This window comes from Coregonus lavaretus (genome assembly GCF_964263955.1).
Source record: "Coregonus lavaretus genome assembly, contig: HAP1_SCAFFOLD_1475, whole genome shotgun sequence".
NCBI classification, from domain to species: domain Eukaryota; kingdom Metazoa; phylum Chordata; class Actinopteri; order Salmoniformes; family Salmonidae; genus Coregonus; species Coregonus lavaretus.
The window spans coordinates 44,274-116,362 of NW_028160590.1; the positions used below are offsets into that span (position 1 = coordinate 44,274).

The following is a 72,089-nucleotide window of genomic DNA, read 5'->3' on the forward strand; positions in this document are numbered from 1 at the left end:
TTCTGTAGCTTATTGTGTAGATGTTAGGGGCTGCTGGTGAACAATGATCGGCAGGCATAATCAAAGTGACACTGGACTAGCGCACTTGCCAGAGTCTTAAGGGTGTTGATAGCTAGGTTTCCATCCAATTGGCGACAGATTTTCATGTGAAAATTCTAAAATCTGCGTAAAAACAATATGCACATTTTCCCATCGGAGTTGTGTTTCCATCGTCTGTGCGTCAACCCTTCTCTTGAACAAAAGCGTGCTGACCTGGTAGCGACGAACCTACTGATTCTACTTGTAGAATTACAATGCTCATCAGTGGCCAACAACTTGACTTTGAGCCAATCAGAGATGATGATCCGCACCAGACAGCACATCTCAGTAAATGTCGAACAGTCCCTTATTTCCCACCAAAGCCTACATTTGCAGGATAACGTTTTCTTCATTTAATTCATTTTGATTTCGGCAAAAATTTAAATGCACCACTGATTGCTGTTTCACCATTGTCTCAATGAAGGTCAAAAATAGTGGACTATAGAGGGAATAGGGTGCCATTTGGGATGCGTGTAGTAAGCCTCATAGCTAGAGATAAGAGTACAGCAACTAAATCATCTGTAATAGATTGATACTGTATTATTATAGGATGAGCTCTGTCAACAAGAATAATGGTGGTGTCAGTGATGATGTCCCTTTTGTATCTAATATCATAACCGCATTAATGAAATGAAATATTACCCTAAAGTCTCTCTTTTACTCTCATACCTCTCTCCCTCTCTTCCCTCTCTCCCTCTCTTCCGCTCTCCTCTCTCCCTCTCTTCCAACTCTCCCTCTCTCTGATCTTCTCGCTCCCTCCTTTGCTCTCTCTTATTCATGTCCTCCCTCCCTCCCTCCCTCCCTCCCTCCCTCCCTCCCTCCCTCCCTCCCTCCCTCCCTCCCTCCCTCCCTCCCTCCCTCCTGCTCTCTCTCTCTCTCTCCCTCTCCCTCTCCCTCTCCCTCTCCCTCTCCCTCTCCCTCTCCCTCTATCTCTCTCTCTCCCTCTCTCTCTCTCCCCCCTCTCTCTACCTCTCTTTCTCCCTCCCTCCATCCCTCCATCTCTCACACGCTGTGCTCCCATCTGTTTCAGGAACTTCAAAGACCTTCCAATCCCCCTGGTCTCTCTCCTTTTTAACTCTTTTATCGGCCTTTAATAAAGCCCCACTTCAAAAAGGAAAGACTTTCTCCCTCATTATCACTTCATTACTTTATTAAACTGCTATGCTAATATATTATAATAATGTATATTCGATATATGACATTTATATATTTTTTAAAGCGGGCCCAGTTGAATCGGGCTATTTTATTTATTTTATTATTTATGTATTATTATGAGGAAGGGTAGATGAAAGTGTGGATATGGAGGAGAGAGAGGAGAGGAGTAGTAGAAGAGTGTAGGAGTTGAGGACATGCATTCTAAAGTACAGGACCTCATCAGTGATGCACCCTGGGATGTCACTGTAGTGGTTGTGGTGCTTGATGTGGAGTGGGTGTCTCTGATGCGGCCTGTTGATGCTTCTCCAGTCTGTGTCATGAACTCTTTTATCTCTCTCCATCTCTCTCTGCTCTCTCTCCATCTCTATCTGCTCTCTCTCCATCTCTCTCTGCTCTCTCTCCATCTCTCTCTGCTCTCTCTCTCCATCTCTCTATCTCTCTCTGCTCTCTCTCCATCTCTCCATCTCTCTCTGCTCTCTCTCCATCTCTATCTGCTCTCTCTCCATCTCTCTCTGCTCTCTCTCCATCTCTCTCTGCTCTCTCTCTCCATCTCTCTATCTCTCTATCTCTCTCTGCTCTCTCTCCATCTCTCCATCTCTCTCTGCTCTCTCTCCATCTCTCTATCTCTCTCTGCTCTCTCTCCATCTCTCCATCTCTCTCTGCTCTCTCTCCATCTCTCTATCTCTCTCTGCTCTCTCTCCATCTCTCTCTGCTCTCTCTCCATCTCTCTCTGCTCTCTCTCTCCATCTCTCCATCTCTCCATCTCTCTCTGCATTTCTCCATCTCTCTCTGCTCTCTCTCCATCTCTCCATCTCTCCATCTCTCTCTGCTCTCTCCATCTCTCCATCTCTCTCTCCATCTCTCCATCTCTCATCCTCCCACTATGGATCTGTCATGGACCTCACATCATGACCCTGGAGAGCCACGAGAGCTCTCTGGCTGACGTACACTGAATGTGTTTGTGTGTGTATGTGCATGTGTGTTCGTGTGTGTGTCCATGTGTGTGTGCTGTCGTTTTTTTCAAGTGTATGGGGGTGGAAGGTGTATAGGTACTTTATGTTTCATTGTCTGGAAAGTATTGGATTTGTCAGGTCTTTGACTTGTGCAATTCCTGGCTGTGTATTTTGTCTGTGTGTATGTGTGTCAGAATGTTTGATTCTGGTGTCACATCTCTCTCATACATTCCTCTGTTGAGTTTTGTTTTATGTGTCTCTCTCTACGCTGGCATCGGTTAACTCCAGCTTGCCTTTGATTGCAGCTTCAAATGCCGCCTGCCTGAGTGGTTTTCTCCACACGTTCTGGCACTCCCCCCTCCAGAGCTCTCTCCCAGCTAGCTCATTCTGGCCCCACCCCCTACCTCACTCTGTCCTTAACCACGGTACACCATGCCCTCTGTGCGGCGTCTGTCTGCGAGACTGAGACAGGGCAGAACTCAACTTTGGCCTCCAGAAAGAGCCACAGGGATGGAGATCAATTGCCTGGCTACCCAGACTCCTTGCTCCGGCCAAACGCTACGCCACGCCCATGGACGTTCGTTTCTTCTCCGGAATGAGTCTGGATCTCCCCGACCCTTCACCGAATGTGGACTGGTTGGTTGGTCCAGAAACCGATGGGTTGGGCCAGAACCAGAACACATGTACAAGTGGCAGTTAGAAAATTCTTAATTGTCTTTGTACTCTGATTGGTTAGAGACAATCCAATCACTGATGTCTTTGTTTTGTACAACGCTCCTCGTGCCCCTCTTCACCACAAATGACTTCAATGATGGCAGTCTCAGACTAAAGTGCTCTACATGACCAAAAGTATGTGGACATCTCATTCCAAAATCATGGGCAATAATATGGAGTTGGTCCCTCCTTTGCTTCTATAACAGCCTCCACTCTTCTGGGAAGGCTTTCCACCAAATGTTGGAACATTGCTGCGGGGACTTGCTTCCATTCAGCCACAAGAGCATTAGTGAGGTCGGGCACAGTCGGCGTTCCAATTCATCCCAAAGGTGTTTGATGGGGTTGAGGTAAGGGGTCTGTGCAGGCCAGTCAAGTTCTTCCACACCGATCTCGACAAACCATTTCTGTATGGACCTCGATTTGTGCACGGGGGCATTGTAATGTTGAAACAGGAAAGGGCCTTCCCCAAACTGTTGCCACAAAGATGGAGATTTCCCTTCACTGGAACTAAGGGACCTAGCCCGAACCATGGAAAACAGCCCCAGACCATTATTCCTCCTCCACCAAACTTTACAGTTGGCACTATGCACTAGCTTTCTCCTGGCTACCGCCAAACCCAGATTCGTCTGTCGGACTGCCAGATGGTGAAGCGTGATTCATCACTGCAGAGAATGCGTTTCCACTGCTCCAGAGTCCAATGGCGGCGAGCTTTACACCACTCCAGCCGACACTTATGGTGATCTTAGGCTTGTGTGTGGCTGCTCGGCTATGGAAACCCATTTTATGAAGCTCCCAACGAACAGTTCTTGTGCTGACGTTGCTTCCAGAGGCAGTTTGGAACTCGGTAGTGAATGTTGCAACCGAGGACAGACGCGCTTCAGCATTTGGGAGTCCAGTTCTGTGAGCTTGTGTGGCCTACCACTTTGCGGCTGAGGCGTTGTTGCTCCTAGACGTTTCCACTTCACATTAACAGCAGTTACAGTTGACCGGGGCAGCTCTAGCAGGGCTGAAATTTGACGAACTGACTTGTTGGAAATGTGGCATCCTATGACGGTGCCACCTTGAAAGTCACTGAGCTCTTCAGTAAGGCCATTCTACTGCAAATGTTTGTCTATGGAGATTGCATGGCTGAGTGCTCGGGTGTGGCTGAAATAGCCGAATACACTAATTTGAAGGGGTGTCCACATACTGCTGTATATATAGTGTATGTAGCGAATGACAGAGCAGCTGAAAAATGTAGTGTGAGTCATCAGGCTAGGAGATCAATGGAGTCAATGCTGAAAGTCAATGCTGAAAGTCAGAGACAGCGATACAGCGGTAGAGAGAGAAAAGACAGAGCAGATAGATAGCCAGGCATACTGTGGGTGCATCCCAAATAGCACCCTATTCTCTCTATAGTGCACAACTGTAAATACAAAGGGAATATCTACTCTGAGTCAGTCAGTGTGGTTGGGGTGTTGATGCTGTGCTCTTGTCTTCACACCTCTCTCTCGCTACATGCGGACGTCCAACTGTTTGCCCACACGTTCATCATCCTGGCCCTCCTGTGTGTGTGTGTGTGCGTCCCTGTGTGTGTGTGTGCCTGTATGTGTGTCTGATAAGATATTGTGTAACAGATGGAGTAACCTAATACCTGTCTCATCTTTTCCTTTCCGCTGTTCCTCTCTGTCCGTCCACCCAGTGGCATGGCTGATGTGATGCTATCTGGGTCTTACCAGAATCCTCCCTGTCTTGTTCCAGGAATCAGCCCACCCCACCCTACCGGTCTGCCGGCCCCTTTCCGTCCGGTAACCCTCTGGCCGCCTGTCTGTCCGGTAAACCTCTGGTCCGCCTGTCCATCCGGTAAACCTCTGGCTCCCTGTCCGTCTGGTAAACCTCTGGCCCCCTGTCAGTCTGGTAAACCTCTTGCCCCCTGTCTGTCCGGTAAACCTCTGGCCTCCTGTCTGTCCGGAAAACCTCTGGCCCCTTGTACGTCTGGTAAACCTCTGGCCCCCTGTCCATCCGGTAAACCTCTGGGTTCCTGTCCGTCCGGTAAACCTCTGGCCCCTTGTCCATCTGGTAAACCTCTGGCCCCCTGTCCATCCGGTAAACCTCTGGGTTCCTGTCCGTCCGGTAAACATCTGGCCCCTTGTCCATCTGGTAAACCTCTGGCCCCCTGTCTGTCCGGTAAACCTCTAGCCCCCTGTCTGTCCGGTAAACCTCTGGCCCCCTGTCTGTCCGGTAAACCTCTGGCCCCCTGTCTGTCCGGTAAACCTCTGGCCCCCTGTCTGTCCGGTAAACCTCTAGCCCCCTGTCTGTCCGGTAAACCTCTGGCCCCCTGTCTGTCCGGTAAACCTCTAGCCCCCTGTCTGTCCGGTAAACCTCTGGCCCCCTGTCTGTCCGGTAAACCTCTAGCCCCCTGTCTGTCCGGTAAACCTCTGGCCCCCTGTCTGTCCGGTAAACCTCTAGCCCCCTGTCTGTCCGGTAAACCTCTGGCCCCCTGTCTGTCCGGTAAACCTCTGGCCCCCTGTCTGTCCGGTAAACCTCTGGCCCCCTGTCTGTCCGGTAAACCTCTGGCCCCCTGTCTGTCCGGTAAACCTCTAGCCCCCTGTCTGTCCGGTAAACCTCTGGCCCCCTGTCTGTCCGGTAAACCTCTGGCCCCCTGTCTGTCCGGTAAACCTCTGGCCCCCTGTCCGTCTGGTAAACCTCTGGCCCCCTGTCTGTCCGGTAAACCTCTGGCCCCCTGTCTGTCCGGTAAACCTCTGGCCCCCTGTCTGTCCGGTAAACCTCTGGCCCCCTGTCTGTCCGGTAAACCTCTGGCCCCCTGTCTGTCCGGTAAACCTCTGGCCCCCTGTCTGTCCGTCTGGTAAACCTCTGGCCCCCTGTCTGTCCGTCTGGTAAACCTCTGGCCCCCTGTCTGTCCGTCTGGTAAACCTCTGGCCCCCTGTCTGTCCGTCTGGTAAACCTCTGGCCCCCTGTCTGTCCGTCTGGTAAACCTCTGGCCCCCTGTCTGTCCGTCTGGTAAACCTCTGGCCCCCTGTCTGTCCGTCTGGTAAACCTCTGGCCCCCTGTCTGTCCGTCTGGTAAACCTCTGGCCCCCTGTCTGTCCGGTAAACCTCTGGCCCCCTGTCTGTCCGGTAAACCTCTGGCCCCTTGTCTGTCCAGTAAACCTCTGGCCCCCTGTCTGTCCGGTAAACCTCTGGCCCCCTGTCTGTCCGGTTAACCTCTGGCCCCTTGTCCGTCCAGTAAACCTCTGGCCCCCTGTCTGTCCGGTAAACCTCTGGCCCCCTGTCTGTCCGGTAAACCTCTGGCCCCCTGTCTGTCCGGTTAACCTCTAGCCCCCATGCTCAAATAGACACAGACTCCCCTGGAATAAGACTTCCTCAGGTGGAGCAGTTCGTTCTCAGGTTACATAGACTATGGATGTGTCCAAATGGCACCCTATTCCCTATGTAGTGCACTACCTTTGAGCATGGCCCATAGGGCTCCGGTCAAAAGCAGTGCACTGTATAGGGAATAGGGTGCCATTTGGGATGCGGCCCATTTCAACCTTTTGGAGCCTGAATAAAATTAGCCCAGCCTGGAGCAGAGTAGCATCCCATCCAAAATCAATGGGATGCATCATACATAAGCACAGTAGCACACACATCGTTTATGTGTGATGTATAAAGTGGCAGACCATAGCTGTTAGGTATTCCCAGTGCTGTTTTAGGGGCTGATCCTGGATCCGTCCTGTTCTGTCACAGCACCCTAAATGGCATGCTATTCCCTATAAAGTGCAGTACTTTTGACCATGGCCCAGGGTGGTCAAAGGTAGTGCACTATGTAGGGAATTGTGTGGTCAAAAGTTAAATGAATAACGTGCCATTTCAGAGCCATCCCAGGTGCCCATCCCTCATCGTCGATCCGTCTCCTTGGCGATGCGTAGAGGTGATACTCCATCAGGGAAATTGATTAGTCTCATTGGCTGGCTAATTTATTGATGGTTGTCCTCTCCCTGGGATAATGAGTGTATTATTGATGGTTGTCCTCTGCCAGGGATAATGAGTGTATTATTGATGGTTGTCCTCTCCCAGGGATAATGAGTGTATTATTGATGGTTGTCCTCTCCCATGGATAATGTGTATTATTGATGATCGTCCTCTCCCAGGGATAATGTGTATTATTGATGATCGTCCTCTCCCAGGGATAATGTGTATTATTGATGATCGTCCTCTCCCAGGGATAATGAGTGTATTATTGATGATCGTCCTCTCCCAGGGATAATGTGTATGGCCCTTCAGTGATTGATGTGTTGGCGGGCCGATAGAGGGAGCCCTCTCTGTCTGCATTCCTCCTCAATGTAGAACCTGACCTGTTATGAGTCACACAGTCACATGGTTTTGTCCCAAATGGCACCCTATTTCCTATGTAGTGTACTACTTTTGACCAGAGCCCTATGGGTCCTGGTCAAAAGTAGTGTGCTATATAGGTAATGGAGTGGTATTTGGGATATAGCCACAGTCACACCATTGACCGATGTGAGGAGAATGGAGACTGGTGGGATGTTGTGACTGACATCCTAAGTACAGTCCCAGTCAAAAGTTTTAGAACACCTACTCATTCAATGGTTTTTCTTTATTTTTACTATTTTCTACATTGTAGAATAATAGTGAAGACATCAAAACTATGAAATAACACTTATGGAATCATGTAGTAACCAAAAAAGTGTTAAACAAATCAAAGTATATTTTACATTTGACATTTTAGTCATTTAGCAGATGCTCTTATCCAGAGCGACTTACAGTTAGTGAGTGCATACATTTTTCATACTTATTTTAAATTTGAGATTCTTGAAATAGCCACCCTTTGCCTTCATGACAGCTTTGCACACTCTTGGCATTCTCTCAACCAACTTCCTGAGGTATGTGTCACATCCATATGTGTTATTTCATAGTTGTGATGTCTTCACTATTATTCTACATTGTAGAAAATAGTAAAAATAAAGAAAAACAAGTAGGTGTGTCCAAACTTTTGACTGGTAGTGTACGTCTTACCATGCAGGCACGTGAATATGGAGGCTATAAGGCTGATACTGCTGCAGACAGGCACGTTAATATGGAGGCTATAAGGCTGATACTGCTGCAGACAGGCACGTTAATATGGAGGCTATAAGGCTGATACTGCTGCAGACAGGCACGTTAATATGGAGGCTATAAGGCTGATACTGCTGCAGACAGGCACGTTAATATGGAGGCTATAAGGCTGATACTGCTGCAGACAGGCACGTTAATATGGAGGCTATAAGGCTGATACTGCTGCAGACAGGCACGTTAATATGGAGGCTATAAGGCTGATACTGCTGCAGACAGGCACGTTAATATGGAGGCTATAAGGCTGATACTGCTGCAGACAGGCACGTTAATATGGAGGCTATAAGGATGATACTGCTGCAGACAGGCACGTTAATATGGAGGCTATAAGGATGATACTGCTGCAGACAGGCACGTTAATATGGAGGCTATAAGGCTGATACTGCTGCAGACAGGCACGTTAATATGGAGGCTATAAGGATGATACTGCTGCAGACAGGCACGTTAATATGGAGGCTATAAGGATGATACTGCTGCAGACAGGCACGTTAATATGGAGGCTATAAGGCTGATACTGCTGCAGACAGGCACGTTAATATGGAGGCTATAAGGCTGGAGGAGGAGGAGAGAGGATGGAGGAGGAGGGAGGAGGAGAGATGGAGGAGGAGGGAGGTTAAGGGAGGAGAAGAGATGAGGGAGGAGGAGAGATGGAGGAGGAGGGAGGTAAAGGGAGGAGAAGAGATGAGGGAGGAGGAGAGATGGAGGAGGAGAGAGGAAAAGGGAGGAGAAGAGATGAGGGAGGGGGAAGGAGGAGGAGAGATGAGGGAGGAGGAGGAGGATAGATGAGGAGGGAGGAGGAGAGATGATGGAGGGGGAAGGAGGAGGAGAGAGGAGAGAGGAGGAGGAAGGAGGAAGGAGGAGGAGGAAGGATGGAGGAGGAAGGAGGAGGAGAGAGGAAAGATGAGGGATGCCTAGGATGTCTTTGTGTCTGTGTCTAGGGAGACATGTCTGTTGTAACTACTACTACTACTACTACTACTACTACTACTACTACTACTACTACTACTACTACTACTACTACTACTACTACTACTACTACTACTACTCTCTAGAGAGAGCCACCACCATGTCTGTATATGAGTCTATAGCATCATGGGCCCAGTCTGCGTCCAACTGGCACCCTATTCCTTAGATAGTGCACCTTTCGACCAGGGCCCATAGGCCCACATATAGTAAGCAGTTCACTAAATAGGGAATAGGGTCCCTGACACACAGCCCCTCTCCCTCCATTAGAGGTCACCTGATCCCACCCAACCCTCCAGGCCTTAGCCTGCTGAGAGGACACCTGAGACCACCCAACCCTCCAGGCCCTAGCCTGCTGAGAGGACACCTGATCCCACCCAACCCTCCAGGCCCTGGCCTGCTGAGAGGACACCTGATCCCACTCAACCCTCCAGGCCCTAGCCTGCTGAGAGGACACCTGATCCCACCCAACCCTCCAGGCCCTAGCCTGCTGAGAGGACACCTGATCCCACCCAACCCTCCAGGCCCTAGCCTGCTGAGAGGACACCTGATCCCACCCAACCCTCCAGGCCCTAGCCTGCTGAGAGGACACCTGATCCCACCCAACCCTCCAGGCCCTGGCCTGCTGAGAGGACACCTGGTCCCACCCAACCCTCCAGGCCCTGGCCTGCTGAGAGGACACCTGATCCCACCCAACCCTCCAGGCCCTGGCCTGCTGAGAGGACACCTGATCCCACCCAACCCTCCCGGCCCTAGCCTGCTGAGAGGAAACTTGATCCCACCCAACCCTCCAGGCCCTAGCCTGCTGAGAGGACACTTGATCCCACCCAACCCTCCAGGCCCTAGACTGCTGAGAGGAAACTTGATCCCACCCAACCCTCCAGGCCCTAGTCTGCTGAGAGGAAACTTGATCCCACCCAACCCTCCCGGCCCTAGCCTGCTGAGAGGAAACTTGATCCCACCCAACCCTCCAGGCCCTGGCCTGCTGAGAGGAAACTTGATCCCACCCAACCCTCCCGGCCCTAGCCTGCTGAGAGGAAACTTGATCCCACCCAACCCTCCAGGCCCTAGCCTGCTGAGAGGACACCTGATCCCACCCAACCCTCCAGGCCCTAGCCTGCTGAGAGGACACTTGATCCCACCCAACCCTCCAGGCCCTAGACTGCTGAGAGGAAACTTGATCCCACCCAACCCTCCAGGTCCTGGCCTGCTGAGAGGGAGAGAGCAGAGAGGAGCGGGCCCAGGAAATGGCTCCATAATGGTTATTAGACTGAGCTCTGTGACCCCCATGTACTTAGAGCCTTTATAAAGAGCTCCAGCTCTCTTTGAGCCATTATAAAGTAGCTTGCTCTACTACGGTCTGTAAGCGATACAGCAGGTTGCATCTGATTTACATGGTTGACTTTATGAAGATGTCTGGCCTTAAGAGGCTTTAACAGAACTTGAGGAGGCAGAAGGAAGTAGAAGGACTTTATAAAGATGTCTGGCTTTTACTTTACTTCACATATTCTCTATTGTTCTCATTTGGTGTAAATGAAATAGTGTATTTGTGTGAGCATTGTGCGCTTCAGTGTGTGTACGTGTGTGTGTACGTGTGTGTGTACGTGTGTGTGTACATGTGTGTGTTTACGTGTGTACGTGTGTGTATGTACGTGTGTGTGTGTGTATGTATGTGTGTAACGTGTGCCCCTTCCTGGCAGCCTGACTGGCATTCAGCACGTCTGTCTTCTCATTGGTCATTGGGAAGTACATCTCAGGCACAGCAGAACAACCCAACTCAAAACTCTAATATGAGGCACACCAACACACCCCTCTCCCTCTCTCCAACCACATGCATACCCTCATTTGGAGAAGGAACGGAACGCAGACTGAGAGGAAACACAGTGTGAGCTATTGCAGTATATCTCTGCTGTGTAGAGGGCCATTGCCTAAATACATTAAAAATAACACACATGTCAAAAATATTGTGATGTTCAGACACTCATGGTAACCAATCATTATCCACTCATGGTGGTCCTCTGTAGCTCAGCTGGTAGAGCACGGCGCTTGTAACGCCAAGGTAGTGGGTTCGATCCCCGGGACCACCCATACACAAAAAAATGTATGCACGCATGACTGTAAGTCGCTTTGGATAAAAGCGTCTGCTAAATGGCATATTATTATTATTATTATTATGGTAACCAATCATTATCCACTCATGGTAACCAATCATTATCTAAGTTCCCTCTCAGTTCACTGGTGTGAATTAGGGTGCATAGTAAGTTTTCAGGCAGTCACTTCAAAAAGTAACTAGTTGATTATTTGTAAAACAAAACCTGTTCTCCAGTACCCTGGGCTTATCACCTGCCCAAGACCTGTTCTCCAGTACCCTGGGCTTATCACCTGACCAAAACCTGTTCTCCAGTACCCTGGGCTTATCACCTGCCCAAAACCTGTTCTCCAATACCCTGGGCTTATCACCTGCCCAAGACCTGTTCTCCAGTACCCTGGGTTTATCACCTGCCCAAGACCTGTTCTCCAGTACCCTGGGTTTATCACCTGCCCAAGACCTGTTCTCCAGTACCCTGGGCTTATCACCTGCCCAAGACCTGTTCTCCAGTACCCTGGGCTTATCACCTGCCCAAGACCTGTTCTCCAGTACCCTGGGCTTATCACCTGCCCAAATGCTCCAGCTCAGTGGTTGTGTCACAAAAGGCACCCTGTTCCCTAATAGGTCACTACTTTTGACCAGAGCCCAATGAGCCCTGGGCCCTGGTCAAAAGTAGTGCACTATAAAGGGGTGCCATTTAGGATGCAGGAAGTGACTCCCAGCCAGATCCCCTGCCTAGAGCAGTAATAGAACCCTAAAACCTCTCTCCATTCTCCTTTGTTGTTGTCTCTCCCTGCCATCTTCCTCTGGGCGGGGGGCGTGGGAGATGGAGACTGTGCCTCTTTGCCACAATGTTGATAAGACTTCACTTAGTGCCTTGAAACACCTCTGATTATTTCCCTGCCTCACGTCGACCGCACCCTCCCTTCCTCCTGCCTGCTCTATGCCTTTCTCTTCCAGACATCTACAAGGCAATACAGTCCGCTGGGTCTAGGTTGGCAGCTCAAATCAGGATTAATGGGATGCTTTTAAGTGGCTAAGACTCTTGAAATGTGCTCTTTTGTAGTGTCAGAAAGGTCAAACCCCAAATCGTGGTTTTCATCTGATGTGGAGGCTTTGAATTGCTTAGTGTACAAGCCTCTGTCTTCAGCGGATGATAACACAAAGGTGTGTGTGTGTGGGTGCGTGTGCGTGTGTGTGGGTGCGTGTGCGTGTGTGTGTGTTTGAGTGTGTGTGTGGGAAACATTTCCTCTGAGTGTGTTTGTGAAAGAGAGAGTGTTTTACAGTGATTGTGAATGTTTTTTGGTTTGTTTTTATTGATGTGTTCACTAGAAATGAGTTTTAAAGCTGCACTTTTATCTAACATTCTCTCCCCCTTCCTCTCTCTCTCCTTCTCTGTCACCGCCCCCTCCCCTCCCCCTCTATCTACCAGAGGCCTTTGAGTTGGTGTTGCGTCTTGGCCGTAACTCGACCCTGCTGGTGCTGAAGGCGGAGTTCCCAGGGCTGGGGGGCGGGGCCCAGGGGGCGGTGGGTCAGCTCTTCCTGGATGTGTCTCTCTACATCCTGGGCTCAGACTCCAGCGTGGAACACATGGTCCAGGCCTTCTTCACCCGCCTCTTCCCCTTGACCTACCGACGCCTGCTGGGGGGTGGCGCAGCACCCATATCTGAGGAATGCCTGCGGGGGGCGTGGAAGGACTCCATAGCGTTCGGCCCCTACCCTAAACTCATGATGACTCGTTTATCACGCTCCCTCCTGGCCACGCGCGTCTTCCTGCAGGCGCTGAACCTGGGCATTGAGGTGGTCAACACCACTGACCACCTGCGCCCGGGGAGGGACTGTGGGCGCGCCCTGCTAAGGCTGTGGTACTGCCCACACTGCCAGGGCCTGCTGGGGGCCCCGGCCTGTAAAGGGTTTTGCCAGGCTGTGATGGCAGGGTGCCTGGGGGGCGCATCAGAGATACAGCCCCACTGGAGGGGGTACGTGGAGGGGCTAGGGAAGTTGGCGGGGGCCATGAGGGGGGAGCAGGACATGGAGGCTGTGATAATGAGGTTACATGTGCTGATCAGACTGGCCCTCAGACACGCTGTCAATGCACGCCCCCGCCTACACGCACTGGTGAGTAACAAGCAAGCATACGCTCGCACGCACACACTGAGCTGCCACCTCATCTATAACACCTACAGCCACCTGAACGGATGAGTCCCTCACAGACACACTAACAGCCATATCAATATGCTGAGTCCCTCACAGACACACTAACAGCCATATCAACATGCTGAGTCCCTCACCGACACACTAACAGCCATATCAACATGCTGAGTCCCTCACAGACACACTGACAGCCATATCAACATGCTTTGTCCCTCACAGACACACTAACAGCCATATCAACATGCTGAGTCCCTCACAGACACACTAACAGCCATATCAACATGCTGAGTCCCTCTGACACACTAACAGCCATATCAACATGCTGAGTCCCTCTAAGACACACTAACAGCCATATCAACATGCTGAGTCCCTCACAGACACACTAACAGCCATATCAACATGCTGAGTCCCTCTAAGACACACTAACAGCCATATCAACATTCTTAGTCCCTCACAGACACACTAACAGCCATATCAACATGCTAGGTCCCTCACAGACACACTAACAGCCATATCAACATGCTAGGTCCCTCACAGACACACTAACAGCCATATCAACATGCTGAGTCCCTCACAGACACACTAACAGCCATATCAACATGCTGAGTCCCTCACAGACACACTAACAGCCATATCAACATGCTGAGTCCCTCACAGACACACTAACAGCCATATCAACATGCTGAGTCCCTCTGACACACTAACAGCCATATCAACATGCTGAGTCGCTCACAGACACACTAACAGCCATATCAACATGCTGAGTCCCTCACAGACACACTAACAGCCATATCAACATGCTGAGTCCCTCACAGACACACTAACAGCCATATCAACATGCTGAGTCCCTCACAGACACACTAACAGCCATATCAACATGCTGAGTCCCTCACAGACACACTCACAGCCATATCAACATGCTGAGTCCCTCACAGACACACTAACAGCCATATCAACCTGCTGAGTCCCTCTGACACACTAACAGCCATATCAACATGCTGAGTCCCTCACAGACACACTAACAGCCATATCAACATGCTGAGTCCCTCTGACACACTATCAGCTATATCGGAGACTGGAGGGGTCAAGGCCATGGCCAAACAGGGAGACAGGAGGGGTTAAGTTTAGCAGTTGGAGGAGGGATCGCCGGGAAAGCCAAAGTCCCTCACAGACACACTAACAGCCATATCAACATGCTGAGTCCCTCACAGACACACTAACAGCCATATCAACATGCTGAGTCCCTCACAGACACACTAACAGCCATATCAACATGCTGAGTCCCTCACAGACACACTAACAGCCATATCAACATGCTGAGTCCCTCTGACACACTAACAGCCATATCAACATGCTGAGTCCCTCACAGACACACTCACAGCCATATCAACATGCTGAGTCCCTCACAGACACACTAACAGCCATATCAACATGCTGATTCCCTCACAGACACACTAACAGCCATATCAACATGCTGAGTCCCTCTGACACACTAACAGCCATATCAACATGCTGAGTCCCTCTGACACACTAACAGCCATATCAACATGCTGAGTCCCTCTGACACACTGTCAGCTATATCGGAGACTGGAGGGGTCAAGGCCATGGCCAAACAGGGAGACAGGAGGGGTTAAGTTTAGCAGTTGGAATAGGGATCACCGGGAAAGCCAAAGTCGAAACACGTGACAAGTCAAGGGGAGTTAGCAGATGGCATACACATCATAGTGAGAGATATCGTAAACTTGAACAATGAATAAAACCACACTGTACCAGTCTAGTAAGGTGCCTGCTCTTACAAGCCATCTCATTTTCTAGCAGGCAGTCAGGAAGAACTCAGTGCCATGGTATGAAGCAAATCCTCCCCTCCTGCTCAGCGGGAGCGGTGACCCTCTATGTGGGGTTTAAACTGCGATAAATGAGTCCAGTTGGTTTCCGTGCGTACATCTGAAGTGGGGGAGAAGTACTCATGAAATATGGAGGTCTTTTCTGGAGAAGTTGCTGTTTTCTGTCTCTGGTAGATGTGACATAGTGCTGAACTTTTCACTCTCAGACCCAGCCTCCCAGCGCTGAGCGACCAGGGTTATTTTCTCAGACCCAGCCTCCCAGCGCTGAGCGACCAGGGTTATTTTCTCAGACCCAGCCTCCCAGCGCTGAGCGACCAGGGTTATTTTCTCAGACCCAGCCTCCCAGCGCTGAGCGACCAGGATTATTTTCTCAGACCCAGCCTCCCAGCGCTGAGCGACCAGGGTTATTTTCTCAGACCCAGCCTCCCAGCGCTGAGCGACTAGGATTATTTTCTCAGACCTAGCCTCCCAGCGCTGAGTGACTAGGATTATTTTCCCAGACCTCATCACTTATTAAAACAGGGGTTGACCTCACTTACTCTACACTCCCAGTGTGTATGAGTGTGAGTATATGTGTGTGTGCGTGTGTGTGTATGTGCGTTGAGGGGTACCAGTGCTGTGACTTCAGGACTACATTCTGAGTCGGGAAAAAGTTTTCCACTGCATGTGTGTCTGCTTGAGGAAGGCAGAATGTGATCCATGAATGGAAGTGACCTGTTATGTGGTTACACTGCAATGTGACTCATTCTAGTCCCAATGGACTGTGCAGTGTGTGTGTGTGTATGTGTGTGTGTTTGTGAGCATGTGTTCAGGTGCGCGTGTGCATTTGTGTGTGTGTGTGTGTGTGTGTGTGTGTGCATGTGTTAATGTGTGTGTTTGTGTTTGTGTGTGCATGCACCTGTTTAGTGTTCCCCAGGACAGCTCACTCCTCTGTGTTGTCATTGAGGGGACAGACAGAGACACCATCTCCCCTAATTCAATCCTGTCAAAGCGTGAGAGATAAACTGAAATTAGACAAAAACTTCATATTTGTCTTGAAATGTGCTAGTGTCAATGTGACTTTGACTTTCACTGTCCTCTCCTTTACCTCCTCCTGTTATTGTGTTTGTGTGTGTGCATGTGTGTGTGTGTCCATCTCTTCATGGGTCACTGAGGGATGAGGCAAAAGCAGGGCAGCAGTGGACTGACTGTTCACTATGACATTCACATTCACTGGAAACCATTGTATAGCACTGGTACGTACAGTGGGGAAAAAAAGTATTTAGTCAGCCACCAATTGTGCAAGTTCTCCCACTTAAAAAGATTTCAGAGGCCTGTAATTTTCATCATAGGTACACGTCAACTATGACAGATAAATTGAGAAAAGAAAATCCAGAAAATCACATTGTAGGATTTTTAATGAATTTATTTGCAAATTATGGTGGAAAATAAGTATTTGGTCAACTACAAACAAGCAAGATTTCTGGCTCTCACAGACCTGTAACTTCTTCTTTAAGAGGCTCCTCTGTCCTCCACTCGTTACCTGTATTAATGGCACCTGTTTGAACTTGTTATCAGTATAAAAGACACCTGTTCACAACCTCAAACAGTCACACTCCAAACTCCACTATGGCCAAGACCAAAGAGCTGTCAAAGGACACCAGAAACAAAATTGTAGACCTGCACCAGGCTGGGAAGACTGAATCTGCAATAGGTAAGCAGCTTGGTTTGAAGAAATCAACTGTGGGAGCAATTATTAGGAAATGGAAGACATACAAGACCACTGATAATCTACCTCGATCTGGGGCTCCACGCAAGATCTCACCCCGTGGGGTCAAAATGATCACAAGAACGGTGAGCAAAAATCCCAGAACCACACGGGGGGACCTAGTGAATGACCTGCAGAGAGCTGTGACCAAAGTAACAAAGCCTACCATCATTAACACACTACACCGCCAGGGACTCAAATCTTGCAGTGCAACGACGTGTCCCCCTGCTTAAGCCAGGCCCGTCTGAAGTTTGCTAGAGTGCATTTGGATGATCCAGAAGAGGATTGGGAGAATGTCATATGGTCAGATGAAACCAAAATAGAACATTTTGGTAAAAAATCAACTCGTCGTGTTTGGAGGACAAAGAATGCTGAGTTGCATCCAAAGAACACCATACCTACTGTGAAGCATGGGGGTGGAAACATCATGCTTTGGGGCTGTTTTTCTGCAAAGGGACCAGGACGACTGATCCGTGTAAAGGAAAGAATGAATGGGGCCATGTAGCGTGAGATTATGAGTGAAAACCTCCTTCCATCAGCAAGGGCATTGAAGATGAAACGTGGCTGGGTCTTTCAGCATGACAATGATCCCAAACACACCGCCCGGGCAACGAAGGAGTGGTTTCTTAAGAAGCATTTCAAGGTCCTGGAGTGGCCTAGCCAGTCTCCAGATCTCAACCCCATAGAAAATCTTTGGAGGGAGTTGAAAGTCCGTGTTGCCCAGCGACAGCCCCAAAACATCACTGCTCTAGAGGAGATCTGCATGGAGGAATGGGCCAAAATACCAGCAACAGTGTGTGAAAACCTTGTGAAGACTTACAGAAAACGTTTGACCTGTGGCATTGCCAAAAAAGGGTATATAACAAAGTATTGAGAAACTTTTGTTATTGACCAAATACTTATTTTCCACCATAATTTGCAAATAAATTCATAAAAAATCCTACAATGTGATTTTCTGGAAAATAAATTCTCATTTTGTCTGTCATAGTTGACGTGTACCTATGATGAAAATTACAGGCCTCTCTCATCTTTTTAAGTGGGAGAACTTGCACAATTGGTGGCTGACTAAATACTTTTTTTCCCCACTGTACGTGCTGCTGTGGTATACTCCAGCAATAGACAGAAGCACATGGGACCTATAACTGAAACCATAATAACATAATGCATAGTAAAATCACAACTACTGTGTGTCGGGTTCTGTACACCACCCAGCTAGCACATAACGTTATGAGAACCAGATATTTCTTAGAGCTTGGTGAGAGCATGGTTGTCCTATGGTTATTTTGCATACAACCTTCCCAAACCTTCTAGGAATGGTGCAGGATAGTTGCTTGGCTTTGGAACATTCTCAGCACATTTAAGGAACTTGACAAATAAACATTTTTTTTTTTTCGTATTTCATTACTTTAAGAGAACATTTCCTAAAAGTTCAAACATGGCTACATTTAATAAAGATTTTGGTAATGTTCTAGGAATGTTCTCCAACTCGTTTGACATTGGGAATGTTCTCAAATAGTTCAGAGAATGTTAAGAAACAACATTCTTCTGTGGGAATTTCAGAATTTCAGCATAACGTTTCCTCATGGTTCTATTTAAAGTCATGTTCTAAATTCTGTTCTCAGAGTGTTAATGAAACCTTCCCGTAAAACTTTCAAGGAACTAGAGTAAAACGTTCTCAGAACCTCCCTGCAACCTAAAAATAAATGTTCCAGGAACAGGTGAAATGTTAACTTATTAAAAAATATATAATAAATAACCGGTTTTACCGGTCAGGAAACGTATAGCTTTGTTCTCACAACCAATGTGAAACCAAAAACATACGTTCCCACAACATCCAAAGAACCAAATGTGCTAGCTGGTTATGTGCTCTCGATCACTTACATCCCTGTAAGAGACATCCAATGTGAAGCACCGGTACATACAGGTCTGGTTTACTCCAGTGAAATAGGACATGGACCTCAGACCTGGCAATGATAACGTAACACACATGGTTAAACCACAACTACTGTGGGACTTGTGCATGTTTTCCTCACTGACATGCTTGTCCAGTGTAAGACCCAAGCCCTGTCCAAGCAGAATAGTCCTGGAGGTGTGATATAAAGAGGCTCTCCTGACTCCAGCCCATGTCTGTTTCCCAAATGGCACCCTATTCCCCATAGTGCACTACTTTTGACCAGAGCCCTATGGGCTGCTATGGACCTCGGTCAAAAGTAGTGCACTACAGGCTTGGACGATATACCGTATATACCGTATACCGGGATACAGACATGCCGATGGTACCATTTTCAAAACGGATTACGACGACAACGATGACGACGCACAGCCTGAACGCGCACCTCCCCACAATTCCCAACCAACATGTCTCCGGTACGTGTCCTCTACTCATTTGAATGTGTTGACAGTTGGAGAAACTGCTTTAGCTGCACTGAGAATTCTAAAAGTATTCTAGAACACTGCTCTGCGCACGCGTACACGTTTGGTACTCTGATAGACCCTTAAATTGTTTTGTGCATCAATTTATTTTATTTTACTATTATCTATTTTTATCAAGAAATAGCACCCCTTGTGTGCACTTCCGGTAATACCGTATACCTCGGTATGGTACAGAAACGGTATGAGAGTATGAAAATCTGGATACTGCCCAACCCTAGTGCACTATATAGGAAATAGGGTGTCATTTGGGATGCAGACCATCTATCTTGAAACATGCTCTCTGCCTACTATCACAGATTGTCCAGTGCTCCCACTCTCCACAGTGATAGGAGAGAAAGAGAGAGGCAGGTAGAGAGCAAGAGAGAGAGAGTGCGAGAGAGCGCGAGAGCGAGAGAGAGAGAGAGAGAGAGAGAGAAGGAGAGAGAGAAGGAGAGAGAGAGAGAGCGAGAGAGAGAGAGAAGGAGAGAGAGCGAGAGAGAGAGAGAGAGAGAGAGAGACACCTACAGAGAGATGAACTTGGAGAAGAGTCCCCTAAGTAAGCTGGTCCTGGGGCTCTGTTCACAAACATAAACAGACTCCACAGAGCCCAAGGACAACAACAACAACAACACAATTAGACCCAACCAAATCATGAGAAAACAAAAAGAGAATTACTTGACACATTGGAAAGAATTAACAAAAAAACAGCAAACTAGAATGCTAATTGGCCCTAAACAGAGAGTACACAGTGGCAGAATACCTGACCACTGTGACTGACCCAAACTTAAGGAAAGCTTTGACTATGTACAGACTCAGTGAGCATAGCCTTGCTATTGAGAAAGGCCGCCGTAGGCAGACCTGGCTCTCAAGAGAAGACAGGCTATGTGCACACTGCCCACAAAATGAGGTGGGAACTGAGCTGCACTTCCTAACCTCCTGCCAAATGTATGACCATATTAGAGACACATATTTCCCTCAGATTACAGAGATCCACAAAGAATTCGAAAACAAACCCAATTTTGATAAACTCCCTTATCTACTGGGTGAAAAACCACAGTGTGCCATCACAGCAGCAAGATGTGTGACCTGTTGCCACAAGAAAAGGGCAACCAGTGAAGAACAAACACCATTGTATGTTTATTTATTTTCCCATTTGTACTTTAACTATTTGCACATTGTTACAACACTGTATATAGACATAATATGAGAGCGAGAGAGAGAGAGAAGAGAGAAGAGAGAGAGAGAGAGAGAGAGACAGAGACAGAGACAGAGACAGAGACAGAGAGAGAGAGAGAGGGCAGCCAAGAGCCTGGGGTCTGAACCCATTCACCAGTAACCACATTGCCACTTTGTCCCTCTCTCGCAGTTTGATATAATCTGCTTCTCCTCTTCTGTCTATATTTCATCTCTCTCTCCCTCTCTCTTTCTCTCTCTCTCCCTCTCTCTCTCCCTGCCTGCCTCTCTCTTTCTCTCTCCCTCTCTCTCTCACACACACTGCTGTGAGAGAAGATGCATGATTTATGAAGCTCTATTTTTACCAGTTACTGAGCAGAAGTGAGTGAGAAACGGTGACAGAGAGGGAGAGGGAGAGAGAGAGAGAGAGTGAGAGCAAGAGAGAGAGTGAGAGAGAGCGAGAGAGTGAGAGAGAGAGAGAGAGAGAGAGAGAGAGAGAGAGTTTGAAGTGAGAGCCCTAGGGGATGGAGGAGGAGAGGAGAGTGGGGAGGCATATATCACCCTGTGACCCCTCTCCTGTAAATGAAAATGGGAAATTGGTTTTACTGGTGAGACAGAAGAATGAGGGAACTGACCAATCTCTATGGAACATTACAGAGGGAAAGAGCAATGGAGCTGTGCCTGTCCCCTTAATATGACACAATAATCTGGACTGTGTCCCAAATGGCACTCTATTCCCTATATAGCATACTATTTTTGACCAGGGCCCGTAAACTATGTTTGTTTGTCATGTGTCAGACTCAGACACTCTTTACATGTGTCAGAAACTCGTATTGGCATTAGAAAAACGATAGCAAGTAGGTTGGGGGGATTAAGTTCTAAGGGGTATGTGAGTGTGTTTTTGTGGTTTGTGCGTAGGTGTGTGTGTGCGTGTATTTATGTGTGCATGTTTATGTATGTGTAATACCATGTGCATGATTAACAGGTGTGCATGTAGGTGTGCGTGTGCGTGTGTGTGTGTCTGTGTGTGTGTGTGTGTGTGTGTGTGTGTGTGTGTGTACAGGCAGCGCTCCCTCCCTAGTTGAGGATGCTGGCTGCTAGGTGCAGATAAAAGCATGGGGATATTTCAGGGCTTTCTCTCACTCTAAGACAGCCCTTATCTCTTCCCCACCTCTCCTGTTGGCTGTGCTGGTCCAGCCATGAGTGATATTAATACCCACGCTAATTAGCCCCTTCCTTGAAGATATTGAAACAATCGGTAGGGGAGGTGGAGGAGAGGAGATGGGGGAGGAGGAAGTCTCTATCCTGTGCCACAACTCCCTGGGGGGCTGTGTGGATTGTGGAACACACGAATAAAGAGTGAAATCAAGCTCCAACTACATCTCCTTCAGGCCTGTGAAAGCACGCGTGGGTAAGGCAGGAGGATAATTTGTGTGCGTCCCAAATGACAGGGCCCAAAGGTCTCCGGTCAAAAGTAGTGCACCATAACGGAAATAGGGCACCATTTGACGCAGAATTACACTGAAGGAGATGGGGAGGATGAGGTGCCAGTGTCTGGCCAGGGAGTGTGTATGCAGGCTGGGTGTGTGTGTGTGTGTGTGTGTGTTAGGGCTGTGGCGGTCGTGAAATGTTGTCAGCCGGTGATTGTCAAGCAAGCCGGTGATTGTCAAGCAAATAACTGCCTGTCTCACGGTAATTGACCGTTAGTTAACATAAACACATTTAGCATCTCCTGGCTTCCAAGCATAGCCTACAAGCTACTGACGCAGACCTTTGGAAGTGTAATAAATCCATGTAATATAGCCTACACCATCACAATAAATCCATTCTTTATTTTAGACAGGTCTAAAGAAACATGATATGAAGAAAATGTGGTCTATTTCAGAAGAACAGCATAGCATACTCTGAGTTGTCCTTATGTTAGAGATGGAGATATCGTGGACGTAGTTCGGGGTGCCTTGTAAGGATCCGATGGTGAGCGAGTAAACTGCCTCTTCCATCAATCCTATTAGCCAATGTTCAATCATTTGAAAATAAATTAGACGACCTAAGATCAAGGATATCCTACCAACGGGACATAAAAAACTGTAATATCTTATGTTTCACCGAGTCGTGGCTGAACGACGACATGGACAACATACAGCTGACGGGATATAGGCTACATCGGCAGGATAGAACGGCTGACTCCGGTAAGACAAGGGGTGGCGGTCTGTGTATATTTGTAAACAACAGCTGGTGCATAAAATCTAATACTAAGGAAGTCTCAAGGTTTTGCTCATCTGAGGTAGAGTATCTCATGATAAGCTGTAGACCACACTATTTACCAAGAGACTTTTCATCGATATTTTTCGTAGCTGTCTATCTACCACCACAAACCGATGCTGGCATTAAGATTGCACTCAATGAGCTGTATAAGGCCATAAGTAAACAGGAAAACACTCATCCAGAAGCAGCGCTCCTAGTGGCCGGGGACTTTAATGCAGGGAAACTTAAATCCATTCTACCTAATTTCTACCAGCATGTTAAATGTGCAACCAGAGGGAAAAAAAACTCTAGACCACCTTTACTCCACACACAGAGACGCATACAAATCTCTCCCTCACCCTCCATTTGGCAAATCTGACCATAACTCTATCCTCCTGATTCCTGCTTATAAGCAAAAACTAAAGCAGGAAGCACCAGTGACTCGGTTAATAAAAAAGTGATCAGATGACGCAGATGCTAAGCTACAGGACTGTTTTGCTAGCACAGACTCGAATATGTTCCGGGATTCTTCAGATAGCATTGAGGAGTACACCACATCAGTCACTGGCTTCATCAATAAGTGCATCGATGACGTCGTCCCCACAGTGACCGTACGTACATACCCCAACCAGAAGCCATGGATTACAGGCAACATCCGCACTGAGCTAAAGGGTAGAGCTGCCGCTTTCAAGGAGCGGGACTCTAACCCGGACGCTTATAAGAAATCCCGCTATAACCTCCGACGAACCATCAAACAGGCAAAGAGTCAATACAGGACTAAGACTGAATTGTACTACACCGGCTCTGACGCTCGTCGGATGTGGCAGGGCTTGAAAGCTATTACAGACTACAAAGGGAAGCACAGCCGCGAGCTGCCCAGTGACACTTGACTACCAGACTAGCTAAATCACTTCTATGCTCGCTTCGAGGCAAGCAACACTGAAGCATGCATGAGAGCACCAGCTGTTCTGGATGACTATGTGATCACGCTCTCCGTAGCCGATGTGAGTAAGACTTTTAAGCAGGTCAACATTCATAAGGCCGCAGGGCCAGACAGATTACCAGGACATGTACTCCGAGCATGTGCTGACCAACTGGCAAGTGTCTTCACTTACATTTTCAACATGTCCCTGACTGAGTCTGTAATACCAACATGTTTCAAGCAGACCACCATAGTCCCTGTGGCCAAGGACACTAAGATAACCTGCCTAAATGACTACCGACCCGTAGCACTCACGTCTGTAGCCATGAAGTGCTTTGAAAGGCTGGTCATGGCTCACATCAACACCATTATCCCAGAAACCCTAGACCCACTCCAATTTGCATACCGCCCCAACAGATCCACAGATGATGCAATCTCTATTGCACTCCACACTGCCCTTTCCCACCTGGATAAGAGGAACACCTACGTGAGAATGCTATTCATTGACTACAGCTCAGTGTTCAACACCATTGTGCCCTCAAAGCTCATTACTAAGCTAAGGATCCTGGGACTAAACACCTCCCTCTGCAACTGGATCCTGGACTTCCTGACGATCCTCCCCCAGGTGGTAAGGGTAGGTAACAACACATCTGCCACGCTGATCCTCAACACGGGGGCCCCTCAGGGGTGCGTGCTCAGTCCCCTCCTGTACTCCCTGTTCACCCATGACTGCATAGCCAGGCACGACTCCAACACCATCATTAAGTTTGCCGACGACACAACAGTGGTAGGCCTGATCACCGACAACGACGAGACAGCCTATAGGGGGAGGTTTGAGATCTGGCCATGTGGTGCCAGGACAACAACCTCTCCCTCAACGTGATCAAGACAAAGGAGATGATTGTGGACTACAGGAAAAAAAAGAGGACTGAGCACACCCCCATTCTCATCGACGGGGCTGTAGTGGATCAGGTTGAGAGCTTCAAGTTCCTTGGTGTCCACATCACCAACAAACTATCATGGTCCAAACACACCAAGACAGTCGTGAAGAGGGCACGACAAAGCCTATTCCCCCTCAGGAGACTGAAAAGATTTGGCATGGGTCCTCAGATCCTCATAAAGTTCTACAGCTGCACCATCGAGAGCCTCCTGACTGGTTACATCACCGCCTGGTATGGCAACTGCTTGGCCTCCGACCGCAAGGCACTACAGAGGGTAGTGCGTACGGCCCAGTACATCACTGGGGCCAAGCTTCCTGCCATCCAGGACCTCTATACCAGGCGGTGTCAGAGGAAGGCCCTCAAAATTGTCAAAGACTCTAGTCACCCAAGTCATAGACTGTTCTCTCTGCTACCAAGTCTAGGTCCAAAAGGCTTCTCAACAGCTTCTACCCCCAAGCCATAAGACTTCTGAACAGCTAATCATGGCTACACTGACTATTTGCACTGCCCCCCCACCCCCACCCCGTCCCCCTCTTTTACGCTGCTGCTACTCTGTTTATTATTTATGCATAGTCACTTTAACTCTACCCACATGTACATATTACCTCAATTACCTCGACTAGCCGGTGCCCCCGCACATTGACTCTGCACTGGTACCGCCCTTTAATTATTTGCTTTTATTTTTTTACTTAACACTTTCTATTTTACATTTTCTTAAATGCATTGTTGGTTAAGGGCTTGTAAGTAAGCATTTCACTGTAATGTCTACACCTGTTGTATTCAGCGCATGTGGCAAATAAAATTTGATTTGATTTGATGATATGTTCTGATCAGGTTATAGCAAATGGCTGGGGGCTTCACTAGTTCATTTAGCGGACAATATTTGCTTAGAATTCTGTGGCATTATTTTATAGTATGAAGAATACAATTGAACATAGCTGAATAAAAGGATATTTTCTCCAAAAGATTTGAGGAAGTCCGCACATGCGGCTATTCTGTATTGAGCGGTTAACAAAGAAACAGATACTCCTATTTGCTTAATTTAGAGTTATTTATGTAACTTTAGTTGTGATACAAATGTTGGGCTCTACGTTTAGAGTTTTAATATATTCGAAGGCTGCATGATACGACTCTAATGATGATTTGAAAAAAGTTGCATGAAAGGCATGAGCTCTGCTTTGTTTTTTTGCGCACACTCTTCATCAGTTTCTCATTCGCAATTTGACAAGCTCTTGATAATGCCTTGAATGATCGCCTGACCGCCTGCCTGCCTGCCTGCCTGCCTGCCTGCCTGCCTGCCTGCCCGTCCGCCCATCTACCTACCTACCTACCTACCTACCTACCTGCCTACCTGCCTACCTACCTACCTACCTACCTGCCTACCTACCTACCTACCTACCTACCTACCTACCTACCTACCTACCTACCTACCTACCTACCTGCCTACCTACCTACCTACCTGCCTGCCTGCCTGCCTGCCTGTATGTCTGCCTGCCCATCTACCTACCTACCTACCTACCTACCTGCCTACCTACCTACCTACCTACCTACCTACCTACCTACCTACCTACCTACCTACCTACCTACCTACCTACCTACCTACCTACCTACCTGCCTGCCTGCCTGCCTGCCTACCTGCCTGCCTGCCTGCCTGCCTGCCTGCCTGCCTGCCTGCCTGCCTGCCTGCCTGCCTGCCTGCCTGCCTGCCTGCCTGCCTGTCTGTCTGTCTGTCTGTCTGTCTGTCTGTCTGTCTGTCTGTGTCCTTGTGTAGAGAGGCTGTATTGATTAATGCTGATGACGATGTCCTTTGGCTGATCAGTGTGTCAGTGTGTCAGTGTGTGTCAGTGTGTGTGTGTGAGTGTGAGTGTGAATGTGTGTGTGTAGGTGTGGGTGTGTGTGTGTTGGTGTGTGTGTGTTGGTGTGGGTGTGAGTGTGTGTACAGTGCCTTGCAAAAGTATTCATCCCCCTTGGCGTTTTTCCTATTTTGTTGCATTACAACTTGTAATTTAAATTGATTTTTTATTTGGATTTCATGTAATGGACATACACAAAATAGTCCAAATTGGTGAAGTGAAATGCAAAAAATAACTTGTTTTAAAAAATGCTAAAAAAAAAATAACGGAAAAGTGGTGCGTGTATATGTATTCACCCCCTTTGCTATGAAGCCCCTAAATAAGATCTGGTGCAACCAATTACCTCCAGAAGTCACATAATTAGTTAAATAAAGTCCACCTGTGTGCAATCTAAGTGTCACATGTTCTGTCACATGATCTCAGTATATATACACCTGTTCTGAAAGGCCCCAGAGTCTGCAACACCACTAAGCAAGGGGCACCACCAAGCAAGCGGCACCATGAAGACCAAGGAGCTCTCCAAACAGGTCAGGGACAAAGTTGTGGAGAAGTACAGATCAGGGTTGGGTTATAAAAAAATATCAGAAACTTTGAACATCCCACGGAGCACCATTAAATCCATTATAAAAAAAATTGAAAGAATATGGCACCACAACAAACCTGCCAAGAGAGGGCCGCCCACCAAAACTCACGGACCAGGCAAAGAGGGCATTAATCAGAGAGGCAACAAAGAGACCAAAGATAACCCTGAAGGAGCTGCAAAGCTCCACAGCGCAGATTGGAGTATCTGTCCATAGGACCACTTTAAGCAGTACACTCCTCAGAGCTGGGCTTTACGGAAGAGTGGCCAGAAAAAAGCCATTGCTTAAAGAAAGAAATAAGCAAACACGTTTGGTGTTCGCCAAAAGGCATGTGGTCCTCTGTAGCTCAGCTGGTAGAGCACGGCGCTTGTAACGCCAAGGTAGTGGGTTCGATCCCCGGGACCACCCATACACAAAAAAAATAAAAAATAAAGAAATAATGTATGCACGCATGACTGTAAGTCGCTTTGGATAAAAGCGTCTGCTAAATGGCATATTATTATTATGTGGGAGACTCCCCAAACATATGGAAGAAGGTACTCTGGTCAGATGAGACTAAAATTGAGCTTTTTGGCCATCAAGGAAAACGCTATGTCTGGCGCAAACCCAACACCTCTCATCACCCCGAGAACACCATCCCCACAGTGAAGAATGGTGGTGGCAGCATCATGCTGTGGGGATGTTTTTCATGGGCAGGAACTGGGAAACTGGTCAGAATTGAAGGAATGATGGATGGCGCTAAATACAGGGAAATTCTTGAGGGAAACCTGTTTCAGTCTTCCAGTGATTTGAGACTTGGACAGAGGTTCACCTTCCAGCAGGACAATGACCCTAAGCATACTGCTAAAGCAACACTTGAGTGGTTTAAGGGGAAACATTTAAATGTCTTGGAATGGCCTAGTCAAAGCCCAGACCTCAATCCAATTGAGAATCTGTGGTATGACTTAAAGATTGCTGTACACCAGCGGAACCAATCCAACTTGAAGGAGCTGGAGCAGTTTTGCCTTGAAGAATGGGCAAAAATCCCAGTGGCTAGATGTGCCAAGCTTATAGAGACATACCCCAAGAGACTTGCAGCTGTAATTGCTTCAAAAGGTGGCTCTACAAAGTATTGACTTTGGAGGGGTGAATAGTTATGCACGCTCAAGTTCTGTTTTTTTGTCTTATTTCTTGTTCGTTTCACAAAAAAATTATTTTGCATCTTCAAAGTGGTAGGCATGTTGTGTAAATCAAATGATACAAATCCCCCAAAAATCCATTTTAATTCCAGGTTGTAAGGCAACAAAATGCCAAGGGGGGTGAATACTTTCGCAAGCCACTATACATGTGTGTAAGTGTGTTCCTACATTACGTTAAATTAAAATCCACTTTGTGTATAATTAATTGTGTAATAACTTATTTGCTTGTCTGTATATATGAGTTTGCGTATGTCTTCCCGGTTCCCTGATAAAGATGTCCAGCCCTGCTCCTGTGCTCTATCAGTATGCAGCACCAGCATCATTGGCAGGCAGGCTGCGCAAACACACACACACAAACACACGCAGGCACACACACACACACACACACACACACACAGCCAGTGGATTCACTTAAGGGGAGCTAGTCACAATTAGCTGTTAACATTACAAGGCAGAATTTAGCCCTGGCCAGTATCCCCCGGGGAAATTAAACCAGCTCTAAATCATTAAACCACAAGCTAAACATTAACAGACATTTGCATTTTTATTGCAACTTTAAAATAATGGCGTGACTCCATTATCTCCCAGACACAGAGAGAGAAGTTTGTTAGGTATTATTATTGTGTCGTCCTGCGTTGGATTTTTTTTCGTTTATCAAGGGGAAGAAGCTAGAGAACGAGAGGCCTCGTCGGTTTCATGCCGGCGCTTTGTGGAGGGTTGTGGAAGGTTGTGATTACAAAATAAACAAAACAGAAACAGCACAGGCAGAGGAAATAGTGACTGGTTTGTTATGCAAATCCCCTCTTTTATTTCTCCCCAAAATAAACAAACAATAACAGAGGATAGAGGAGCTGAATAGGGGGTAACAATATGACAGACAACAACAGAGGAGCTGAATAGGGGGTAACAATATGACAGACAACAACAGAGGAGCTGAATAGGGGGTAACAATATGACAGACAACAACAGAGGAGCTGAATAGGGGGTAACAATATGATAGACAACAACAGAAGATAGAGGAGCTGAATAGGGGGTAACAATATGATAGACAACAGGTTTGACTGTTAGTTGAGTTCTCACTTACAGTGAGGGAAAAAAGTATTTGATCCCCTGCTGATTTTGTACGTTTGCCCACTGACAAAGAAATTATCAGTCTATCATTTTAATGGTAGGTTTCTTTGAACAGTGAGAGACAGAATAACAACAACAAAATCCAGAAAAATGCATGTCAAAAATGTTATAAATTTATTTGCATTTTAATGAGGGAAATAAGTATTTGACCCCCTCTCAATCAGAAAGATTTCTGCCTCCCAGGTGTCTTTTATACAGGTAACGAGCGGAGATTATGAGCACACTCTTAAAGGGAGTGCTCCTAATCTCAGTTTGTTACCTGTATAAAAGACACCTGTCCACAGAAGCAATCAATCAATCAGATTCCAAACTCTCCACCATGGCCAAGACCAAAGAGCTCGCAAGGGTGTCAGGGACAAGATTGTAGACCTACACAAGGCTGGAATGGGCTACAAGACCATCGCCAAGCAGCTTGGTGAGAAGGTGACAACAGTTGGTGCGATTATTCACAAATGGAAGAAACACAAAATAACTGTCAATCTCCCTCGGCCTGGGGCTCCATGCAAGATCTCACCTCGTGGAGTTGCAATGATCATGAGAATGGTGAGGAATCAGCCCAGAACTACACGGGAGGATCTTGTCAATGATCTCAAGGCAGCTGGGACCATAGTCACTAAGAAAACAATTGGTAACACACTACGCCGTGAAGGACTGAAATCCTGCAGCGCCCGCAAGGTCCCCCTGCTCAAGAAAGCACATATACATGCCCGTCTGAAGTTTTCCAATGAACATCTGAATGATTCAGAGGAGAACTGGGTGAAAGTGTTGTGGTCAGATGAGACCACAATGGAGCTCTTTAGCATCAACTCAACTCGCCGTTTTTGGAGGAGGAGGAATGCTGCCTATGACCCCAAGAACACCATCCCCACCGTCAAACATGGAGGTGGAAACATTATGCTTTGGGGGTGTTTTTCTGCTAAGGGGACAGGACAACTTCACCGCATCAAAGGGACGATGGACGGGGCCATGTACCGTCAAATCTTGGGTGAGAACCTCCTTTCCTCAGCCAGGGCATTGAAAATGGGTCGTGGATGGGTATTCCAGCATGACAATGACCCAAAACACACGGCCAAGGCAACAAAGGAGTGGCTCAAGAAGAAGCACATTAAGGTCCTGTAGTGGCCTAGCCAGTCTCCAGACCTTAATCCCATAGAAAATCTATGGAGGGAGCTGAAGGTTCGAGTTGCCAAACGTCAGCCTCAAAACCTTAATGACTTGGAGAAGATCTGCAAAGAGGAGTGGGACAAAATCCCTCCTGAGATGTGTGCAAACCTGGTGGCCAACTACAAGAAACATCTGACCTCTGTGATTGCCAACAAGGGTTTTGCCACCAAGTACTAAGTCATGTTTTGCAGAGGGGTCAAATAATTATTTCCCTCATTAAAATGCAAATACATTTATAACATTTTTGACATGGGTTTTTCTGGATTATTTTGTTGTTATTCTGTCTCTCACTATTCAAATAAACCTACTATTCAAATTATAGAATGATCATTTCTTTGTCAGTTGGCAAACGTACAAAATCAGCAGGGGATCAAATACTTTTTTCCGTCACTGTACTCTCTGAAGTCAATGTGAGTTGATGCTACTAGATAATGATAAAATGTATACATGTGAGTTGATACTACTAGATAATGATATGATGTACTATGTATAGTATGTCCAGTCTTATAGTTACCTCTCCCTCTGTCTCTCCCGCTCTCCCTTCATCCCTCCCTGCAGGTGAGCAGTACGTGTGGCCACGCCCCCCAGCGGGTGTCTCGCTCAGTGGCGCCCCTTCCTGACCAGACCCTTGCTGCCCAGGTGTCCCGCAACCCACAGACTTTACCCTACGATCCTGAGGAGACCTTGGCTGGTCGCCGCAGGTAATGTTGGGGATGAGAAGAGGTCACTCAGACTGACTTAGAGAGGGGTAGAACGATGGGGGAACAGACAGGGGTGGTGGAGTAGAGGAGAGAAGAAAGAGGAATATAGGAGGTTAGAGCATTAAACCATTAAGAAACATTAAACCCTTAAGAAACATTTAACAATTAGGAAAACGTTTAACCATTACAAAATGTCACGATCGTTGATGAACGGGTCAGACCAAGGCACAGCGTGAAATGCATCCATGTTTATTGTACTGAATAAACATGCAAAAACAACAAAAGGCAACGAAACGTGACGTCGGAAGGCTAATCACAAACAAGATCCCACAACACAGGCAGGAAAACTGGCTGCCTAAGTATGATCCCCAATCAGAGACAACGAGCAACAGCTACCTCTGATTGGGAATCACACCCGGCCAACCATAGAAATAGAAACATAGAATACCACACATAGAAAAAGCACAACAAGGAATATACACACCCTGACTCAACATATAAGCGTCCCCTGAGTCAGGGCGTGACAGTACCCCCCCCCCCCCAAAGGTGTGGACTCCGACCGCACAACATAAACATAACAGGGTAGGGGCCGGGTGGGCATTCTGCCTCGGAGGCGGATCCGGCTCCGGGCGTGACGACCTCTTAATCTCCATCTCCCTGTTGCGCCCCTGGTCTGGTCTGGACCTCGGCGCGCTGCTTCCCCTCTCCTTCCTCCCACGATACGCCAGGCCCCGTCTGGACCCTGGTGTGGGAGACCCCGAACCTGGAGAGGGGCTGACGTCATGGTCTGGACTGGAGCCGCTGACCGGAGCTGGACTGGACACCGGTGGAGCAGACTACTCTGGCTCCGGAGTGGAGCAGCTGACCGGAGCTGGATCAGGCACCGGTGGAGCGGACTGCTCTAGCTCCGGAGTGGAGCCGCTGACCGGTGCCGAACCAGGCACCGGTGGAACGGGCACGGGCCGTGCCGGACTGGCGACGCGCACCACTGGCTTGGTGCGAGGAGCAGGAACAGGCCGGGCCGGACTGGCGACGCGCACCACTGGCTTGGTGCGAGGAGCAGGGACAGGCCGGGCCGGACTGGCGACGCGCACCACAGACTTGGTGCGAGGAGCAGGACAAGTCCGGACCGGACTGGGAACACGCACCACTGTCTTGGTGCGAGGAGCAGGAACAGGCCGGACCGGACTGGGAACACGCACCACTGGCTTGGTGCGAGGAGCAGGAACAGGCCGGGCCGGACTGGGAACACGCACCACTGGCTTGGTGCGAGGAGCAGGAACAGGCCGGGGCGGACTGGGAACACACACCACTGGCTTGGTGCGGGGAGCAGGTACGGGGCGTATCGGACTGGGAACCGGTGCTGGAGGTCTATGACTGTCTCCGTCCTTTACACTCTGCGCCCCGTCCTCCTCCAGTGAGGACTCCTCCTTGAGCCCCCACGAGTGCAGTGGTCGGGGCTCCTCTCTGTCGCTCCCCGACCACCCTTTTAGCCCCTCCCCAAAATGTTATTGGGGCTGTCTCTCCTTCTCCACCCTGAGCCCTTTCAGGGCCTCCATCTGCCTTGTCAGATCCTCTCTTATCTCCCGCCAAGTCCATACTCTCTGCTCCTCCACCTGTGTCCAGGGTGTCTGCTGCTGCTGGGCACGCTGCTTGGTCCTCGTTTGGTGGGATCTTCTGTCACGATCGTTGATGAACGGGTCAGACCAAGGCGCAGCGTGAAATGCATCCATGTTTATTGTACTGAATAAACATACAAAAACAACAAACGGCAACGAAACGTGACATCGGAAGGCTAATCACTAACAAGCCCAAACTCACCGAACACAAACAAGATCCCACAACACAGGCAGGAAAACTGGCTACCTAAGTATGATCCCCAATCAGAGACAACGAGCAACAGCTGCCCCTGATTGGGAACCACACCCGGCCAACCATAGAAATAGAAACATAGAATACCACACATAGAAAAAGCACAACAAGGAATATACACACCCTGACTCAACATATAAGTGTCCCCTGAGTCAGGGCGTGACACAAAATATTTAACCATTAACAAATATTTAACCATTAAGAAATATTTAACCATTAAGAAACATTTAACCATTAGGAAATATGTAACCATTAAGAAACATTTAACCATTGAGAAATATTTAACCGTTAAGAAATATTTAACCATTAAGAAATATTTAACCATAAAGAAACATTTAACCATTAAGAAACATTTAACCATTACGAAATATGTAACCATTAAGAAACATTTAACCGTTAAGAAATATTTAACCATTAAGTATTTAACCATGAAGAAATATTTAACCATGAAGAAATATTTAACCATTAAGAAACATTTAACCATTAAGAAACATTTAACCATTAGGAAATATGTAACCATTAAGAAACATTTAACCATTAAGAAACATTTAACCATTAAGAAATATTTAACCATCAAGAAACATTTAACCATTAAGAAACATTTAACCATTAAGAAATATTTAACCCTTAAGAAACATTTAACCATTAAGAAACATTTACATTTACATTTACATCATTTAGCAGACGCTCTTATCCAGAGCGATTTACAAATTGGTGCATTCAACTTATGATAGGCAGTGGCAACCACCTTTTATTTTATTTTATTTTTTTATGGGGGTGGGGGAAGAAGGATTACTTTATACTATTCCAGGTATTCCTTAAAGAGGTAGGGTTTCAAGTGTCTCCGGAAGGTGGTCAGTGACTCCGCTGTCCTGACGTCGTGGGGGAGCTTGTTCCACCATTGGGGTGCCAGAGCAGCGAATAGCTTTGACTGGGCTGAGCGGGAACTGTGCTTCCGTAGAGGTAGGGGAGCTAGCAGGCCAGAGGTGGATGAACGTAGTGCCCTCGTTTGGGTGTAGGGTATGATCAGAGCCTGAAGGTACGGAGGTGCCGTTCCCCTCACAGCTCCGTAGGCAAGCACCATGGTCTTGTAGTAGATGCGAGCCTCAACTGGAAGCCAGTGGAGTGTGCAGAGGAGCGGGGTGACATGAGAGAACTTGGGAAGGTTGAACACCAGACGGGCTGCAGCGTTCTGGATGAGTTGTAGGGGTTTAATGGCACAGGCAGGGAGCCCAGCCAACAGCGAGTTGCAGTAATCCAGAAGGGAGATGACATTTAACCATTAAGAAACATTTTACCATTGAGTAATATATAACCATTAAGAAACATTTAACCATTAAGAAATATGTCACCATTAAGAAACATTTAACCATTAAGAAACATTTAACCATTAAGAAACATTTAACCATTAGGAAATATGTAACCATTAAGAAACATTTAACCATTGAGAAATATTTAACCGTTAAGAAATATTTAACCATTAAGAAATAGTTAACCATTAAGAAACATTTAACCATGAAGAAATAGTTAACCATTAAGAAACATTTAACCATTAAGAAACATTTAACCATGAAGAAATAGTTTACCATTAAGAAACATTTAACCATTAAGAAACATTTAACCATTAAGAAATATGTAACCATTAAGAAACATTTAACCGTTAAGAAATATTTAACCATTAAGTATTTAACCATTAAGAAATATTTAACCATGAAGAAATATTTAACCATTAAGAAACATTTAACCATTAAGAAACATTTAACCATTAGGAAATATGTAACCATTAAGAAACATTTAACCATTGAGAAATATTTAACCGTTAAGAAATATTTAACTGTTAAGAAATATTTAACCATCAAGAAACATTTAACCATTAAGAAACATTTAATTAACAATTAAGAAACATTTAATCATTAAGAAACATTTAACCATTAAGAAACATTTAACCATTAAGAAGTATTTAACCATTAAGGAATATTTAACCATTAAGAAACATTTAACCATTAGTAGAGCTATATGATAGAAGAAAGAGAAAGGGAGCGAGAGACGAGAGACATAGGATAAGGAAAAAGAGAAAGGAAAAGAGGTTGTTCATGTCATGCTGGGTAGGAGCTGCTAACTAATGAGGACAAGCGTCATCTTACAGCCCGGTCCAGGAACAAGCCCTAGTCCCTACAGTACCAATTCAGTGTTTGACCTGAAGAAATCAGACAGGTGTATTGCTTCACCTATGGCCTTCTAGATGAGCTTAGTGGAGCATCTAGCTATCCGTTTGTCACTACACTTATCTTTCTGTCAGATCTGCAAACACTGAATGGGTAGGGGCTGGGGGAAGGTCTATGGTCCAGATGAATGGGTAGGAGCTGGGGGAAGGTCTTTGGTCCAGATGAATGGGTAGGAGCTGGGGGAAGGTCTATGGTCCAGATGAATGGGTAGGAGCTGGGGGAAGGTCTTTGGTCCAGATGAATGGGTAGGAGCTGGGGGAAGGTCTATGGTCCAGATGAATGGGTAGGAGCTGGGGGAAGGTCTATGGTCCAGATGAATGGGTAGGAGCTGAGGGAAGGTCTATGGTCCAGATGAATGGGTAGGAGCTGGGGGAAGGTCTATGGTCCAGATGAATGGGTAGGCGCTGGGGGAAGGTCTATGGTCCAGATGAATGGGTAGGGGCTGGGGAGAGGTCAAAGGTCCAGATGAATGGGTAGGAGCTGGGGGAAGGTCTATGGTCCAGATGAATGGGTAGGAGCTGGGGGAAGGTCTATGGTCCGGATGAATGGGTAGGAGCTGGGGGAAGGTCTATGGTCCAGATGAATGGGTAGGGGCTGGGGAGAGGTCAAAGGTCCAGATGAATGGGTAGGAGCTGGGGGAAGGTCTATGGTCCAGATGTTATTAGCAGATGCTCTAAAGCAAAGCACTCATAATAATTGCATTTAAATAAGAGAAACCAGGTCCTCGATTAATACGAGACAGACTATAGACTGTAGACCATAGACCATAGACTACAGACTGTAGAACATAGACTATAGACCATAGACTATAGACTATAGACTATAGACTATAGACCATAGACCATAGACTATAGACGACAGAATATAGACTATAGACCATAGAATATAGACCATAGAAAATGGACTATAGACCACAGACTATAGACCATGGACCATAGACTATAGACAACAGACTATAGACTATAGACCATAGACCATAGATGGACCTCATACACTAATGCAAGTGTTGTAGTAGTTTGTCTTAGAGTGGAGCAGGTGAGTTGTAGTAGACAGTGCTGGAATGGAGCAGGTGAATTGTAGTGGTCAGTGTTGGAGTGGAGCAGGTGAGTTGTAGTGGTCAGTGTTTGAATTGAGCAGATGAGTTGTATTATTCAGTGTTGGAGTGTTGCAGGCGAGTTGTAGTGGTCAGTGTTGGAGTGGAGTAGGTGAGTTGTAGTGGTCAGTGTTGGAGTATACTAGGTGAGTGTAGTAGTCAGTGTTGGAGTGGAGCAGGTGAGTTGTTGTAGTCAGTGTTGGAATGGAGCAAGTGAGTTGTAGTAGTCAGTGTTGGAATGGAGCAGGTGAGTTGTAGTGGTCAGTGTTGGAGTGGAGCAGGTGAGTTGTAGTGGTCAGTGTTTGAATTGAGCAGGTGAGTTGTATTATTCAGTGTTGGAGTGTTGCAGGCGAGTTGTAGTGGTCAGTGTTGGAGTGGAGTAGGTGAGTTGTAGTGGTCAGTGTTGGAGTATACTAGGTGAGTGTAGTAGTCAGTGTTGGAGTGGAGCAGGTGAGTTGTTGTAGTCAGTGTTGGAATGGAGCAAGTGAGTTGTAGTAGTCAGTGTTGGAATGGAGCAGGTGAGTTGTAGCTTTCAGTGTTGGAAGTGAGCAGCTGAGTTGTAGTAGTCAGTTGTGGAGTTTTGGAGTGGAGCAGGTGAGTTGTAGTGGTTAGTGTTGGGGTTGAGAAGGTGAGTTGTAGTCGTCAGTGTTGGAGTGGAGCAGGTGAGTTGTAGTAGTCAGTGTTGACTGGAGCAGGTGAGTTGTAGTAGTCAGTGTTGGAGTGGAGCAGGTGGGTTGTAGTAGTCAGTTTTGGAGTGGAGCACGTGTTGTAGTAGTCGGTGTTGGAGGGGAGCAGGTGAGTTGTAGTAGTCAGTGTTGGAGTGGAGAAGGTGAGTTGTAGTAGTCAGTGTAGGAGTGGATTAGGTGAGTTGTAGTAGTCAATGTTGGGAATTGAGCAGGTGAGTTGTAGTAGTGTCACGGTTTACTAAGCCAGAACCCAGAAGCAGACCAGGACAAGGTAAGTTGAAACAAAGGTGAGTGTTTATTTAATAGATCCACGAGTGAGGCTGAATAATCCAGGGAACAGAGCGGGTGGCGTGGATGAGTTGTTGAGGGTGCAGTGGTAGGTCCAGTAATGGCTCGGCAGCCGCCGACCATCAGGCAGAGGTTGGGTGAAGGTTCCGGATGAGTGACTGCAGATGAAACAAAATGGAGGTAAGTACAAAACAAGCAAACAAGGTGCAAAGCAACAAAACTAACGCTACATGCTCTAAGGCTGATCCACTGATAAACATACTGTTCATGGCTAACGATCCGGCAGGGAATGGATGTTAGGACAGAGCCTAAGAAGGGTGATGATCAGGACCAGGTGTGCAGATTGCTGATGGGATGCAGGTGCGGAAATCAAGAGAGCTCCCGCCTAGCAACGTTGCCCGGCAACCAGGCAGGGAGCGTTCCAGAACCCTCGGGAAACTGGAGATCCCGAGCAGAAAAACTAGTACACAGACAGGAACCGACTCAGACTGCAGGGATCGTTACAGTACCCCCCCTCCGACGAACGCCACCGGGCGGACTCCCCGGAGCGCCAGGATGGAGGCGGTAAAAGTCACGAATGAGGTCCGCATCTAGGATCTGTCGCCGCGGAATCCAACTCCTCTCTTCAGGACCATACCCCTCCCAGTCCACGAGATACTGGAAACCCCGGCCCCGCCGTCTGGAATCCATGATGCGTCGCACCGTGTAGGCAGGACCACCTCCGATCATCCGAGGAGGAGGAGGAGGAGGCGGAGGAGGCAACAGAGGACTGAGGAGAACAGGCTTGAGGCAGGAGACATGAAAGGTGGGATGGACTCTGAGCGTTCTCGGTAGTTTGAGTCGAACTGCAACCGGATTGATCACCTTCTCCACCACAAACGGACCAATGAACCTCGGTGACAACTTCCTAGACTCAGTCCGTAAAGGAAGATCCCGTGTGGCCAACCAGACCCTATCTCCGATGGTATAGGTGGGAGCGGGGATCCGGCGACGATTCGCCTGGAGCTGATACCGGTCCGAAACTCTAAGGAGTGCCTTTCTGGCCCGATGCCAGGTCCGGTGGCAACGACGAATATGGGCCTGAACAGAGGGCACTGAGAGCTCCTTCTCCTGAGAAGGGAACAAGGGAGGTTGGTAGCCATACAGGCACTGGAAGGGAGACATCCCAGTGGCAGATGTAGGGAGAGTATTGTGGGCATACTCAACCCAAGGCAACTGAGAGACCCAGGAGGTGGGGTTGGAGGAGACAAGGCAGCGTAGCGTGGATTCCATCTTCTGGTTGGCTCTCTCCGCCTGACCATTAGATTGGGGGTGAAAACCAGATGTGAGACTGACTGTAGCTCCAATGGCCAAACAGAAGGACTTCCAGACAGCAGAGGTAAACTGAGGGCCACGGTCGGAAACGATATCACTGGGCAAACCGTGGACCCTGAAAACCTCCCTAACCAGGATCTCGGACGTCTCCGAGGCAGAGGGAAGCTTGGCAATTGGCACAAAGTGGGCGAACTTGCTGAATCTGTCCACGATAGTCAGAACGACCGTGTTCCCCTCAGAAGAGGGCAACCCAGTGACAAAGTCCAGGGCCAGATGCGACCATGGTCGCCGGGGAATAGGAAGGGGGTGAAGTAGTCCAGAGCTGGGCCGATTGGTACTCTTATTCTGCGCACACACTGGACAGGCAGCAACAAAACCCCGAGTATCCTCGGCCATGGCAGGCCACCAAAAACGTCTGCGAAGAAACGCCATCGTCCGAGCCACGCCAGGGTGACAAGCCATCTTGCTGGCGTGGGACCATTTGAGGACAGCAGGACGAACCGACTCAGGCACAAACAACCGACCGGGTGGACCGTTACCGGGACCGGGCTGCGTCCGAAGGGCCGCCATCACCTCCTCCTCAATCTTCCACATAACTGCTCCCACGACGCAGTTCCGGGGGAGAATCGTCTCGGTCTTGGACCCACTCTCTTCCGTCTTGGAGAACATCCGGGACAAGGCGTCCGCCTTGCCGTTCTTAGATCCAGGTCGGAACGTCAGGGAAAAATTGAATCGTCCGAAAAACAACGCCCACCTGGCCTGACGGGAGTTGAGACGTCTAGCCGATTGCACGTAAGCAAGATTCTTGTGGTCAGTCCAGACAATAAACGGTTGCTCCGCCCCCTCCAACCAGTGGCGCCACTCCTCCAAGGCAAGTTTCACCGCGAGAAGCTCCCGGTTACCCACATCGTAGTTCCTCTCCGCAGGCGAAAGGCGACGAGAGTAGTAGGCGCAGGGATGGAGTTTACTGTCCGTGGAGCATCGCTGCGACAGGATGGCGCCAACTCCCACATCAGACGCGTCCACTTCAACGACGAACTGACGGGCCGTGTCCGGTTGAGAGAGAATCGGTGCGTTGGTGAATCGCCTCTTCAAATCCAGAAACGCTCGATCCGCCTCCGGATTCCACTTGAAGGTCCTGATACTGGAAGTCAAGGCAGTTAACGGAGCGGCCACACGGCTGTAATCCCGGATGAATCTGCGGTAGAAATTCGCAAACCCCAAAAATCTCTGGAGCTGCAATCTCGTACCGGGCTGGGCCCATTCCAGAACCGCTCTAACCTTCTCCTGGTCCATCCTAATCTCTCCCCTGGAGATGATGTACCCGAGGAAGGATGTCGTGTGGGCGTGAAACTCGCACTTCTCGGCCTTCACGAACAGGCGATTCTCCAACAATCGCTGCAGAACCTGCCGGACATGCTGGACGTGGTCGGAAGGTTCCTTCGAGAAGATCAGAATGTCATCCAGGTAAACAAACACAAAGAGACCGATCATATCTCTCAGGACGTCGTTCACCATACTCTGGAATACCGCTGGAGCGTTGGTCAGTCCAAACGGCATCACCTGATACTCGAAGTGACCCATCGGTGTATTGAAACCCGTCAACCACTCGTCCCCCTCTCTGATCCGGACCATGTGATACGCATTGCGTAGGTCTAGCTTGGTGAACACCGTAGCACCCTGTAAGGAGTCGAAGGCAGAGCTCATCAAGGGCAGGGGATACTTGTTCTTGACCGTGATGTCATTCAACCCCCGATAATCAATACACGGTCGAAGAGAGCCATCCTTCTTACCCACAAAGAAGAATCCTGCCCCCAGGGGTGATGACGAGGGACGAACGAGACCAGCAGCTAGGGACTCCTTGATGTAGGTCTCCAAAGCCTCACGTTCAGGTCGGGAGATACTGTATAACCTTCCCTTGGGGTAGACGGCTCCAGGGAACAGGTTGATGGCACAATCGTATGGTCGGTGGGGAGGGAGTGACAGAGCCTTCTGCTTACTGAACACTTCCCCCAAATCGTGATATGTCTCGGGAACCAGGGACAAATCTGGGGGTTTAGCCTCAATCACCTGACTGGGAACCGAATGGGGACAGGCAGTCTTGAGACAGTTAGCATGACAATCAAGGCTCCAACTCGTTACCTTGCCCGTCACCCAATCGAACGTGGGATTGTGTTCCTTCAGCCAGGGGTATCCAAGGACCAGAGGAACATGGGAAGACGGCAGAATGAAGAATGAAATCATCTCCGAATGATTCCCCGACAACAGCATCTTAACCGGTTCAGTCCTCATCGTGATACGTGCCAGACTACTGCCGTTCAGAGTGGTCGCTTCAATGGCTTCCGGCAATTGCTCCTTGGAAAGCCCCAGCTGTTCCACCAACTCGGCATCAAGAAAGCTTCCATCGGCACCTGAATCGATAAAAGCGTTAATCGCTAAGCTCTGATTCCTGTTCATAAGGGTAGCCGGGAAACGGGGTCTGACAGAGGTATTGAGAGGTCGAAACTGGCTCGCTAAAAGTCCTCCCAACTTTAGCGAGCCGCGCAGTTTGACGACCGCCGGGAACAGGTGGCGAGGTAATGTCCCGAACTACCACAGTAGAGGCAACAGTTAGTCCTACGTCTGAGTTGGCGTTCCTCCTTGGTTAACCCGTGCCGTCCTACTTGCATGGGTTCAGAATCGGGAGACAGGGCCTCTCCTCTAATCCTGTGTGGTGGACGATGATCGACGTATTCTGGTCCAATCCCCGACCCGACTGGAACCTGAGAAGCTGATCGATTGGACGGAACCCATTGCTTCTCCCTCCTTCGCTCTCGGACTCGATTATCCACCCGAATAGACAAGGCTACCAAGCTGTCCAGGTCACTAGGCTCCGGATAGGAGATCAACTCATCCTTGAGCTGCTCCGACAGACCCTGGTAAAAGGCCGCTTGCAGAGACTCCTCATTCCACCCACTCTCCACAGCCAACGTCTTGAACTCGATCACGAAGTCGGCCACGCTGCGAGTTCCTTGGCGAAGCGAAAACAGGCGCCTAGCTGCGTCCCTCCCTCGGACGGAATGGTCGAAGAGCTTCCTCATCTCGGCCGTGAACCCCTGGTATGAATCCATGCAGGGGTCCTGTCGTTCCCAAACGGCTGAAGCCCACTCCAGCGCTCGACCACGCAGCAACTCAATCACAAAGGCTATCCTAGCCTTGTCTGTGGCATAAGAGTAGGGCTGTAGATCGAACACTAACCCACACTGCATAAGGAAAGAACGGCATCTTCCCAGCTCCCCCTCATATTTATCCGGCGTCGGAACCTTGGGCTCACGGAAGGACACAGCTCCAGAAGCGGCAGGCGAGATGGGTGAAACCGGTAGTGGATCCTCCACCGGAAACTTGCGCTGGTTCTGGACCTCCGTCAGACCGGTAGAAAGGTTCCGAACTGCCAACGCGATCTCCTGTAGCTCCGTGCTATGATGGCCCAACATCTTCTCCTGATGGGTAATGGCATGGCGAACAGAGTCCAGGTCCGCTGGGTTCATTACTGGCCGGATCGTTCTGTCACGGTTTACTAAGCCAGAACCCAGAAGCAGACCAGGACAAGGTAAGTTGAAACAAAGGTGAGTGTTTATTTAATAGATCCACGAGTGAGGCTGAATAATCCAGGGAACAGAGCGGGTGGCGTGGATGAGTTGTTGAGGGTGCAGTGGTAGGTCCAGTAATGGCTCGGCAGCCGCCGACCATCAGGCAGAGGTTGGGTGAAGGTTCCGGATGAGTGACTGCAGATGAAACAAAATGGAGGTAAGTACAAAACAAGCAAACAAGGTGCAAAACAACAAAACTAACGCTACATGCTCTAAGGCTGATCCACTGATAAACATACTGTTCATGGCTAACGATCCGGCAGGGAATGGATGTTAGGACAGAGCCTAAGAAGGGTGATGATCAGGACCAGGTGTGCAGATTGCTGATGGGATGCAGGTGCGGAAATCAAGAGAGCTCCCGCCTAGCAACGTTGCCCGGCAACCAGGCAGGGAGCGTTCCAGAACCCTCGGGAAACTGGAGATCCCGAGCAGAAAAACTAGTACACAGACAGGAACCGACTCAGACTGCAGGGATCGTTACAAGTAGTCAGTGTTGGAGTTTTGGAGTGGATCAGGTAAGTTGTAGTAGTCAGTGTTGGAATGGAGCAGGTGAGCTGTAGTAGTCAGTGTTGGAGTGTAGCAGGTGAGTTGTATTAGTCCGTTTTGGAGTGTTGGAGTGGAGAAGGTAAGTTGTAGTGGTCAGTGTTGGAGTTGAGCAGGTGAGTTGTAGTAGTCAGTGTTGGAGTAGATTAAGTGAGTTGAAAGTATTAGTGTTGGAATGGAGCAGGTCAGTTGTAGTGGTCAGTGTTGGAGTGGAGCAGGTGAGTTCTAGTTGTCAGTGTTGGAGTGGAGCAGGTGAGTTGTAGTGGTCAGTGTTGGAGTTGAGCAGGTGAGTTGTAGTAGTCAGTGTTGGAGTGGAGCAGGTGAGTTGTAGTAGTCAGTGTTGAGTGGAGCAGGTTAGTTTTAGCATTCAGTGTTGGAGTTGAGCAGGTGAGTTGTAGTAGTCAGTTATGGAGTTTTGGAGTGGAGCAGTTGAGTTGTAGTGGTCAGTTTTGGAGTTGAGCAGGTGAGTTGTAGTAGTCAGTGTTGGAGTGCTGGGTTGGAGTAGGGGAGTTGTAGTAGTCAGTGTTGGAGTAGAGCAGGTAAGTTGTAGTAGTCAGTGTTGGAGTGGAGCAGTTGAGTTGTAGTAGTCAGGAATAAGTGTTGGAGAGGATTAGGTAAGTTGTAGTAGTCAGTGTTGGAGTTGGACTGGTGAGTTGTAGTAGTCAGTGTTGGAGTGGAGCAGGGCAGTTGTAGTAGTCAGTGTTGGAGTGGAGCCGGTGAGTTGTAGTAGTCAGTAATGGAGTGTTGAAGAGGATTAGGTAAATTGTGGTAGTCAGTGTTGGAGTTGGACTGGTGAGTTGTAGTGGTCAGTGTTGGAGTTGAGAAGGTAAGTTGTAGTGATCAGTGTTGGAGTTGAGCAGGTGAGTTGTAGTAATCAGTGTTGGAGTGTTGGAGTGAAGCAGGTAAGTTGTGGTAGTCAGTATTGGAGTGTTAGAGTGGAGTAGGTGAGTTGTAGTGGTCAGTTCTGGAGTGGAGCAGGTAGATTGTAGTGGTCAGTGTTGAAGTTGAGCAGGTGAGTTGTATTAGTCAATGTTGGAGTGTTGGAGTTTTGGAGATTAGTTGTAGTAGTAGTCAGTGTTGGAGTGGAGCAGTTGAGTTGTAGTATTTTATTTATATTTTTTTAATGCCATTTAGCAGACGCTTTTATCCAAAGCGACTTACAGTCATGCGTGCATACATTTTTTTGTGTACGTGTGGTCCCGGGGATCGAACCCACTACCTTGGCGTTACAAGCGCCGTGCTCTACCAGCTGAGCTACAGAGGACCACAGTAGTAGTCAGTAATGAGTGTTGGAGTGGATCAGGTAAGTTGTAGTAGTCAGTATTGGAGTGGATTAGGTGAGTTGTAGTAGTCAGTGTTGGAGTGTAGCAGGTGAGCTGTAGTAGTCAGTTTTGGAGTGTTAGAGTGGAGAAGGTAAGTTGTAGTGGTGAGTGTTGGAGTTGAGTAGGTGAGTTGTAGTAGTCAGTGATGGAGTGGAGCAGGTGAGTTGTAGTGGTCAGTGTTGGAGTAGTGTAGGTGGGTTGTAGTGGTCAGTGTTGGAGTGGAGCAGGTGAGATGTAGTGGTCAGTGATGGAGTAGAGTAGTTGAGTGAAGTAGTCAGTTTTGGAGTGGAGCACGTGTTGTAGTAGTCAGTGTTGGTGGGGAGCAGGTGAGTTGTAGTAGTCAGTGTTGGAGTGGAGCAGGTAGGTTGTGGTAATCAGTTTGGAGTGGATCAGGTAAGTTGTAGTGGTCAGTGTTGGAGTTGAGCAGGTGAGTTGTAGTAGTCAGTGTTGGAGTGGAGCAGGTGTTGTGGTAGTCAGTGTTGGAGTGTAGCAGGTGAGATGTAGTAGTCAGTGTTGGAGTGGAGCAGGTGATTTGTAGTAGTCAGTGTTGGAGTGGATTAGGTGATTTGTAGTAGTCGGTGTTGGAGTTGAGCAGGTATTTTGTAGTAGTCAGTTTGGAGTGGATCAGGTAAGTTGTAGTAGTCAGTGTTGGAATGGAGCAGGTGAGCTGTAGTAGTCAGTGTTGGAGTGTAGCAGGTGAGTTGTATTAGTCCGTTTTGGAGTGTTGGAGTGGAGAAGGTAAGTTGTAGTGGTGAGTGTTGGAGTTGAGCAGGTGAGTTGTAGTAGTCAGTGTTGGATTGGAGCAGGTGAGTTGTAGTGGTCAGTGTTGGAGTAGAGTAGGTGAGTTGTAGTAGTCAGTGTTGGAATGGAGCAGGTGAGCTGTAGTAGTCAGTGTTGGAGTGGAGCAGGTGAGTTGTAGTAGTCAGTATTGTAGTGGAGAAGTTGAGTTGTAGTGGTCAGTTTTGGAGTAGAGTAGGTGAGTTGGAGTAGTCAGTGTTGGAGTAGATTAAGTGAGTTGAAAGTATTAGTGTTGGAATGGAGCAGGTCAGTTGTAGTAGTCTGTTTGGAGTGGATCAGGTAAGTTGTAGTAGTCAGTGTTGGAGTGTAGCAGGTGAGTTGTATTAGTCCGTTTTGGAGTGTTGGAGTGGAGAATGTAAGTTGTAGTGGTGAGTGTTGGAGTTGAGCAGGTGAGTTGTAGTAGTCAGTGTTGGATTGGAGCAGGTGAGTTGTAGTGGTCAGTGTTGGAGTGGAGCAGGTGAGTTGTAGTGAGCAGTGTTGAGTACAGTAGATGAGTTGTGGTAGTAAGTGTTGGAGTGGAGCAGGTGAGTTGTAGTAGTCAGTATTGTAGTGGAGAAGTTGAGTTGTAGTGGTCAGTTTTGGAGTAGAGTAGGTGAGTTGGAGTAGTCAGTGTTGGAGTAGATTAAGTGAGTTGAAAGTATTAGTGTTGGAATGGAGCAGGTCAGTTGTAGTGGTCAGTGTTGGAGTGGAGCAGGTGAGTTGTAGTGGTCAGTGTTGGAGTAGAGTAGTTGAGTGAAGTAGTCAGTTTTGGAGTGGAGCAGGTGAATTGTAGTAGTCAGTGTTGGAGTGGAGCAGGTGAGTTCTAGTTGTCAGTGTTGGAGTAGAGAAGGTTAGTTGTTGTAGTCAGTGTTGAGTGGAGCAGGTGAGTTGTAGTAGTCATTGTTGGAGTGGAGCAGGTTAGTTGTAGCATTCAGTGTTGGAGTTGAGCAGGTGAGTTGTAGTAGTCAGTGTTGGAGTTGAGCAGGTGAGTTGTAGTAGTCAGTGTTGGAGTGGAGCAGGTGATGTTGTAGTAGTCAGTGTTGACTGGAGCAGGTGAGTTGTAGTAGTCAGTGTTGGAGTGGAGCAGGTGGGTTGTAGTAGTCAGTTTTGGAGTGGATTACGTGTTGTAGTAGTCGGTGTTGGAGGGGAGCAGGTGAGTTGTAGTAGTCAGTGTTGGAGTGGAGAAGGTGAGTTGTAGTAGTCAGTGTAGGAGTGGATTAGGTGAGTTGTAGTAGTCAATGTTGGGAATTGAGCAGGTGAGTTGTAGTAGTCAGTGTTGGAGTTTTGGAGTGGATCAGGTAAGTTGTAGTAGTCAGTGTTGGAATGGAGCAGGTGAGCTGTAGTAGTCAGTGTTGGAGTGTAGCAGGTGAGTTGTATTAGTCATTGTTGGAGTGGAGCAGGTTAGTTGTAGCATTCAGTGTTGGAGTTGAGCAGGTGAGTTGTAGTAGTCAGTTGTGGATTTTTGGAGTGGAGCAGGTAGAATGTAGTGGTCAGTGTTGGAGTTGAGCAGGTGAGTTGTAGTAGTCAGTGTTGGAGTGGAGCAGGTGAGTTGTAGTAGTCAGTGTTGGAGTGGAGCAGGTGATGTTGTAGTAGTCAGTGTTGACTGGAGCAGGTGAGTTGTAGTAGTCAGTGTTGGAGTGGAGCAGGTGGGTTGTAGTAGTCAGTTTTGGAGTGGATTACGTGTTGTAGTAGTCGGTGTTGGAGGGGAGCAGGTGAGTTGTAGTAGTCAGTGTTGGAGTGGAGAAGGTGAGTTGTAGTAGTCAGTGTAGGAGTGGATTAGGTGAGTTGTAGTAGTCAATGTTGGGAATTGAGCAGGTGAGTTGTAGTAGTCAGTGTTGGAGTTTTGGAGTGGATCAGGTAAGTTGTAGTAGTCAGTGTTGGAATGGAGCAGGTGAGCTGTAGTAGTCAGTGTTGGAGTGTAGCAGGTGAGTTGTATTAGTCATTGTTGGAGTGGAGCAGGTTAGTTGTAGCATTCAGTGTTGGAGTTGAGCAGGTGAGTTGTAGTAGTCAGTTGTGGATTTTTGGAGTGGAGCAGGTAGAATGTAGTGGTCAGTGTTGGAGTTGAGCAGGTGAGTTGTAGTAGTCAGTGTTGGAGTGGAGCAGGTGATGTTGTAGTAGTCAGTGTTGAGTGGAGCAGGTTCGTTTTAGCATTCAGTGTTGGAGTTGAGCAGGTGAGTTGTAGAAGTCAGTTATGGAGTTTTGGAGTGGAGCAGTTGAGTTGTAGTGGTCAGTTTTGGAGTTGAGCAGGTGAGTTGTAGTAGTCAGTGTTGGAGTGGAGCAGGTGAGTTGTAGTAGTCAGTGTTGAGTGGAGCAGGTGAATTGTAGTAGTCAGTGTTGGAGTTGACAGGTGATTTCTAGTAGTCAGTGTTGGAGTGCTGGGTTGGAGTAGGGGAGTTGTAGTAGTCAATGTTGGAGTAGAGGAGGTGAGTTGTAGTGGTCAGTGTTGAAGTAGAGCAGGTAAGTTGTAGTAGTCAGTGTTGGAGTTGAGCAGTTGAGTTGTAGTAGTCAGTAATAAGTGTTGGAGAGGATTAGGTAAGTTGTAGTAGTCAGTGTTGGAGTTGGACTGGTGAGTTGTAGTAGTCAGTGTTGGAGGGGAGCAGGGCAGTTGTAGTAGTCAGTGTTGGAGTGGAGCCGGTGTGTTGTAGTAGTCAGTAATGGAGTGTTGAAGAGGATTAGGTAAATTGTGGTATTCAGTGTTGGAGATGGACTGGTGAGTTGTAGTGGTCAGTGTTGGAGTTGAGAAGGTAAGTTGTAGTGATCAGTGTTGGAGTTGAGCAGGTGAGTTGTAGTAGTCAGTGTTGGAGTGTTGGAGTGAAGCAGGTAAGTTGTGGTAGTCAGTGTTGGAGTGGAGCAGGTAAGTTGTGGTAGTCAGTATTGGAGTTGAGCAGGTGAGTTGTAGTAGTCAGTGTTGGAGTGGAGCAGGTGGGTTGTTGTATTAGTAGTCAGTGGGGCGGGTGAGTTGTATGAGTCAATGGTGGAGTGTTGGAGTGTTGGAGTGTAGCAGGTAAGTTGTAGTAGTAGTCAGTGTTGGAGTGGAGCAGGTAAGTTGTAGTTGTCAGTGTTGGAGTAGAGGAGGTGAGTTGTAGTAGTCAGTGTTGAAGTGGAGCAGGTGAGTTGTAGTAGTCAGTGTTGGAGTAGAGCAGGTAAGTTGTAGGAGTCAGTGTTGGAGTGGAGCAGTTGAGTTGTAGTAGTCAGTAATTAGTGTTGGAGAGGATTAGGTAAGTTGTAGTAGTCAGTGTTGGAGTTGGACTGGTGAGTTGTAGTAGTCAGTGTTGGAGTGGAGCAGGGCAGTTGTAGTAGTCAGTGTTGGAGTGGAGCCGGTGAGTTGTAGTAGTCAGTAATGGAGTGTTGAAGAGGATTAGGTAAATTGTGGTAGTCAGTGTTGGAGTTGGACTGGTGAGTTGTAGTGGTCAGTGTTGGAGTTGAGAAGGTAAGTTGTAGTGATCAGTGTTGGAGTTGAGCAGGTGAGTTGTAGTAGTCAGTGTTGGAGTGTTGGAGTGAAGCAGGTAAGTTGTGGTAGTCAGTATTGGAGTGTTAGAGTGGAGTAGGTGAGTTGTAGTGGTCAGTGTTGGAGTGGAGCAGGTAGATTGTAGTGGTCAGTGTTGAAGTTGAGCAGGTGAGTTGTATTAGTCAATGTTGGAGTGTTGGAGTGTTGGAGTGTAGCAGGTAAGTTGTAGTAGTAGTCAGTGTTGGAGTGGATTATGTGAGTTGTATTAGTCACTGTTGGAGTGGAGCAGGTGAGTTGTATTAGTCATTGTTGGAGTGTTGGAGTGAAGCAGGTAAGTTGTGGTAGTCAGTGTTGGAGTGTTGGAGTGGAGCAGGTAAGTTGTGGTAGTCAGTATTGGAGTTGAGCAGGTGAGTTGTAGTAGTCAGTGTTGGAGTGGAGCAGGTGGGTTGTTGTATTAGTAGTCAGTGGGGCAGGTGAGTTGTATGAGTCAATGGTGGAGTGTTGGAGTGTTGGAGTGTAGCAGGTAAGTTGTAGTAGTAGTCAGTGTTGGAGTGGAGCAGGTGAGTTGTAGTTGTCAGTGTTGGAGTAGAGGAGGTGAGTTGTAGTAGTCAGTGTTGAAGTGGAGCAGGTGAGTTGTAGTAGTCAGTGTTGGAGTAGAGCAGGTACGTTGTAGGAGTCAGTGTTGGAGTGGAGCAGTTGAGTTGTAGTAGTCAGTAATTAGTGTTGGAGAGGATTAGGTAAGTTGTAGTAGTCAGTGTTGGAGTTGGACTGGTGAGTTGTAGTAGTCAGTGTTGGAGTGGAGCAGGGCAGTTGTAGTAGTCAGTGTTGGAGTGGAGCCGGTGAGTTGTAGTAGTCAGTGTTGGAGTGTTGGAGTGAAGCAGGTAAGTTGTGGTAGTCAGTATTGGAGTGTTAGAGTGGAGTAGGTGAGTTGTAGTGGTCAGTGTTGGAGTGAAGCAGGTAGATTGTAGTGGTCAGTGTTGAAGTTGAGCAGGTGAGTTGTATTAGTCAATGTTGGAGTGTTGGAGTGTTGGAGTGTAGCAGGTAAATTGTAGTAGTAGCCAGTGTTGGAGTGGATTATGTGAGTTGTATTAGTCACTGTTGGAGTGGAGCAGGTGAGTTGTATTAGTCAGTGTTGGAGTGGAGCAGGTGAGTTGTAGTAGTCAGTAATGAGTGTTGGAGAGGATTAGGTAAGTTGTAGTAGTCAGTGTTGGAGTTGGACTGGTGAGTTGTAGTAGTCAGTGTTGGAGTGGAAAAGGGGTTGTAGTAGTCAGTGTTGGAGTGGAAAAGGGGTTGTAGTAGTCAGTGTTGGAGTTGAGCAGGTGGGTTGTATTAGTCAGTGTTGGAGTGGAGCAGGTTAGTTGTAGTAGTCAGTAATGAGTGTTGGAGAGGATTAGGTAAATTGTAGTAGTCAGTGTTGGAGTTGGACTGGTGAGTTGTAGTATTCAGTGTTGGAGTGGAAAAGGGCAGTTGTAGTAGTCAGTGTTGGAGTGTTGGTGTGGTGTATGTTAGTTGTAGTAGTCAGTGCTGGAGTGGAGCAGGTAAGTTGTAATAGTCAGCATTCGAGTGTTGGAGTGGAGTAGGTGAGTTGGAGTGGTCAGTGTTGGAGTGGAGCAGGTAGATTGTAGTGTTGAAGTTGAGCAGGTGAGTTGGAGTGGTCAGTGTTGGAATGGAGCAGGTAGATTGTAGTAGTAAGTGTTGGAGTGGAGCAGGTGAGTTGTATTAGTCAGTGTTGAAGTGGAGCAGGTGAGTTGTAGTAGTCATTGTTGGAGTAGAGCAGGTACGTTGTAGTAGTCAGTGTTGGAGTGGAGCAGGTGAGTTGTAGTAGTCAGTGTTGGAGTGGAGCAGGTGAGTTGTAGTAGTCAGTGTGTGTGTGTGTGTGGTCCTGCTATTGTGTGTTTTTGTTTACACGTGTTGCATCCTGCTTGACTGTGTTTGCTACTAGCCTACTCTACTATGAGAGTGACAGTGACCCTCCCTCCATCTCAGTGCGTTTGACGCTCACTTTCCAGTAACAGGCTTAAATGAACAGAGTAGTGATTCTCAGCAAGCCGATGCCTTCAGCAGAGTGGCCAGATTAATATCTATTAGGAACACAAACCCTCATCTGCATCGCAAATGGCACCATACTCAGTTTATAGTGCACTACTACTCCCTTTATAGTGCACTACTTTTGAGCAGAGTAGTACTTTATAAAGGAAAATAGGGTGCCATTTGGGACACAGACACTCTCTACAGCTGAATATCTCCCTCTCTCTCTATAAGTATATCTAGGGATCTCCTTCACTGTCCCCACTATTAGACTCTTTCATTTCCTCCTTCAGTCCTATATCTCTTCCTCTCTCTCTCGCTCCATCTCATATAATGATGTTTAATTTGCCGGTTTATCTATACCCCCCCCCCCCCCCCCCCCCTCACCTCTCTCTCTCTCTCTCTCTCTCTCTCTCTCTCTCTCTCTCTCTCTCTCACTCTCTCTCTCTCTCTCACTCTCTCTCTCTCTCTCTCTCTCTCTCTCTCTCTCTCTCTCTCTCTCTCTCTCTCTCTTTCTCTCTCTCTCTCTCTTTCTCTCTCTCTCTCTCTCTCTCTTTCTCTCTCTCTCTCTCTCTCTCTCTCTCTCTCTCTCTCTCTCTCTCTCTCTCTCTCTCTCTCTCTCTCTCCACTCTTCCATCCTCTTTGCTGACCAGCATTATTAGCTACATTGTTATGTAATAATAATACCATAATTACCATTATTAAAGCTATTCCCCTCTCTTCTCTTCTCTTCTCTTCTCTTCTCTTCTTTTCTTTTCTCTTCTCTTCTCTTCTCTTCTCCTCTCATCCCTCCCTCTCTCCCTCAGGGAGTTTATTTTCAGCCTGAGGGGATTCAGTTCCTTCTTCAGTGGTCTGGGAGAGGCTCTGTGTAGCTGGGAGCCTGCAGTCCCAAGCAACCACTCCCTCTGCTGGAACGGACAAGAAATGACAAACAGGTAAAGGACATGCTGATTGACGTCTGTGGAAGCACCCCAAAAGGCACTGATGATCAAAAGTAGTGCACTATAAATGGAATAGGGTGCAAAGGGAATATGGTGCCATTATAGACACAGCCTGTGTTCACTGCAATAGTCTGGTTTGTAAACCTAACTGTACCCTATCCACAGTAGTATTGTGACGCGAAATACAGCCTTGTACCAATCTAAACAGCACACTATGCAGTCTGGTTGTGGTTTTATTGTCATATGTTATGTCTCTCTATCTCGTTCCATCATATAGATGTGTCAGATGTACAAAGTTCATTAAAGTTGAATGATCACTGTCCCTGAGTAAAGAGTGTGTAGGTCAGTTGAAGGTGAAGTTTGTGTAGAAGTGATGAGCCTCATCTCCGACAGTGTGTGAGTGTAAATCTTGACTCTGTCTCTCCATGAGAAGGTTATTAATGTCAGTCGCGCTTTCTCCTTCTTTCCTGCTCGGTTAATTGCTGTTTCGATCGCTCTCTCATCTTTCGCCCGTGTCTCGCTGCACCCCACAGAACCCAATTTGGAATCTGCAATATTTCACTTCACCTCCTGTCTCCCTTGCTCCAGCATCGTAACTTTCTCTCCCTCTCTCCCTCGTTCTCTCTCTTCATCTGGCCCCGATTTTCAATTGTTTCACTTAGCTCGACTTTATTTATCCTCAGATAATGATTTTATATTGATTCTAATCAATGCAAAAGCATCACTTCTGATTGAAATGAGAGGTGAGGGAAGTCAATGTTTTTCCCTCAAGAAGCATATAGGAACCCGAGATATAGGGAGAATCTCAATTGCATACTCCTCGCATACTACTCTCTTCTCTCCTCGCGCCTTCTCAAAACCCATTGGATGAGAAAGCCAGTGGTCCCTCCCCTCTGACCTTCTGCTCCAATAGGTTTTGAGAAGGAGGTGAAGAGCGAGGAGAGAGGACGAGAGGAGTATGCAATTAAGATTCTCACGTAGTCACAATACATCTCCTCAAAGCTCTTATTCCTTACAAGAAAAACTGGTTTGTATCCATTAGTGCACACAGTAGCAACAGAAATCGAAAATGAGAGATAGGTAGTCCCTCCCTAAATCAGTCTGTTTTCTTCTGTTTAGTGCCTATTTAATATGACCCAGGGGGTCTTACTAGCTTCCTTCATGTGTCCTCGATTCCACCCTGTCTCTCCTTCAGTCTGTAGCAGGCAGGCTGGCAGCCCTTCCTCAGTCTCAGTGTGCCTGTCACAGATGAGATGAGGACACTCTCAGAGATAAAAAGGCTTATTGCCTCCTCCAGGGGGGAAGAGAGCAGGGTGGCGAGGGGGCCGAGGTATCCTGGGGGGGTAATTACGGGCCAGCGGAGAGAGAGGGTGATAGAGAGGGTGAAAGACAAGGATTTGGAGAGGGTGACGAAGATGGAAGGAGACGGAGGGAGGAATAGATGGAGATATGGTGAGAGAGGGGGAGAGAGGGATGGAGGGAGGGAGAGAAAGAGGGAGAAAGAGGGGGAGAGGGTGAAAGATAAGAGAGAGGGGGATAAAGAGGGAAAGAGATATAGAGGGTGTGGGATGGAGGGATTGTAATGTCCTCCTTCAAGCAACTGTCAATGTCTTCTCTGAGAGAAGGCTATATTTCCAACTGTCAGTGTTCCTCTCTGAGAGTAGGGCAAGCGATATATATTTCCAACTGTCAATGTCATCTCTGAGAGTAGGACAGGCTATATTTCTAACTGTCAATGCCCTCTCTGAGAGTAGGACAGGCTATATTTCCAACTGTCAATATCCTCTCTGAGAGTAGGACAGGCTATATTTCCAACTGTCAATATCCTCTCTGATAGCAGGCTATATCTACCTCAGTTACTTCGTACCTCTGCACATCGACTCGGCACTGGTACCCTGTGTATATAGCCAAGTTATCGTTACTCATTGTGTATTTATTATTACTTTTATTATTACGTGTTTTACTTTTCAATTATTTCTCTATTTTCTTTCTCTGCATTGTTGGGAAGGGCCCGTAAGTTAGTATTTCACTGTTAGTCTACACCTGTTGTTTATGAAGCATGTGACAAATACAATTTGATTTGATATGAGTCAAATCCATCCATCTTCTCTTCTTATCCTCCAGTTTATACCAAAAGGGCTTACCTTATCATAGCTTTTACACAGTGTAGATGGACCTAGAGCTCAGAATGCCTCTCACACTATTTCTGTAGAGACATTGAGGTCTGAGCTAAATGTATCTCTCATTATCAGACGCGTCTGGCGTGTCACCTGCATCCAAGATCAGAGGAATGACACCTTCACATCATCTCAAACATGTCTTTAAACACTCAGGGTGCCTCCTCACACCACACAAAAGGATGTGGGCAAACTCACAATACTGACAATAAACATGTCACTTTTCTCTTAGTAATCTAATGTCATTTTCAAGTTGTCTCTATCTAAATATTGCAGAATTTGCTGGTGCAAATTATATTTATTTTCCACCCCCTCGTGATTCACACTTTGCTCTTTGTGTGTCATTAACAACATTGAGATCCAGCTCCTAGCCCATATTAAAGCATGTATCATTGCTATTAACATCTAATCACCACCCGTCATCAGCCTATCATAACCTACACTACATGACCAAAAGTATGTGGACACCTGCTCGTCGAACATCTCATTCCAAAATCATGGGCATTAATATGGAGTTGGTCCCCCCTTTGCTGCTATAACAGCCTCCACTCTCCTGGGAGGGCTTTCCAATAGATGTTGGAACATTGCTGCGGGAATTTGCTTCCATTCAGCCACAAGAGCATTAGTGAGGTCGGGCACTGATGTTGGGTGATTAGGCCTGGCTCGCAGTCGGCATTCCAATTAATCCCAAAGCTGTTCGATGGGGTTGAGGTCAGGGCTCTCTGCAGGCCAGTCAAATTCTTCCACACCGAGCTCGACAAACCATTTCTGTATGGACCTCACTTTGTGCATGGGGACATTGTCATGCCCAAACTGTTGCCACAACTTTGGAAGCACAGAATTGCATTAAGATTTCCCTTCACTGGAACTAAGGGGCCTAGCCCGAACCATGAAAAACAGCCCCAGACCATCATTCCTCCTCGAACAAACTTTATAGTTGGCACTATGCATTGGGGCAGGTAGCATTCTCTTGGCATTCGCCAAACCCGGATTCGTCCGTCGTACTGCCAGATAGTGAAGCGTGATTCATCACTCCAGAGAACACGTTTTCACTGCTCCAGAGTCCAATGGCGGCAAGCTTTACACCACTCCAGCCAACGCTTGGCATTGTGAACGGTGATCTTAGGCTTGTGTGCAGCTGCTCGGCCATGGAAACCCATTTCATGAAATTCCCGACAAACAGTTATTGTGCTGACGTTGCTTCCAGAGGCAGTTTGGAACTCGGTAGTGAGTGTTTAAACTGAGGATAGACGATTTTTACGTGTTAAGTGCATCAGCACTCGGCGGTCCAGTTCTGTGAGCTTGTGTGGCCTATCACTTCACGGCTGAGCCGTTGTTGCTCCTAGACGTTTCTACTTCACAATAACAGCACGTACAGTTGACCGGGGCAGTTCTAGCAGGGCAGAAATTAGATTAACTGACTCGTTGGAAAGGTGGCATCCTATGACAGTGCCACATTGAAAGTCACTGAGCTCTTCAGTAAGGCCATTCTACTGCCAATGTTTGTCTATGGAGATTGCATGGCTGTGTGCTCGATTTTATACACCTGTCAGCAACGGGTGTGGCTGAAATAGCCGAATCCACTAATTTGAAGGGATGTCCATATACTTTTGTATATATAGTGTATGTCCTCTATCTTCTGATAATATATCACGTCTCTGTATTATTAATGTGATTAGAAGGATAAATAACGGTGGAAATGTAATTAAGGGTTTAATGAAAAGTATGAGTTAGGTGGCACTGTGTTAATGAGGAGCTGATGGATGATGGAAGGGGGAGGGGGGAGGAGAGGAGGGTTGGGAGAGGGGGAAGGAGAGGGGGTGTGTCATAGAGATATGAACAGCCTATGGCCTCACTCTTAGCCACCGCCACTGCCTACGAGCTGTCGGCTTCTTCAGACACTCCCTTTCCTCTTCCTCTGTCCTCTTTCCTGTTCTCAGCAAAACATCACTTTCCTCACCGTTTCCATTGTCCTCACCGTTTAAACGCACATTTGTCACAATGGAAGTTTGATCGCCAGCTTGTAATCCTAAAAAACAGAAATGAGTTACCTCTGGTTCGTTCAGCCATTCCTATGGGAGAAGTTAATGGGGAAAGAATGGAGTTTTGGGAAAAACTGCGAAAAGAAGGTTAACACAGGCTTAGGAGATCCGTTTAGTTCTATGAGATAATATCAGTCAGTTAAGATCACCTTCATGAATTATGAAGCCTTTATGTGTTTTATGTGCTTGTTTTTATAACATAACTGCTTCAAAATTCACAAAAAGTGATGAAGATTATCTCATAGAACAAAACATATAAGATCTCCTAAGCCTGTGTTTATCCAAACCCCCGCCAAAAAACCCATTCATTTCCCCATAGGCTTTGGCCAACGAGCCATGGTGGAGTTAGTGGCTACAAAAAGACGCCATTACCATTGCTCTCTATGAGAGGATATACAGTGCATTCGGAAAGTATTCAGACCACTTGACTTTTTCCACATTTTGTTACGTTACAGCCTTATTCTAAAATAGATTAAATATATACAAATCCTCATCAATCTACACACAATACCCCATAATGACAAAGTGAAAACAGGTTTGTAGAAATGTTTGCACATTTATAAAAAATGTAAAACAGAAATACCTTATTTACATAAGTATTCAGACCCTTTGCTATGAGACTCGAAATTGAGCTCAGGTGCATCCTGTTTCCATTGATCATCCTTGAGATGTTTCTACAACTTGATTGGAGTCCACCTGTGGTATATTCAATTGATTGGACATGATTTGGAAAGGCACACACCTGTTTATATAAGGTCCCACAGTTGACAGCGCATGTCAGAGCAAAAACCAAGCCATGAGGTCGAAGGAATTATCCGTAGAGCTCCGAGACAGGATTGTGTCGAGGCACAGATCTGGGGAAGGGTACCAAAAAAACTCTGCAGCTTTGAAGGTCCCCAAGAACACAGTGGCCTCCATCATTCTTAAATGGAAGAAGTGTAGAACCACCAAGACTTCCTAAAGCTGGCCGCCCAGCCAAACTGAGAAATCGGGGGAGAAGGGCCTTGGTCAGGGAGGTGACCAAGAACCCGATGGTCACTCTGACAGAGCTCCAGAGTTCCTCTGTGGAGATGGGAGAACCTTCCAGAAGGACAACCATCTCTGCAGCACTCCACCAATCAGGCCTTTATGGTAGAATGGAAGCCACTCCTCAGTAAAAGGCACATGACAGCCCGCTTGGAGTTTGCCAAAAGACACCTAAAGGACTCTCAGACCATAAGAAACAAGATTCTCTGGTCTGATAAAACCGAGATTGAACTCTTTGGCCTGAATGCCAAGCGTCACGTCTGGAGGAAACCTGGCACCATCCCTACAGTGAAGCATGGTTGTGGCAGCATCATGCTGTGGGGATGTTTTTCAGCAGCAGGGACTAGGAGACTAGTCAGGATCGAGGGAAAAATAAACGGAGCAAAGTACTGGGCCGAAGGTTCACCTTCCAACAGGAAAACAACCCTAAGCACACAGCCAAGACAACGCAGGAGTGGCTTCGGGACAAGTCTCTGAATGTCCTTGAGTGGCCCAGCCAGAGCCCGGACTTGAACCCAATCTAACATCTCTGGAGAGACCTGAAAATAGCTGTGCAGCGATGCACCCCATCCAACCTGACAGAGCTGGAGAGGATCTGCAGAGACGAATGGGAGAAACTCCACAAATACAGGTGTGCCAAGCTTGTAGCGTCATACACGGGGCTGTAATCATTGCCAAAGGTGCTTCAACAAAGTACTGAGTAAAGAGTCTGAATACTTATGTAAATGTGATATTTCAGTTTTTTATTTTTAATAGATTTGCAAACATTTCTAAAAACCTGTTTTTGCTTTGACATTATGGGGTATTGTGTGTAGATTGATGAGGGGAAAAAATACTTTCCGAATGCACTGTAAGATAACATCAATCATTATCACCCTTATCGTGATGGTGCATAGGGAGCCTTAGTCTGTGAGTCATCCTTTAATCAGTTCCTCATTCCTTTTGGGGGGGGGGTTCCTCTTCTATTCAGCTGTCTAAACACACCTGTCTGGTTGCGTGCGTGGGGCCATTCTCCCAGGTTGACATGCTGATAGCATCAGAGTTTGGCTCATAAAGGGTTAAAGCAGAGAGCATGGCAGCACCTGGAGAATGCTTCAGTACAATATATCACAGAGGAAGAGTTCCAACCTGGGTTGCGTCCCAAATGACACCCTATTCCCTATAGTGCACCACTTTTACACTATGAGCCCTGGTCAAAAGTAGAGCACTATATAGGGAATAGGTTGCCATTTGGGAGATTTCCAACTCATCCCTCCTCCTCCTCCTCCTCCTCCTCCAACCCCTTCCTCCCCCCTCCTCCCCCTCCTCTCCCACATGCATGGACAAAGCTGTGACTCCTCAGCCAGACTGTTAGAGATAGATAGGGGGCAAGTAGGAGCCTGTGACTCCTTAGCCAGACTGTTAGAAATAGATAGGGGGCATGTAGGAGCCTGTCTTTTTTCCTCCTACACCTACCTACCTCCGATTACACCTCTGCAGGATCTTATCCGTCTGGAACTGGGGCTTTCCGTTCTGTGAATCAGGCTATCACTACTCAACGTAGTAGACTGACTGGAGGATAGATTGGGGTATGAAGTATGAACATGCATCATATCTTATCTTACACATAATATTAAATTATTGATTTATGAATACACCTTTAGTTTTTGGTGATTTGTTTCTAAATTGCTAAAAGTCCTTTCTAAAGAGTGGTTATTCATCTTATCAACACTAGATGGTGATAGAGCTACAAATTGGGCACTGGAGTCTGGAGCGTAATCAAATGTTCTGTTCACTATACCATTCAAGGATTTATGAAACACCAAAAAGAGCAAGGCAGCTCTTAAAAAATGGATTTGATGAAAACTCTCTTTTTCTTTTCTTTTTCTGTCCATCCCAGGTTTCCTGTCTCTCACCCTCATGGCCCTGACCCTAAGATCAAAGCCCCTGAACCAGTCATCTCCCAGATCATCGACAAACTCAAACACATCAACCAGGTGGGCTGCATGTGTTTGTGTGTGTGTGTGTGTGTGTGTGTGTGCATGCATTTATGCGTTCATGTGTTTAAGCTCAGGTCAGTCAAAACAGGCTGTTGATGGAGGGCACATGTGTGGCCCCTACCCCTGGGCCTGGGCCCTACCCCTGGGCCTAGCCCCTACCCCTGGGCCTGGCCCCTACCCCTGGGCCTGGCCCCTACCCCTGGGCCTAGCCCCTACCCCTGGGCCTGGCCCCTACCCCTGGGCCTGGCCCCTACCCCTGGGCCTAGCCCCTACCCCTGGGCCTGGCCCCTACCCCTGGGCCTGGTCCCTACCCCTGGGCCTGGCCTGCAAACACTGTCAGGTTATAAGGGCCAGCTCAGCCCAGAGCTATTTGGTTCTGACCCAGCCATATGGAATGTAGGTTACTCTGTAGAGTTATCTGGTTCTGATCCAGCCATATGAAATGCAGGTTACTCTGTAGAGCTATCTGGTTCTGACCCAGCCATATGGCATGCAGGTTACTCTGTAGAGCTATCTGGTTCTGACCCAGCCATATGAAATGCAGGTTACTATGTAGAGCTATCTGGGTCTGACCCAGCCTTATGGCATGCATGTTACTCTGTAGAGCTATCTGGTTCTGACCCAGCCATATGAAATGCAGGTTACTCTGTAGAGCTATCTGGGTCTGACCCAGCCATATGAAATGCAGGTTACTCTGTAGAGCTATCTGGTTCTGACCCAGCCATATGAAATGCAGGTTACTCTGTAGAGCTATCTGGGTCTGACCCAGCCATATGAAATGCAGGTTACTCTGTAGAGCTATCTGGTTCTGACCCAGCCATATGAAATGCAGGTTACTCTGTATAGTTATCTGGTTCTGACCCAGCCATATGAAATGCAGGTTACTCTGTAGAGCTATCTGGTTCTGACCCAGCCATATGAAATGCAGGTTACTCTGCAGAGCCTCACTTCCACAGACACAGACAGACTAATTCTCCACCTGCACCTGGGGTTAACATAGAACAGGTCAGTCCAGGTGGAGCTGCCTAGATGTATTTATTTATTATGTTTATTTGCCACGAACAATGCACAACAGAAACATGTCTCAGAGCACTGAGAAAACATTTAGCACCAGATTTAGCTAATAGCTCATTTCCATCTATAGTCCCTAAAACATCTAGACATAATACAACATCTAGACATGGAAACATTATATACATCTAGACATAGGACAATATCAGACATGGAAACATTATATACATCTAGACATAGGACAACATCTAGACATGGAAACATTATATACATCTAGACATAGGACAACATCTAGACATGGAAACATTATATACATCTAGACATAGGACAACATCTAGACATGGAAACATTATATACAAAACATAAAAACATAAAAACAACATACAGTTAAACAAATCTGACATCAGGACATAGAGACATCAGGACATAGAGACATCAGGACATAGAGACATCAGGAGACATCAGGACATAGAGACATTTTACATTTACATTTTAGTCATTTAGCAGACGCTCTTATCCAGAGCGACTTACAGTTAGTGAGTGCATCAGGACATAGAGACATCAGGACATAGAGACAGCAGGACATAGAGACATCAGGACATAGAGACATCAGGAGACATCAGGACATAGAGACATCAGGACATAGAGACATCAGGAGACATCAGGACATAGAGACATCAGGACGGGCGGCAGGTAGCTTAGTGGTTAAGAGCGTTGTGCTAGTAACCGAAAGGTCGCTGGTTCTAATCCCCGAGCCCACTAGGTGAAAAATCTGTCGATGTGCCCTTGAGCAAGGCACTTAACCCTAATTGCTCCTGTAAGTCGCTCTGGATAAGAGCGTCTGCTAAATGACCAATTATTTTATAATTATTAGGACATAGAGACATCAGGAGACATCAGGACATAGAGACATCAGGACATAGAGACATCAGGACATAGAGACATCAGGACATAGAGACAACAGGAGACATCAGGACATAGAGACATCAGGGCATAGAGACATCAGGACATAGAGACATCAGGAGACATCAGGACATAGAGACATCAGGACATAGAGACATCAGGACATAGAGACATCAGGAGACATCAGGACATAGAGACATCAGGACATAGAGACATCAGGACATAGATACATCAGGAGACATCAGGACATAGAGACATCAGGGCATAGAGACATCAGGAGACATTAGGACATAGAGACATCAGGACATAGAGACATCAGGAGACATCAGGACATAGAGACATCAGGACATAGAGACATCAGGACATAGAGACATCAGGAGACATCAGGACATAGAGACATCAGGACATATAGACATCAGGAGACATCAGGACATAGAGACATCAGGAGACATCAGGGCATAGAGACATCAGGACATATAGACATCAGGAGACATCAGGACATAGAGACATCAGGACATAGAGACATCAGGACATATAGACATCAGGAGACATCAGGACATAGAGACATCAGGACATAGAGACATCAGGAGACATCAGGACATAGAGACATCAGGACATAGAGACATCAGGAGACATCAGGACATAGAGACATCAGGACATAGAGACATCAGGAGACATCAGGACATAGAGACATCAGGGCATAGAGACATCAGGAGACATCAGGACATAGAGACATCAGGAGACATCAGGACATAGAGACATCAGGAGACATCAGGATATAGAGACATCAGTATATAGAGACATCACGGCATAGAGACATTGGACATTGTGACATCAGGAGACATCAGGAGAGAGACATCAGGAGACATCAGGACATAGAGACATCAGGACATAGGGACATCAGGACACAGAGACATCAGGACATAGAGACATCAGGACATAGGGACATCAGGACACAGAGACATCAGGACATAGAGACATCAGGAGACATCAGGACATAGAGACATCAGGAGACATCAGGAGATAGAGACATCAGGAGACATCAGGACATAGAGACATCAGGACATTGAGACATCAGGACATAGAGACATCAGGACATAGCGACATCAGGAGACATCAGTACATAGAGACATCAGGAGACAACAGGACATAGAGACATCAGGACATGGAGACATCAGGGCATAGAGACATCAGGACATAGAGACATCAGGACATAGAGACATCAGGAGACATCAGGACGTAGATACATCAGGACATAGAGACATCAGGAAATAGAGACATCAGGAGACATCAGGACATAGAGACTTCAGGACATAGAGACATCAGGGCATAGAGACATCAGCACATAGCGACATCAGGAGACATCAGGACATAGAGACATCAGGAGACATCAGGACATAGAGACATCAGGAGACATCAGGAGACATCAGGACATAGAGACATCAGGACATAGCGACATCAGGAGACATCAGGAAATAGAGACATCAGGACACATCAGGACATAGAGACATCAGGAGACATCAGGACATAGAGACATCAGGACATAGAGACATCAGGAGACATCAGGAGATAGAGACATCAGGAGACATCAGGACATAGAGACATCAGGACATAGAGACATCAGGAGACATCAGGACATAGAGACATCAGGACATAGAGACATCAGGGCATAGAGACATCAGTACATATAGACACCAGGAGACATCAGGACATAGAGACATCAGGACATAGAGACATCAGGACATAGAGACATCAGGAGACATCAGGACATAGAGGCATCAGGACATAGAGACATCAGGAGACATCAGGGCATAGAGACATCAAGACACAGAGACATCAGGAGACATCAGGGCATAGAGACATCAGGACATAGAGACATCAGGAGACATCAGGACATAGAGACATCAGGAGACGTCAGGAAATAGAGACATCAGGAGACATCAGGACATAGAGACATCAGGACATAGAGACATCAGGACATAGAGACATCAGGACATAGCGACATCAGGAGACATCAGTACATAGAGACATCAGGAGACATCAGGACCTAGAGACATCAGGGCATAGAGACATCAGGACATAGAGACATCAGGAGACATCAGGACCTAGAGACATCAGGGCATAGAGACATCAGGAGACATCAGGACATAGAGACATCAGGACATAGAGACATCAGGAGACATCAGGACATAGAGACATCAGGACATAGAGACATCAGGAGACATCAGGGCATAGAGACATCAGTACATAGAGACATCAGGAGACGTCAGGACATAGAGACATCAGGAGACGTCAGGACATAGAGACATCAGGATATAGAGACATCAGGAGACATCAGGGCATAGAGACATCAGGACATAGAGACATCAGGGCATAGAGACATCAGGAGACATCAGGACATAGAGACATCGGGACACAGAGACATCAGGAGACATCAGGGCATAGAGACATCGGGACATAGAGACATCAGGGCATAGAGACATCAGGACATAGAGACATCAGGAGACATCAGGACATAGAGACATCAGGAGACATCAGGACATAGAGACATCAGGACATAGCGACATCAGGAGACATCAGGACATAGAGACATCAGGACACATTAGGACATACAGACATCAGGAGACATCAGTACATAGAGACATCAGGAGACATCAGTACATAGAGACATCAGGACATAGAGACATCAGGAGACATCAGGACATAGAGACATCAGGACATAGAGACATCAGGAGACATCAGGGCATAGAGACATCAGGACATAGAGACATCAGGAGACATCAGGGCATAGAGACATCAGGGCATAGCGACATCAGGAGACATCAGGACATGTTTCAACACAGAAGTCAAAACATTGCTATTGGATAGAAATTGGATAGAAATTGTAATATACCTATTAAAAAAACAAAATATTTTACATTGCGCAGTTATTGCACATAACACCTTACCTTCCATTAGGTCACTGCTACCTGGACTGTTCTGACAGTGTAGGGATCAGGGTTTTTGTGACTGGCAACAGGACCAGCTCTACCATCATCACACTGACTAAACCTCTGCTGTCTGTCATCAAGGCCAAGGCCCCCTACTTACCAACTGCTCCTCCTTTTCCATGACAACCCACCTCAGAGGGAGCTGAGGGTGCTAACAGCTGCCCGCCCATATCCTCCCAGTCTGACTCAATAGCTAGTTCGTTGTATCAGCCAATGAGATCTGTGTTCTCCCTGGTTGTTGTTGTAAGGTTCTGGCTGTTGACATGCAGGACTGAACCCCCCTCTGCTTCAACAGGGAGCCCAGGTCAGGTCAGCTTCCCTCTGTGTGTGTGTGTGTGTGTGTGTGTGTGTGTGTGTGTGTGTGTGTGTGTGTGTGTGTGTGTGTGTGTGTTTGTGTGTGTGTGATTGCGTGCGTGCGTGCGATTGTTCAGAGGGGCTAGTGCTTGTGTGCTGAAGGCCTGTCTCAATGGATTACTGTCTCTCTCTCCTGTTCAAACAAACTGGGCAAGGACATGTAAGGAGGAGCTGTGCCCCCTCTCCTCTCCAGCTCAAGCCCCTCAGGGGGGGTGGGGGATAGGGGGTGATCCACCTCAGGGAGACGCTGTCATTTTCTCAATTACTTTTGCTGTATTACCTCATGCACGCTTAGTCCCCTTCCTAAGGAGAGGACAGATTTTTGGTTGTGAGTGTTCAGAGCTCGCCCACCCCCTCCTACTCTCAGTCCTGTCTCTCTCTCAAAGCTCTGCTTGTCTTCAAATCCTCATTCTATTTACTTTACACACACACAAAGTGAATGATAGACATAGGTATAGTAGCAAGTGTACACTTAAGTGATAATGCCAGAGAAGCTGGTGTTTGGAGGATATATTGGCACGGGTGTTGTTAGGTCCGAGACGAAGTCGAGTGCCGGCATACCGTGTCAATATATCCTCCAAACACCGGCTTCTCTGGCATTTTCACTTTTATACAACAGGTTACCAACATATTCAAATAATGAGTTACATACAGTGCATTCGGGAAGAATTCAGACCCCTTGACCTTTTCCACATTTTGTTACCTACAGTCTTATTCAAAAATGTATTTACGTTTTTTTTGTTCTTCCCTGATTTTTTTATTTAATCCATTTTAGAATAAGGCTATAATGTAACAAAATGTGGAAAAAGTAAAGGGGTCTGAATACTTTCCGAATGCACTGTATTTTCATTAAAAACTTAATTTTGCTGAATCTATTCATACTACCCAAGCCGGCTGGTCTTTCGTTTTACCAGTTCGGTTGCCAGAGACGCAACCCAGTCGTTCAGTCTTTTTGTTCTGTATCTATGGACATACTGGCTGGCAACATTCTTAACCCTTGCTTGCTAGCTAGCCAACTATGGCTAACTTACAGTCACGTCAAACAGTGCAGCCAGAATAACAACAAATTAGCTGCATTTGCATTTGTTTAAGCTGTTTTCTAGTGACATTTATTTGGACACATCCATAACAATGAGCTAAAGAGGCACGATTTCACCTGGCATAGAAAATGTGCTCTCTCGTCAGGACACTGTTGTCAGAGGAGTTAGCCAACAACACAGCTAACACAATCACTTCAAACTAAAGCTGGAAAGACTGCAAACTAGCTGTACTTTGTTTCGATTTACCTGTTTTCTATTGATATTATTTTGTATATATCCATGAAAATTATGCTGATTCTGTAATACCTACATATTTCAAGCAGACCATCATAGTCCGTGTGCCCAAGAACACCAAGATAACCTGCCTAAATGACTACAGAACCGTAGCATTCACGTCTGTAGCCATGAAGTGCTTTGAAAGGCTGGTCATGGATCACATTATCCCAGAAACCCTAGACCCACTCCAATTCGCATACTGCCCCAACAGATCCACAGATGAAGCAATCTCTATTGCACTCCACACTGCCCTTTCCCATCTGGATAAAAGGAACACCTACGTGAGAATGCTATTCATTGACTACAGCTCAGCGTTCAACACCATAGTTCATCACTAAGCTAAGGACCCTGGGACTAAACACCTCCCTCCGCAACTGGATCCTGGACTTCTTGACGGACTGCCCCCAGGTGGGAAGGGTAGGCAACAACACATCTGCCACGCTGATCCTCAACACGGGGGCCCCTCAGGGGTGCGTGCTTAGTCCTCTCCTGTACTTCCTGTTCACCCACGACTGCGTGGCCAAGCACGACTCCAACACCATCATTAAGTTTGCCGACGACACAACGGTGGTAGGCCTGATCACCGACAACAATGAGACAGCCTATAGGGAGGAGGTCAGATACCTGGCAGTGTGGTGCCAGGACAACAACCTCTCCCTCAACGTGATCAAGACAAAGGAGATGATCGTGGACTACAGGAAAAGGAGGGCCGAGCACACCCCCATCCACATCGACGGGGCTGTAGTGGAGCAGGTCGAGAGCTTCAAGTTCCTTGGTGTCCACATCACCAACAAACTATCATGGTCCAAACACACCAAGACAGTTGTGAAGAGGGCACGACAACACCTATTCCCCCTCAGGAGACTGAAAAGATTTGGCATGTGTCCTCAGATCCTCAAAAAGTTATACAGCTGCACCATCGAGAGCATCCTGTCTGGTTGCATCACCACCTGGTATGGCAACTGCTCAGCATCTGACCACAAGGCGTTACAGAGGGTAGTGCGTACGGCCCAGTACATCACTGGAACCAAGCTTCCTGCCATCCATAACCTCTATATCAGGCAGTGTCAGAGGAAGGCCCTAGAAATGGTCAAATACTCCAGCCACCCTAGTCATAGACTGTTCTCTCTGCTGCTGCACAGCAAGCGGTACCGGAGCGCCAAGTCTAGGTCCAAATGGCTCCTCAACAGCTTCTACCCCCAAGCCATAAGGCTGCTGAACAGTTACTCAAATGGCTATTGGACTATTTGCATTGACCCCCCCCCCCCCCCCCTTTTTTTTAAACGCTGCTGCTACTCTGTTTATTATCTATGCATAGTCACTGTACCCCTACCTACATGTACATATTGAATCAATTACATTTACATTTTAGTCATTTAGCAGACGCTAAATTACCTCGACTAACCCGCACATTGACTCAGTATCGGTAGCCTGTATATAGCCTCGTTATTGTTATTTTATTGTGCTACTTTTTTTAAACTTTAGTTTATTTCGTAAATATTTTCGTAACTTTTATTTTTCTTAAAACTGCATTGTTGGTTAAGGGCTTGTAAGTCAGCATTTCTCGGTAAGGTCTACACCTGTTATATTCGGCGCATGTGACAAATACATTTCGATTTTATTTTATTTTATTCATTGTTTCGACTGGCTGAGAAAAGCTGCCTGCCTGCCTGGCTCATCCCGACTCCCGACACATTCATTACTATGTGACAGCTGGAGATCGAGTTTGAATATTGAAACGATGTTGCAAATGTCAGAGAGACAGACAGCAAGGTTTATACAAATCTCAGCTGTTGAAAACTAAATGTTAGTCTAAAATAAATGTGAGATAATGATGCTTTTTATGGTAGAGATCAAGTTTATAAATTGCCTGGCTGGGCTGATGACTTAGTGGATTGCGCAGTCAGATGGAACAGAGTAAATGGGCATTTTAACTTCAAAGATTAAGCCGGTGGTAAATTGTGGAATAGACACCGGCTGGAATGCGGTTTTAACCAATCAACATTCAGGATTAGACCCAACTGCTGTATAAAGACACAAACAGCACTCTCACATGCATAGACACACACACACTAGGGTCACATGATCATGGATGGGGCCTTCCTCAGTGGTAGACACACACAAGCAGTCTGTGAAAGAGAGTGTTCATCATGATGATTATGTTGATTAGTTTCTGAAAGCATTTTGATGACATAGTTGTTGTAGGATTGCAATAGCTTTGTGAGATGACTGGGCTCTTTGTACAAGCGGGCCAAAACCACTGGCAATCCTCTATACAGTGCATTCGGAAAGTATTCAGACCTCTTTACTTTTTCCACATTTTGTTACATTACAGCCTTATTCTAAAATGGATTAAATGCTTTTTTCTGATCAATCTACACACAATACCCCAAAATGACAAAGCAAAAACAGATTTTTAGAAATGTTGGCAAATTTACCCCCCAGAAATAATGTATTTACATACGTATTCAGACCAGTGGCGGCTCCTGAAAAAATTATCAGGAGGGGCAATTTTTCTGATGATTTAGGTGACCTACACACATTTTAAAAAAGATATGTCCAGCAACAACATGAAGACAGGGGCAGCATATAAGTCAATACCAGAAGCATTTATTGACTGATCTGGGGAGATGGATTCCAGTTTCTGTGACAGATTATAAATAATCTCTGATGCCTTTGTTATATTAGCTTTTGGTTGAATGTACTGTCGTAGTAAATATATAATGTTATAGCTTGGTCTGACTAAAATCTTGTGCATGACCCATTTTGTGTTGGGCGTTTGTTTTCAATCAATGCTGTTCCTATCCTATAACAATGGACAAAAAAGTCCTATCTTGTCAGCCTTGTCAGCAGGTGGCCAAGGACAACACCCACGCCATAGGTCTCTCAGTTCTTCCAACTCACGAGTTCTTGCTCTGAGGACACACACACACACACACACACACACACACACACACACACACACACACACATCATCACTGATAACACACACACACACACACATCATCACTGTTAAACACACACACACACACACACAAAAATCCCCTCTCTTTAGGCTGAACATTTGAAGACAGAGAACCCGACTCAGAGCCAATGCAACAGTGGAGGGGACCTTGCCCAACTCATCAGGACCAATCAGAAGATCAGAACTACTAGATTCAACCTACATCATTTATTGTATAAAATGTCTGCACACAATGTTTTCGGGGCTCTCTTCAGATAGCTCCCTAAGAGTTTGACGAACGAGTCCGTGCACGCGATTCCAGATATCTTTACCTCTGAATAAACTGCCTTTATTATACCATATCCACCCTGTCCAAAGTCTCTACTTGGTCTCACTTCTCCAGTAAACTTGTGATTATCAACAGTACACAACGGTAACAAACAATTGGGGGAACTCACGGGGCAGATAGTAAGGTCGCAGTGACACAGAAAGCAGTTCAATGTCGGGGGTACAGAGTCGCTCTCTTACCAGGATCGATTTTCCCTGTGACTGTGTCAGATCACGGTCCGCTCTGACCAGGGTGAAGCCGGCCGGCTCCACTTCTCTGTCCGGGACTCTGTCATCCAGCCAAGTCTCCCAGCTGTATTGGATTCCGCTGCCAGCAGCGTTTTCATTATTTAGTCCGTTCGTAGCGGGTATGTACACGATCAACAAGATCAGTCCAAAACCCACCACTGGAAATCCATGGTTGGCAGAATGTTTGTAAACTAAGTGTACAAATTAAAAACATAAAATAACGCCACTAAGTGTACAAATTAAAAACATAAGATAACGCCACACTGCAGGTCGCAACAGAGACGCTGCTAGCCGCTATTTTCTTAGTTACGTTCATGGTTACGTCACGTATGACGAAAGCGCGTAAGTGCAAGCCCACAGACACCCATAGAGATTGTATTGAAAGCTTTGAAATTTGAAAAAAATAGATTTTACATGGGAGTCTATGACAGACTTCTGGGCGATTTTCAACATGACTGAAATCGCCCCAAAAACGGGCGGGGCCATTTGAAGCACGACTTTAGCCTGATTTGACATTTAGTGGCAGTCAGATCAGATTAGAACACTGATAACTACTGTTGCCGTGATATAATTGATTAGAAAAAAAATCCCTTCCTTTTCCCGTTTGGCAGTGCGTCGCCCATATCGCCCTATTGAACACACCGCCCCTGATTCAGACCCTTTGCTATGAGACTCAAAATTGAGCTCAGGTGTATCCTGTTTCCATTGATCATCCTTGAGATGTTTCTATAACTTGATTGGATTACACCTGTGGTCAATTCAATTGATTGGACATGATTTGGAAAGGCACACACCTGTCTATATAAGGTCCCACAGTTGACAGTGCATGTCAGAGGTCGAAGGAATTGTCCATAGAGCTCCGAGACAGGATTATGTAGAGGCACAGATCTGGGGAAGGGTACCAAAACATTTCTGCAGCATTGAAGGTCCCCCAAGAACACTGTGGCCTCCATCATTCTTAAATGGAAGAAGTTTGGAACCACCAAAACTCTTCCTAGAGCTGGCCGCCTGGCCAAACTGAGCAATCGGGGGAGGAGGGCTTTGGTCAGGGAGATGACCAAGAACCCGATGGTCACTCTGACAGAGCTCCAGAGTTCCTCTGGAGATGGGAGAACCTTCAAGAAGGACAACCATCTCTGCAGCACTCCACCAATCAGGTCTTTATGGTAGAGTGGCCAGACGGAAGCCACTCCTCAGTAAAAGGCACATGACAGCCCGCTTGGAGTTTGCCAAAAGGCACCTAAAGACTCTCAGACCATGAGAAACAAAATTCTCTGCTCTGATGAAACCAAGATTGAACTCTTTGGCCTGAATGCCAAGCGTCAAATCTGGAAGAAACCTGGCAGCATCCCTACGGTGAAGCATGGTGGTGGCAGCATCATGCTGTGGGGATGTTTTTCAGCGGCAGGGACTGGGAGACTAGTCAGGATCGAGGGAAAGATGAACGGAGCAAAGTACAGAGATATCCTTGATGAAAACCTGCTCCAGAGCGCTCAGGACCTCAGACTGGGGCAAAGGTTCACCTTCCAACAGGACAATGACCCTAAGCACACAGCCAAGACAACGCAGGAGTGACTTCAGGACAAGTCTCTGAATGTCCTTGAGTGGCCCACCCAGAGCCCGGACTTGAACCCGATCAAACATCTCTGGAGAGACCTGAAAATAGCTGTGCAGCGACGCTCCCCATCCAACCTGACAGAGTTTGAGAGGATCTGCAGAGAAGAATGGGATAAGCTCTCCAAATACAAGTGTGTCAAACTTGTAGCGTCATACCCAAGAAGAGTCAAAGCTGTAATCGCTGCCAAAGGTTCTTCAACAAAGTACTGAGTAAAGGGTCTGAATAATTATGTAAATGTGATATTTCCTTTATTTTAGTTTTATTATATCAATGTGCCAATCTCTCTTTTTTTTTTCGATTTTTTTTTCTTCAAATTTTTTTTGTAATATTTTTTATAATATATATATAATTTAAAAAAAAAATGTTTTTTTTTTTTGGGGGGGGATGGATCAGCTTAATATTGCAGACAGATTGTATCTTCTATCAATGTAATTGTCTGCATCACTTCCAATCCCCCATGTTTATTTTATTTTTTATATATATATTCCCCTTTATTACTTTTCAACCCCACCATCCTTTCCCTACTTGGAGTAAATTAGTGAACAACAACGCCCAGGCCTCTACTTCCGGTCTATACTTACTATCTACACCTTATGGACAGAGTTAATTTTACAATAATTCTATATATATATATATATATATATATATATATATATATATATATATATATATATATATATATATATTTATTTATTTATTTTATTTTTTTGCTCCTGAACTTCTTCTACTCTCAACCTCTCCGATCATTTTCATGATGTCCATCCGGTTTGCTTCTAAATGCCATATCTTTCTAACTGTGCTCTTTCCCAAAAGCTCCCAACATACAACCTATATACTTATTATGGACACAGTATGCTTACATTATTAGCTATCTTTGTTATTATTTGTTGTTATTTGTTATTAGTCCCATCCTTCAACTCTATTCAATACCTCCCATCTATCTCTTAACACCATCCATATAGGATTTCTATTTGCCATATATATTTCAACCGTACTGTGATGTTTTACAAAAGTTCTGAACCTTTCTATTCTCATTGCTTCTACAGATTGTGAATTAAAAATAAACATTTTTGCTAAAAGTATTATTATATTATTGATTGATTGACTATGACTTTTCAGATCACCCAGTAATGCTATCTGCAAGGTTAGTTCCAGGTAAATATTGCAATCCTTTAGCCATTCCTGGACCTGTGTCCAAAAACAAGCTACAAATGGACAGAACCAAAACAAATGATCTAATGATTCTATCTCTTCACAGCAAAATCTGCAGAGCTGGGAAGATTGTATCCCCCATATAAATAACATTCTATTGGTAGCAAGAATTTTATATAATAATTTAAATTGAAAGATTCTAATTTTTGAATCCGGTGTCGTTTTGCGTGTCAGTTCATAAACACTATGCCATGGGATCGGTACGTCAAAGATCTCTTCCCAACTATTTTGCAATCTATATGGGACGGCTGTCAATCCTTTGGTCCTTAAGTGAAACTGATATACTTTTTTATTTATCACAGTTTTCCTTAACCAATTATGTTCTTTAATGCAAGGCCGACAGACAAGTTCCTTACTTTCTCCCCCTTCAACTTTCCTCTTCCACTTTTGCGGTAAGGCTGCAATTATTTGGTTGTAATTTTGGGTAGAGCAGACATTTCCATATGTTTTTGTTAGCTGCATGTGCGACATAACTCCACCAGTCCTACCGATGATATCATTTACGAAGATTATACCTTTTTTAAACATTCTGTCAAAAAATAAAGGTTTTTTGTCAGTTAGTATATTTGAATTTAACCACAATATTTGTTGCATTATTTGTTCTGTCGTTTCTGGAGGATTAAATTGAAATTGCAACCAACTTTCTATGGCTTGTTTTAGAAATAGT

At 46.8% G+C, this 72,089-nt stretch overlaps 1 protein-coding gene across 1 annotated transcript; it reads left to right on the forward strand.

The window, feature by feature from the left end:
- Positions 1 to 7,932: 7,932 nt before the first annotated feature.
- On the forward strand, positions 7,933 to 58,495 carry LOC311121648 (glypican-3-like; the record flags this gene model as incomplete). The annotated part of the gene is made up of 6 exons (XM_084196108.1): positions 7,933 to 7,966; positions 9,274 to 10,173; positions 12,496 to 13,181; positions 30,966 to 31,108; positions 51,140 to 51,268; positions 58,399 to 58,495. Coding segments are annotated over 6 exons (1,989 nt in total), but the record flags the coding sequence as incomplete, so codon positions are not given.
- Positions 58,496 to 72,089: the final 13,594 nt, after the last annotated feature.